Genomic DNA, 72,089 nt, shown 5'->3' on the forward strand with positions numbered 1-72,089 from the left:
TTTTAAATAAAGATGTAATGAATGTGGCTTTGAAAACAATTATGTTGGGATTTCATGATTTATGGAAATGTGTTTTATTAATTAAAAGTGAAAATTTTCTTTTAAAAATTCGGGTCATCACGGGAGGCCTACATCTGTTGAAGCCTTACTTCCGGTTAGAAGTCATTGCATTATATTTTCATTTAAAAGGTACAAAGTTTGTCCCCGTTGTATCATGCTCCAACCCCTGTGTACAAAATTATGTGTTCTTCACCTGCTCACCGAAGTACGCCTATATAGCTTTGATTTACTTCAAAATTAGGGTTTAAATTGGGTGAATTTGGTTTTGAAACCAATTCTGTTGATCCTATCTCTCCCATGCAGTCAAGGTAACACATACATATTGTTATAGAACTTTGATATACTTGAAGTTGGGGTATGTTTCTGATATAGTGCATAAATGGATTTTTTACACAAACCGGGAGAATGCAAGAAACAGTGCGAACAAACTGTGGGGGAAATAGAAGCACTCAGAGATAGCGACTCCAAAACCCCGACCTTAACTTCCTCAGACACAACCCGCTTTACTCTGCGCTAATAGATCCCATATCTATCTTCACCATCGTCGTTCCTTGCTCTATGTCTTCACCTCCATCTTTCCTTGCTCTCTATTGCGAATAATCAGTCTTCTAAGGAGTCGAAAATTGGCAACGATGAAGTTATTTTTGGTTTCTTTTGTACTCTATTTCTTCTGAATATGATTATTTTTCGTCATGTATATATAAATAAGTGTTCTGCAAGATGTGAGGATTCCACGTACATGGACCAAGAATGCTAACTATTGATCATATTGAAAGAAAGGTATATATCAATGTTTTTTGGATTTTGTAGTACGTGAGATCTAATATTTTATCTATATATGATTTGTAATAGTTATGGGGAGATCCGACCATTTGACCCGACAGATACTTACACTTAAAGGTGAAGTTAAACCAGAAAAAGTTGGTACTTTTTTTTTTACCTTAAATGAAATACTCTAAATAGAAAATTATATTTTAATCTCATTTTTTAGGACAAAAGAAGTTGGATATCTTAAACATGAAAAAGAAGTTGGTTCACATATTGCTTTTGAAAGGAATTGGAATTCATGAAAGAAATATGAATTTAATGCATTTGGAAATTTCAAGGAATTAAAATACTATTCTTGAGCATAAAAGAGCATATAAGAAAACATTTTCACATGATTAAAAAGAGCATAAAAGAAAGAAAACAAATATAAGAAGTTGGTTCACATATTGCTTAAACTATTAGTGTTCATGCTTTCAAGTCGGATACTTTCCTAAAACTGTACCCTAAATCTCTGATGGATACAAAAACTTGAGGTTATGGACTTATAGCCCACTAGATTTATACAAGGTACCCATATACAAAATGTCATATATTCTTTGGTAGATATTCAATGATCTGTTTTTAAAACTCAACAAAGCCATATTTTTTTTAGTTATAAATATATTAATAATCTTTTTTTAAAATATATAAGGGCCCATTAGTGCAACAAAAATGAAACTGAAGCACACTACAAACTTGCAATTATATGTGTTATTTATGTTAATATGATAATTGATATCTACCATAAAAGCAAACCTGTTAGAACTGTATTGGATTCACATGGTGTGACTTTTCATTTCGTAAATTGGTTTATTGTAGCCTATTCACCACCTGAATAGTCTACTCTTATGGTATAATTGTTTGCATTGACTTCTACCCATTCATTAATTAGCTACAAATAATTGCATGGACATCTGGAAGCTCTTTAGTGATTTGGTACTTTCTGTTGCTTCATATGACACAACTTGGATAGCCATCCCACATCATCCTCGATCTATGTTCTATCTTATCATTATTTTCTTTAATGTATTTCTTTTTTATCGTAACATATTATTTAAAGAATCTACCCGCTCGTTGTAGAATAATTTAATGTTTCCTTATAAGAGCATTGCACGTTGAAAAATATGTCCGATTATTATTATGTTCTATCTAATTATTATTTACAACCCCTTTTACTTTTCTGACTTTTATTCGACTTGAAACAAACAATGTTCTTTTATTTTACTATAGTAATCAATTGGAATTTATTTGCGCTGAACAAGATGAAGGTTTAGAGAAATCGGTGGAGATTTCTAAGAGAGCTTCCAATCAAATAGTCAGAGTTATCAGCCCACCACCTAAGAGGTTTTCTATGATTTTAGATTCAGGTTGATGCCTAATTCAACTCCAATCCGTGGAGATTTCTAAGAGAGCATCCAATCAAATTTGAACTTATTTATTTATTTTTTTTTTTACAATTTTTATGTAATAGTGGTGGTGATTGGAATTGCATTTCATATGTACTGAAAAAGTTATGAATTAAACGAATGAACAAAGTTTATAGTTTTCTTTCAAATTTATAACTTTAAATTTCGATGTCAAATTGTTCCCAAATGATAGATAACTTTGCTGTTGACATACAATTCAACAGGTGCTTCTCTAAGTATGCGGTTTGAGGGGAGCTGGAACAAATGGTGATGATGATAGTGTTGCAATGGTGTCAGGTTAATTGATTTAACCAGGTCCTTTAACAACCCACTTGATTGCAATAATTTTTGTTTTCAACTTTGTAATAGGTTAAGTTACCTACACTCTCAAAAGATTGTACATAGAGATGTGAAGAATTAAAACATGCTTTTGGACAAATCAAGAACTGTTAAAAGTGTTAATTTTATACTTCTACTATCATCATTTATTGTTGCATTATACTCATCTGATTGATGACGAATTACACATAATAGCAATGTACTTTACTATGAAAACTAATTCAGCCAATGTACTTCATTATTTATCTCACAAAACGCAACATGCGTGAAACCCCTCTAGTGTGTGTGTGTGTGTGTGCACAATTCAAAAAAAGTTCTTTAAATCTTTTTCCTAGCTTAGATATGCCTTAGATGCAACATTTGGAGACTAGTGGTCGTCTTCATTTTGAAAATGACGAACGGATTAGGAGTTTTTTAGTTTTTGCAAATCTTTATGTTCTTATAGTAAATTACTCTCTCACACACATATTCTCTCTCTCTCTCTCTCTCTCTCTGTCCCCTCCTCCTCATCCTCTCTCTCTCTCTCTCTCTATATATATATATATATGTATATATATATAATTATTTATGATTACTACAAAGTTTGAAATAGTGATTACATCAATATATTTGAACAGAACAGTGCCACAAAACATTAGAACCATAATTTATATGGTATTCCTTAATAATTAAAACTAAGTGATGGGTTTTTCATAATACAAATTAAATTATGCACTTTTATTTGAATTAAGATCCTTAATCAAAACTAAGAGACTAGAAACAACAATTTACAACATAAACCCTTTACTTATAAGGGCAACCTAAAAGGATTACGCTACTATCAATTCAAGTATATACCAATTATAGTTTTGGGCTTAGACATGTAATCCAATACTTTCCCACTTGGATAAGTCTAATAACTATAGTTGTCAGTATAAATTCAAAAATTGATTAACAAATTGTAGCTCTCAAAGTCGCTATCGAACTCTTCCCTAGTCAGTTATGTGTCCTAAGATAAGTGATCATATAATCCTCTGTTTTGCAAGATATCATGTGGAAAAACGACATGGAATAGAATCAATCTCATTGTCCAATACTTTGTTTCTCAATTTCCGAATTGTAATGACAAAGAACTACTAATCGAATACATCAAATTTAGTCCTAGCAGGGCCCGCCACTATGAGTCAACACCAAATCTTCGAGGCGCCCAATATATCACTTTTCCTGTTAGGGTAAAAGGAACAAATAAACTTTCACTTAGATGCTTGCACTATTTACTCATCAAATCATGCACAACAATACTTTTTATAACATCAAGTTACTGATGCGTTTACGTATCATCAATGCACAACCAACTTGTAAACAACAACCCATATATCTCTGCTTAAAGATTATAATCTATTATTGTCTCAAAATTACTCGTGATGAATTACATGAAGTAATTTTCTGAGCATGGGTTAATCCAATACTTAAATTCTCTATTTCAAAAGTACTCATGATTATTGCAGCAAACCATTGCTATGTCTAAACCCTTAGATAATCTACAACCCAATTCATGACAGTCTTGATTCGATATTCACTTCCAAAAGTATGATTGAGTGTGGATGTTTGAATAATCCAATCATTCAGGAAGTAAAACATGCAAAATGAAACACGATAATAAACAATTGACAAATGATAGTAAATGATACTCATAAATAAATCTCCATTAATTAATCATCAGATGTCGATTACATTTATTTTGTTACAAGTTTCTAAATATATATCTAACAACTAAAAGTAATATCATCATTCAGAAAAATGCTCCTTTCATGCTGAATGTGCTTAATCCTACACAAGCCCTTTGTGAGGGGATCTGCAGGATTCTCCTCTGATGATACCTTCTTCACGACGAGATGTACTTCTTCTACTTCATGTTTGATAAAATGGTATTTTTCTATCGATATGTCTCGATCTTCCGTGATCTCTTGGTTCCTTTGTCAAGGCAACCACTCCTTCATTATCACAGAAAATCTCCATTGGCTCCTTTATGGTTGGCATAACTCAAAGGTCTCCGATGAAGTTCTTCAACCAAATAGCCTCTTTCGATGCTTTACTTGCTGCTATGTACTCTGATTCACAAGTAGAATCAACCACTGTCTATTGTTCGGAAATTTCCAGGTTACCGCTCCTCCAATGAGGGTAAACACCTAGCCAGATTGAGAAAGAAAATTGTCTCTTTCTTAAGTTATCACTGCTACCAATCACAAGGGGCCATTCCTTAGTTTTTTGTAGATACTTAAGAATATTCTTGGCTGCTATCCAATGAGCTCCACCTGGATTTCCATGATATCGACTAACCATGCTCAAAGAAAAAGCCACATCAGGGCGAGTACATGTCACAACATACATGATTGATTCAATGGTGGAAGCATATGGATCTCAACTTATTTCTGCTATCTCTACATCAGTACTCAGATTCTGAGTCTTACTCAATTTGGTATTACTCTTAATAGGCAACTCACTTTTCTTGGAATTCTCCATGCTAAAACGTTTTAACACTTTATCCAAATATATACTTTGACTAAGTCTAATTAGTCTTTTACTCCTGTTTCTCAAAATCCTTATCCCTAGAATATAGGCAGCCTCTCCCAAATCCTTCATAGCAAAACACTTCCGAAGCCAAGATTTAACCTCTTTCAAGGTTGTAATGTCATTTCCTATGTGTAGTATGTCATCAACATACAATACCAGGAAGGTCACTATACTCCTACTAGATTTGACCTATACACAAGATTCACCTTCACATCTAGTCAAACAAAAGTCTTTGACTTTCTCGTAAAAGCAGAGATTCCATCTGTGAGAATCTTGTTTCAATCCATAGATTGATTTATCAACCTTACACACTCTATTAGGATACTTTTCATCCACAAAACCCCATGGCTTACTTATGTAAACATCTTCATCCAACATCCCATTAAGGAAAGTGGTTTTAAGATCTATCTTCCAGATTTCATAGTCATGAGAAGCAGCTATGGTTAGCATCACCCTAATAGATTTAATCTTAGCTAATTGTGAGAAGGTCTCATCATATTCAACCCCTAGGGGTTAAGTAAAGTCGTCCATAACCAGTCAAGCTTTGAAATTGTGTACCCTTCCATCCATGTTGGTCTTCTCCTTGAAGAAACATTTGCACACAACTGTCTTACGACATGGTACGTTGTCAACCAAATTCCAAACTTGGTTGTCATACATGCACTTGATCTTGATGTCCATTGCCTCTTTCCATTTGCCAGATTCAGGGCTCGCCATAGCTTCCTTGTAGTTAGAAGGTTCATCTAAATTTACCAGTGTACTATCACTGATAATGTATCACCATCTGTAGTAATATGGAAACCATAAAACTCAGGTGACATTCTAACTCTGCTAGAACATCTAAGAGGTAACGACTCATCAATTGGTTCAACTAGAATTTCTTCCTCAGGTTGAACTATAGCATTTTCAGAGGTTCCTTCATCGTTTGAATCTTGAATTTCTTCAAGATCAATTGTACTCCCACTATCCTCTTTGTATATGAGCTCTCTCTTGCGAAAGACTCCCCTTCACACTACAAAGACCACATTACCACTAGGTCTGTAGAACAAATATCCAAAGGACGTTTGTGGGTAGCAAATGAAAATACATCTCTCACTTCGTGGTTCAAGCTTTCCGTGATATTCTCGTCTAACAAAAGTTTCACAACCCCAAACCTTGATTTGTGCTAACGAGGGAACCAACCCTGTCCACATCTCTTGAGGTGTTTTGGCAACATTCTTTGTTGGGATAAGATTAAGAATGTGGGCGGCAGTATCTAAGGCATACCCCCAAAATGAGATTGGAAGTGAAGCTCGACTTATCATGGAACGAACCATCTCCAACAAGGTTCGATTATGCCTCTCAGTCACACCATTAAGTTGTGGTATTCTAGGAGGTGTCAATTGTGAAAATATTCCACATTCCTTGAGGTAGTCGTGGAATTTGATACTAAGATACTCACCACCTCTATCGGATCTAAGCATTTTGATCTTCCTGCCCAATTAATTCTCGACTTCTTGTTTGGACTCTTTGAACTTTTCAAAGGTTTTTGACTTATGCTTGATTAAGTAGATATAGCCATATCTGCTATAATCATCAGTAAAAGTCAAATAAAATCGATTTGCATCCCTTATGGTGGATCTGAAGGGCCCACACACAGCTGTGTGTATGAGATCCAATAGTCATTCACCTCTTTCACAAGAACCAGTGAAAGGTGATTTAGTCATCTTTCCAAGTAAACAAGACTTGTATGTATCATTTGAATTTAAGTCAAATGATTCCAAAACTCCATCCTTTTGGAGTTGGACAATGCGTTTCTTGTTGACATGTCCAAGTTGTTAATGCCACAATCATGCTTTCTCTAAACCATTAGAAAAATGTAACTCACTGTTCCGAATTGCTTTCCTAATTAGGGACTGTGAACTGAAGATGGGTTATCATAAGGCTTAGGGCATTTGGAAAAAGAGAGATCTAGACCCATTTTGGTACGGACGATGTAATTGAGGTGATACAGGAGTTTGGGTTGTGCCTTGGAGCCAAGGGGTATATCGGTAAAGTGGCACTTCGAGATCTTTATAAATTTTGGGCTTCTGTTTGGAAGGTTTTGAGGTGAGGATAAGTTGATAAATGTGTAGAGCTTCTCGCCAACTTTCCGTAGATATAAAGAACGTCAAAAACAGAGTTGAAATGAAGAAGTTATGGCCATTTGAAGTTAGAGTAGTTTGGGTGAGTGATCGTTGACTTGTTGACCAAGCTCATTTAAGGCTCACGATGTGAGCAGGAAGTGCTCACGTTGTGGGGAGTGTCTGATGCACCAAAACCCTAATTTTCAGGTATTTAAAGGTATGGGATGATTAGGGTTGCTTCTCCTCAGCCTCTTTCACTCCCAAGTCACTGGAAAACACTAGATTCAACCCTCTTGAGACCTTGAGCCATTTTTGGTGGTATTGTTATGATATTAGTGTTTTGATTTCCTTGAAGAAGAAGAAGAAGTTTTTGTAGTGGTTCCTTTTGGCTAGATAATCTCCTCATTGTGGCACTTCTGAGTTCATTTTTTGTTAGATCCGGACTCACGACGTGAGGAATGAAGCCTCACGACGTGAGAGCGTGTTCGACAAAGTTACTGGGCCAAAGTCACAACCTCACAACGTGAGCGTGAGGTGCTCTTGACGAGAGCATCACATGTGTAAGTTTTAGGCTCTTTAATTGTTGATTAGCTTGGTATTGGACTTATTATTTTGTTTGGGCTCATAATGGGCTAAGGATTTTAGAGTAATGGACTTTTGGTTGGGGTTACCATAATGGGCCTTGGATGATGAAATGGGCCTTGGATGATGAAATGGGCCTTAGTGGGCCCAATTTAGTTAGGCCTTGATTGGGCCTAATGGGCCTGGACCTTTGGCCATCAGAAAATCATTGGTTCAGAAAAGTAAATGGGATTTAGGGAAAGGGCCATGTAAGGGTTTGGGACCAATTTAGAAAATTGGGCCGTTGGTGGGTCATTAGTAGGCTTGAGAAATCTACCTAGTATTGGGCCTTTCATGTTATGGATTTGGGCCTAGGTTATGGACTAAATTAGAAAGAAGGATTATTGGTTTTTGACTGAGTGTTATTCTAATGATTAGTAGCTCAAGGAGTCGAGAGGTCAGCAATTCGGGGATCTACTAACTAGTAGCTAGAGGTTTATCCGTGGGATTATGCATTCAGCTTTGTGAGGTGAGTTTTCTCCTGTAGGAACGTGTCAAAGGCACCGATTTTGGGCCGTTTATATATGTTAGTATGTTCCGGACTAAGGTCCGGGGAAATCCCGAGGAATGTCTATATGCTTTCCGGATTACGGTCCGATGCCAGACGGGGCCTGAGGAATGTTTATATGTATGCTTCCGAACTTCGGTTCAATGTCGGGTGGTACCCGATGAAGGAATGCATGTTTAATTATACTTGTGGTCTTTGTGATACTTGCATATGCCTAGTAGGGAGGTGAGTGTGGGTGGGGTCCCATATCATATCACTAGCTGAGTGTGGACGAAGTTCCATATCTCATCATTAGCAGAGTAGGGGCAGAGCCCATGATAGGCGAGGCCTTAGGACTAGAATATATAGTAGTGTGTATGATTCTTTATGTGCTAGCATGATTATATGTTATTGTTTGTATGTGTATAGCAGGGGGAGAGGCGGGGACTGGAAGAAACAGATATGTATACCGAGCGAAGCTCGATGCTAAGTGGGGCCTGATGTTGGACATTGTTCGATGACGGGCAGGGCCCGAGGAAGGGGCGGGGGCCCAATCTATGTGATTATGTGTATGGTATGTGGTACTTTGGGGGGACTCACTAAGCTTCGTGCTTATAGTTTTCAGTTTTGTTTTCAGGTACTTCCAGTAGCAAAGGGAAGAGCTCGAGATGACTGCAGCACACACATCATTTATTCAGTGTGGGATGTTTTTACTCTGATATATTTGACAGATGTTTATGATGTTTTGAGAATAATGACTTATGACTTTATGTAATGTTTTGATAACTATGGTTTTACTAATGTTTTAAATGAAAATTTTGGACCATATTTTGGGATGTTTCAACAAATCAATTTGCAAAACCGTATTACCAAAATTGTCTATAACCATCACAGTTTCATACACGCCATCACAAGGTAAAGCTTCAAAATAAAATACACCATTTTTAAAAGCAGAAACAGATCCATTCTCATTATCAAAAGAATATCTAGAACCTTATCAATATAAACCATGAAATGAAATTATGTTTTGTGTCATTTCCGACAAGTATCAACACTTATGCAAATCTAGACACAACTCACTACTAAGAACTAAGTTATAAAATCCAATCTTGGTAATAGGTGACGATCTTGTATTGCCCATGATCAGGCTCATTCTCCCATCACATCCTCAATTTTTATTAGCCCCTGCAAATTTGAAAAAATGTGAAAACCACATCCTGTGTCGAGGACCCAAGAATGAGAATATGATGAATTTTTAGATAAGATAGTGTGTAAATACCTGTTGATGTTGGATTCACTTTGAAATCCTTTTTTTCTTGCAAGTACTTAGGGTAACTTTGAATCCAATTCCCTTTCTCATGGAAGTAAACTCAAGTAGCCTCTTTAGTATAAGAGGCGGGAGTTGTGTCAGAACTGGCATTTCCTTTAGGTCCATTGCTTGAGGATCCAACTTGGGACTTTCCCATCCAATTCTATTTAGGAGGACCTTTCCTGTTCTTCCCTTTTACTTACCGTATGGCCAAGACAGGAGTAGCAACATGAGTGGACGTAATACCTTTTCCCTTCATACCTACTTCAACAGTTCGTAGGAGTTTTTGAAGTTGAGCTAATGTGGTCTCTTGTTTGTTCAAATGATAAGTTAGGATAAACTGATCATAACAACAGGGCAATAAGTGAAAGACCATATCGATAGTCAATTCCTCATCAAAGTTCACATTTAGCTATAGCAAGCACTCCATGTATCTTTTCATTCTTTGCACGTGGCTACTGATGGACTCTCCATCTTTCATCTTACTAGTGATGAGGGACTTTACTACCTCATACTTCTCTTGACGAGCTCATTGGTGATACTTTTCCACCAAGTCGTTGTTCATCTTGTATGCCCAATAATCCTTGTAGAACCTTTGTAGCTCAGGAATCATAGTAGTCACCATGATGCATGCCACCTTGGTTGCATCATTGTAGTGCATCCTATACTCAGCTAGTTCTTCAGTAGTAGGTTTGGTTTCATCAATCTCTAGAAGTTCTTTTTCGAGCACATACTCCTTATCCTCGAAACATAGAGTTATCTTCATGTTTCACATCCAATCATTATAATTGGTGCCATCAAATTTAGCCTTCGAGCAGATGTTCAAGAGTGAGAAGTTGTTGTTGGAGGAGGATCCAGAAGCATCGTTGGGAGTTGACATCTGAAAAAGAAGGATAAGTTTTGGTTAGATACGAATATTCCTCAATATAACACCTAAATGAAATATTAAGTCTAGGATCCAACTAGATATTACACAAACTAGAAAAGGATGTTGTAATCTAATTGTGAAATAAATAAAGGTAGGTAAATGCCGATTTACCAATTTCACCACGAAAAACAAAATTTAAACGAATTAGGGTTTTTAATGAAATTCTTTGATCTTTTGAGATTCATTGAATTATTCAATGGCATGTTTAAGCTCGATTATGCTCTTCCATTTGTGACTGGGATACCGATGATCACAAACAAGATGTGAATAACCATGCAATTTAGCTTGGTACTCTTGATGTCATTTATCATCTCATTTTAATGTATCAATAGCCTCACGTGCTCCATTAATCAATGATAATTTTCGAGTCACCCATTGCCAATCTTTGGTTGTCCATATTAGTTTACTGGTAAACCACACACGCTCTACTAAAGACTCATAAAGTGCAATGTGTAATTTCATGGATTAGCATGAAATTCACAATTTTCCTAAAGTAACTAAGATTGCGTATTTAAAAAAAACAATTTAGTTACTTTATAATTCATTATACTTATTAATGAGAATTATTTGTCCTATCAAACCCGTTCGGCTAACGACCCTCCACCAATCAAGGAAGCGGTAGGTGAGAGTGGACACCCAGTCAACTACCATTTTATAGGCAGATTCCTTATTCCCCCCTTATAGATCTGCTTCGTGAATTAGGCTTACTAGAGGTTAGAAGGACTAGTCTTATACATATAGTAAATATTAAACATTTAATCTTACATATAGTATAAGATGTATTTTATACTTTTCAAAATATTGTGGTTTATAATCTCTTAATTAAATTTCAAAATTAAAACAAATTAGTTTAAATATAAAAGAAAATGATTTAATAATTATCAATTAATTAAACCTTTAATTAATTTATTAAATCATATAAGGATCAACCAATTAAATTAATCAAAATAATTTAACCTAATCCATTCCCCTTATATTTCGAAAATCATGGGAGGGACAATTCAAATTATATAATTACCCAATAATCACATAAAGATATAATTACCAAAAATAAGAAAACACAAATTTTTGAAAAGGCAAATCTTGGGGAGGAAGGCAATGATTTCAATCCTTGCCATATTTCAAAAATTAAGAGGGTTAAGGAACTCTAATTTTCAAAACTTGGAGGACAAGGGAAAGGGTTAAAACCCTTTTCCAAAAAAACTCAAAATTTAGGGTTAAGAAACCCTAATTGAGAAAACCCTAAGTCCAAAGGGTTTATTTTCCATAAACCCTAATTGATCAAATTCAAACAATTGCAATCAAATTCAATAGAAAACAAGCCAAGATTCTCATACCACTGATGGGTTTTGAGCATAACAAACAATCCTTATGTGTGCATCCGACCCTAATTTCTTGGATCTATGTTTTCTCTAATTGAACATATAACTATTGATCATCAAAAGGAAAAACATAAGAGGTATATGCTATTTTCGAAATTCATAAAACTAGGGTTAGAATACATACCTTAATTATTATATTGTACAAACAATGAATTCCTTGAAGATCTTGAACTTTGAGAGCAAGTGTCACAAATATCACACCTTTAGTAGATCACACCCAAAATTTAGCAAGAGGATGAGATAAGAGAGAGGGAAAGAAAAGCTCTTATGAATTTAGTTATCCTTCTAGCGATTATGGTGGCCGAAATTATGAATGGGTAAAACCCTTTATATAGTGAGGTAGCTTAGAGCCAAAGCTAGGGTTTTAAGAGGAAACGCTAATTCCTTTAGCTTAAGGACTAAGCACCCAAGAACTCCCATCCAAGAGGCCTTGGATGAAAATTATAGGGACTTCCTAGAACTTTTCGTCCAACCCTTCTAGGGAGGTTCTAGAGCCCAATTCCTCATCTATCAATAAATTAGCAAATATACCCTACACTTATAATTAATCCCAAAATTAATTCCAATTAACTTCTGATTAGATATTAATTAAACAATAGGATTTCTAATTAATATATTATTTTCATAATACATTAACAAATCATTTATTTCAATTCATTATTCAAATAATAAATTTAACCTCTCTCCAAAAGTCATCATGTCCAGTTGCTAGTTGCTAGTTATGAGGGCAACCCAAAAGGAATGTGCTACTATCAATTCAAGTGTATATATATATATATATATATATATATATATATATATATATATATATATATATATATATATATATATATATATATATATATATATAACATTTATGTTTAAAGTTTGAAACTATTCTTATACTAATGTTTGTTACATTAAGTTTAGGAGCATCTGAAGGCCGCTTCATCGAAAAAAGTCTCATTACCTTTTCTAGATATTTGCCAGGTCTTTTTGATGGAAATAGTGCCGCTGGTAATTTTAAGCGGATCTGGACCCAAACAACAACATGGGTTTGATCATCTTCTTGTCATGTTCAACCACTTTAGATAATTGGTCATAATCAACGTTACATGGTTATGAAGCGTATATTTCAACACTCAAAGAAAACAATTCATGATTTTTTATGAAGTGTTGGATAGAATGACGATTTTTACAAAAGATATTATAGTACCAACTTCTTTTAATCCGAATCCAAACATTTTGGGATATAATAAAAAGGCTACAACGGATTTTTAAAGCATCAGATGGAACTCTTGATAGCATTCTGATACATGATATTTTCTCTAATAAGAAACAAGATTTATATAGAGGCGTGGAAAGGAGATTTTTACCAAAACGTATTGGAAATTTGTGACATTAACATGATTTTTACGTTTATTGTGGCCGGATGGGAAGAGATAACACATGATTCTTGAATATTATCAAAATCATTAGCAGGCCCACATGCACCAATTATGTTTCCTTAATTAGGTATTTTTTTGGTTTTTTAAAAATATTTCTATCTTAGTTTGAAAATTAATTAATTATTTGCATTTTCACAGACAAATATTATCTTTGTGATATCGCATATGCACACATTCGAGAATTTATGGCCCCATATCATAATGTGAGGTATTGACTTGGAGATTTTCGTTAGAGACGTGCATTGACTAATAAAAAAAGTTAATGATGTACATGCAAAACTTCGGAACATTATTGAGCGTGATTTTGGTATCTTGAAATCATGATTCCGTATATTAAAGATGACGACCCCATTTACGTTAGTTACAAAAAGAAACATTATCATTGCATGTTTTGTTGTTGATTTTAGTGTTATTAACATATTTTGGTGTAATTATTATTAATAATGAGATAGATTGAGCTCCATGTACTAATCAAAATAGGAGGTGCGAGGTGCATAATCGGAGTGATAAATGTGAACTCGGGAATACGATGGTCCGGGAGCAGTGCCCCTGGGTATAGGGTTCCAAGGTGTTGCGCCCCTGGCTTGGTTTAAGGGGCAGCAAAACGAAACCTAAAATGATTTCTATATCGAGTATGACTTTAGCCATGCATTCTCCCATGAAAACTATTAGTAATACCATGATGATGTCATGAGTTGATTATGTCTTAATAACCACCAATTTTGGCACCAAAAGGGATGCAACTTTTGTTTAACTACTTTCCCTCTAGTATGAGGACATTTTCTGGTTCCAGAAAATGGGTTGGAACTTATATACATGAAAATCATAGCTTCATTTGTTTTATCTCTCAAGAACAAAAAACGTCAAGGTACTTTGGTGTGTTTCTAATTTAGAACTTCTAAATTGAAATTCTTTGGATTATCCCAAATCTAATTCCATGATACCCCAGGCTATCGGGAGGAAATCACATATTTTGGATAGTGATTGCAATCATGATCAAAGAAATAACCAATTACATTGATATTCCTAAGACCCCCAAATCTAACATTCAAAAAATGTGATTTGCAAGAATATTAATGACATAATCGATTAAAGACATGACTTCCAAATTCGGTAAGTTGGATAAGTTTGAAGGCGCCAATTTTCATCATTGGAAAAATAAGATGCATTTCCTTCGTATTTCACTGAAAGTTGTTCATGTTTTATGTACGCCTACACCAGAACCGTTGAAGGATGAAACCCTTGAACATACCAGGAGAAGATGCAAATGGGAAAATGATGATTACATTCACTTTCCGAATGTTATGTCTCGCTCTCTCTTTGATATCTATCAAAATCAAAAATCTGCAAAAGGATATGTGGGATGCCCTTGAATTCAAATACATGGCAGATGATGCCTCAAGTAAGAAATTCCTTGTCAATAATTCTAATAATTACAAGATGGTGGATTCAAGGCATATCATGGAACAATACAATGAACTCGTGAGGATTTTGAAACAATTTAAACAACACAAAATGGATTTATCCCAAGTGTTATTAACAAATTTCCCCCATCCTGGAAATACTTTAAACACACTTTAAAACGCCAAAAAAGGGTTGTATCTTGTACAACTTGGCGGTCACTTGAGAACTGAAGAGGGTCTTCGGGCTCAAGAAAATGGCAAGGGAAAAGAAAAGGAAATTCTTGGATCTTTAGTGAATATGGTAAAAGATGAGAAACATAAAAAAAAACAAATGAAAAAGGAAGAAGAAAGATGACCATCACAAAGGTTCAAGCAAATAAAACAAACCTTGTGTGTTGGAATTGCAACAAACTTGGTCGCATGAATATATATATATATATATATATATATATATATATATATATATATATATATATATATATTATGTAACACTTATTCCTGAATCATTCTATGTTCAGGATGATGACCATGCATGGTGGATAGACTCTGGGGCGATGATTCATGTGTGTAAAGATCACTCTTGGTTCAAAGATTATGATGTAGTTAATGATGGATCGGTGTTGTACATGGGAGACCATAATAAAGCATTTGTTGTGGTTTGTTGTTGTGTGTATCTATGTTTTAGTTCTAGAAAACATCTTTTTCTTAAGAATGCTATTCATGCTCATAAGATTAGAAAGAACTTAGTTACTGGTGGTGTAATTAATCAATATGGATATAAACAAGTCTATGAATATGATAAATATGTATTATCTAAGTTTGGTACATTTGTTAGATTTGGATATTATTGTAATGAAATATTTAGATTGAATGTAAACAATAAAGTTGCAGATTCTATATACATGATTTGTTCTAGAATTGTTGATTCTTCTTTATGGCATGCTTGTTTAGGACATGTATATTATAAAACAATGCTTGAAATGTCTGAAAATGGATTAATACCATTTTCTAATCTTAACATAGAAAAATGTAAAATTTTCATGTTAACTAAAATAACTAGACAACATTTCCATAATGTTAAAAGTAATTTTGTTATGCTTTAATTAATTCATAGTGATCTATGTGATTTGCGTTCAACTACATCCTTAAGAAATAAGAAATACATAGTTACTTTTATAGATGATTATTCTCGTTTTTTCTATATATACTTGTTACAATCCAAGGATGAAGACCTTGATAAATTCAAAATTCATAAAAATAAAGTTGAATCCCATCAAACTGATTTAATCAAAAGGCTTCACACTGATTGTGGTGGAGGGTATTATGGTCCTAATTATTTCTAATCTATTGGTATTATACATGAAATAACTGCTCCATATACTCTTCAACATAATGGTTTCTCTAAAAGGAAAAATAGAGTTTGAAAGGAAATGGTGAACTCTATGATTTTTTACATACGTTTATGTGATGGTTTCTGGGAGAATCTATGCTATATGCATTTATCTTCTAAATAGAGTTCCAAACAAAAGGAACAACATAAATCCCTACGGACTTTGGTACAAAAAGAAATCAAACTTAGGATTTCTTAAAGTTTGGGGTTGTCGGGTTGTTGTGAGGTTGACTGAACAAAAGTTGAAGACTTTAGGTGAAAAAGGTATTAATTGTATCTTTATTTGATATGTTGAGCATTCCAAGGCCTATAAGTTTTATGTTATAGAAGCCAATGCTTCTCTTTCAGTTAACAATGTTATAGAATCTAGAGATGCAATATTTGGTGAAAATCGATTTTCATCAATACCTAGACCGAAAGACTTGGTCTCTAGTTCCGGTGGAACTACCAAGGAAGTTGTACATGTTTCAAACGAATAACTTGAGCTTAGAAGAAGAAAAAGATAGTGGAAAGCTTAATTATTTGGTAATGTTTTTTTATCTTTACTAAGTTGAGGGTTCTAGAGATGAATTGCAAATGAATTTTCATATTTTTTTAGTGCTGAAGAAAATCCCAAAACATTTGATGAAGCAATGAAGTCTTAAGATGTTGCTTTCTTGAAAGAAGCAATAAATGATGAGATGGATTCCATATTAGGGAATAGTACTTGGTTGTTGTTTGATCTTCCTCTTGGATGCAAACCTTTGGGTTACAAATGGATATTAAAAAAGAAGATGAAAGTTTGTAACATCCTGATACGAGGAACTTCTAAATTTAACCCTTTAATTCATTTATATTGCATTTGGTCCCAAAATTCAATAAATGTGTGCAAAAGGGCCTTAATGGCATTGTTTTAGTTTAGGCCTTCGGAGTGCGCCATGCGTACGTGGTGTACATGGAGCGTACTGGGAACGACCTAGTACGGTCAGTGTACATTACCGCGCGTACTTGCCAGATGAGGAAACCCTAATTTTTAGGGTGTGGCTAGTATTTAAGCACCCTTATGGCCTCATTTCCCTTCACTTTATTAGCCTCCACCCTCTCATTTATGTTTGCAACCCTATTTCACCTTGAGAATCCATTTCTAGCTTAAAAGTGTGTGTTTGTGTACTTAGAAGAAGAAGGAAGGAAGCCAAGATCATCTTGGAAGAGTGAAGCACTTTGGATCTTCGACTTATTCTAAATTTGCAATCCTTCAAAAGTATAAAGCTTGTAAATTTATCTTTCAATCATGTAGATCTAGAAATGGGTGTTTTAGTGATTCTTTTTGGTCCAAAATGTCTTATCTTGAGCATGGCATGTTCTTAATGATTTGTGTTGTCCTTTAAAACCTATGAGGGGTCCTAAGTCATGAAAATGAAATCGTAAGGGTTACTTTTGCTCCATTCATCTTGTAGAAGGTGCTAAAGGATTAAGACCATAAGTTAAGCACGTAATGGGCATGAAAGTTCATAAAGTTGGAAACTTTACGACTCTAGCTTGTGTTTTAGCCTTGGATTTGAAGCATGGGTGTAAGAGCTTAAGCCATTAAGCTCTTAATGAGTTTTGAAGTTTGCGAGAGTATGCCCCACGAACTCAAAGTACACCTTACTTACGAGGTTAACCACCCTGATGGTGGTCAACATGCAAAGAGGCAGTATGCCTAGTGAGCCTTCGGGGTACGCCCCGCGTACTCGCACTCTGTCAATCCATATGAGTTGACTCAGTTGAGTTAGTTGGTTTGACCAATTGATGTTGACTTTGACCAAGTTTAACCTTAAGGATAATTTGGGAATTCTAACTGAGATTGGTATTTTGGTGGGAATAGATGTTGGTTAGAGAGATGAGATTCATACTCAGGACTTTATCAAGTTTTGTCCAGTTAACAAGGTGAGTTTTATCCGTTAGTTTGATATTCACTTATATGCTAAGTATGGGATAGATATGCATGTTTATGCTTATTATTGACATGCTAGTTTGGTAAATCTGTAGAACTACTTGTGATTCTGTTGCATTATTAACTATATATGTTTATTATCAGGTATATGTCGACATATTGTCATATTGTGTTGGGTTGAGGTTGTACTGCTCCGTGCGGTAGCCAACAACCCCTGGAGCATTCCAAATATGAGCTGAGGGTCCGGTAGGGAATACCAAGCTCATACTAAGGGCTCATGAGAATTCCAAATATGAGTTCAGGACCGAGTGTTATGTCAGACTAGTACTGAGGGCTTGATGGTATCCAGTCTGAGGACTGATCTAGTAAGGGGCAAGTTAGACATAAGATGTGGGCCCTTATGGAAAGCTAGACTTATGTTGTGTGCTCGTGGGTAATCCAGTATTTTAGCTATGGACCCATTACATCTTGTTATTGTATATATGTTATTTAGTTATATGTTGGTATTTTGGGGGAACTTACAAAGCATTAGCTTACAGTTTTGGGTTATGTTTCAGGTACTTCGGATGACCGTGGGAAGGCAAAGGCGTGACCTTACCCATCCTCTTGTTATGATCTATGATTTTGGGAAAACTATGATGTTGGAAATGTTTTCAAAATTGTTTTGTAAACACTTTATGGTTTGGGGTTGTATTTAAAAAGTTTAAATTTATCATGATTATTATGAGTGTTACAACTTGGTATTAGAGCCTTGGTTTAAATGAATTGGAGGAACACTCGTGTGAATCTAGTCTCAAACTAAGGAAAAGATTTTTAAAATGATTTTTAAGTTGTTTTCAAAATAATCAAATAGGATGCGATGTGTACGATCAGCCGGAGCTAGTAAGTAGACTCCAAGTTACTACAATTTATTTGATCTTGTGATATGTTAGAACAACATTCTAATGATAGGCTATGGATCTTCAGAAATTGCATGATAGAATTACCTGATTATATGATGCGTGATAGCCTAAGGTTCTTTATTATATGAAATTAACATCATTACTGTAGTTGCTTAGTGTATGCATCATAGTCATACATAACTAAGATTCTATAGCCTGAGAATGTTTGGTTTCGCCTTATTTCCTATTCTTGTTAAATGAAGGGCTTAGGGTAGGATAAGATATTTGACTGTTTGTAGGGTCCGGTGTTATGTATGATTAGCATGCACGAGTACTTTAGGGTTGGTGGAAGTTTCATGGATGAGTTGTGTGGGGTCATCCGGCCAGTTTCATGATGTTTAGCCTTTCTCTAGGGAGTGAAGATTGAGTGTATGCATTCTAGTGTGTAAGCTTAGGGTTGTTGTGATGATCCTTGAGACAAATACGGGTAGGTGTGAAAGGTAGTATGGGACCGTATTACTGAAAGCATATGACCCTTATGCTTAACACGGAAGTCACAACCCCTATGGATTTGTTGGGAGTTGGTTCCCCTAATTTGATATGCATGTTATCTGATATCTCCCTAGTTTATTTTTAGTATGGTGATGACGCTTCATTTTGTGGAAAGATCCGGATCAGGATCAGGGACAGTATAAGGGAGATCCTTCAGGAGGAGGTTGTTGCTCGCTTTCGAGCATAGTTTTCAGGGATGTTTTGGGTCTATTAAGACCACCATGGTGGACTATATTTATGAGCGTTATATTGCTTTGTCTGAAGTTGCTGCTGTTGCAGCCATCACAACCATTGATGCTATCGGGGTTGGTGCTGGGAGAGTCTTCCAGTATCGAGACTTCGACAATACGAAGCCCCAAATTTTGATGGAGTTTAGGATCCGATCATATCCATAAGGTGGTTGCCTTCTACTGAGGGGTGTTTCTTCACTTCCTCTTGCCCAGCTGACCAAAAGGTCAGATACGCTCTGAACCTTCTAAGGTCTGGAGCGAAGAATTGGTGGAGACTTTTTACCATATTGTATTCTCCTGAGAATAGGACTGCAGGGACTTGTGAGTAGTTCTCAGATATGTTCCATTCTAGATATGTCCTGCTAGTGGATCATGAGAGGTTGGCCCATGAGTAATTTGATTTGAGATAGGGGACTAAGCCGGAGACGGAGATCACCAATATGTTCACGGAGAGGGCCATGTTTTTTCCTGAGTTTGCAGCTTCTGAGCAGGCTCAGATGACTCATTACTTGAGCATGATCAAGACAGATATCATGCAATTTGTATCCAATCATCATTAAAGTTCATCGTTGGATTTGCAGGAGACCGCCAGACGGTATGAGATTGAGATGAAGCTCCAGACGAGTGAATAGAGATCGGACCCAACACAGTCGTAGCTTGCGCCACAGTGGTTCAAGGCCACTGATGTTAGATCTGGGGTTGGAAGCATCGTACTTATGGGAAGTGTGGCAAGGTTCATGAGCCTGCTTGCCGATCACCATCTATGTGCCACAACTGTGGCCGGCTGGGCCACATGGCGAGGGATTGCCGCCTACAGGCCCCAAAACTCACCTCCATGTTTTGTTACCACTGCGACCAGGATGTCCATGTGAAGGCCAACTATGCCTTGCTTGCTGCTAGGAAAGCGCAAGCTCCAACGTTGGTTACTCTGAGGATCACAGATGGGAGTCAGGGCAGGGGAGAGCCCTCGAGGGCTCGAGGTCATGCTTTCCAGCTCACCTTTGAGGAGGCCAGAGCAGCTCCAGATGTTTTCACTAGTATGTTTCTATTCATTGTTCTATTGATATTGTTTTATGTTATGCTTATTTATATGCCCCTGATAGTTACGTTTCCAGTGAACTCTTTGCCTGCTCTTGTGTTGTTTTACTTAGATTCAAGTTGGCCATTTGTATCTTATACTTTCGTTAGGGAGTTTGATATTCCTGTTGGGGAGTTAGAGTGTTCGTTGCGGGTTTCCATCACCAACAAACATGGGGTTTCCGCATCTACAGTATATCAGGATTGTATATTAGAGATCTTCGGGGTGCCTTATCTGATTGATTTGATCCCTATTCCCATGGGGGATGTATGCGTGATAGTGGGTTTGGATTGGCTGAGCAATTTCGGTTCCATGATTGATTGTGAGGGCTAAAGAGTGGTAGTTCTAACCCCAAGCAGGGGAGAACTGGTTATTTATGGAGAGGTCACCAGGGTCAGTTCAGGGTTTTGTTCGGCAGCCAGATCTCGTCAGTTTTTCAGCAAAAGCATGAAGGTTACTTGGCTTATATGATTGATACTCGGGTTGGGGATCAGATTGCAGTTTTTGAGGTTATAATTTTTAGGGAGTTTGCGGATGTATTCCTGGAGGATTTAACCAGTGTGCCTCCTGAGAGGTAGGTTGAATCCAGGATTGATCTTGTGTCAGGCACCGTCCAAATTGCCAAGGCGCCATATCAATTCGCACCTCCTGGGATGTAGGGGTTGTCATGCCAGCTACATGAATTGTTGGACAAGTAGTTCATCAGATCGAGCAGTACTTCGTAGGGAGCACCGATACTGTTCTTCAAAAAGAATGATGGTTCACACTGGATGTACATTTATTAACGGGAATTTAACAAGTTAACGATGTAGAACCGTTATCCCCTTCTGCGGATTGATGACCTCTTTGATCAGTTACTGGTTGCATCTTGGTTCTCTAAGATAGATCTGAGGTATGGATATCATCAGGTGAAAGTGAGAGAGGAGGACACGGAGAAGACTGTGTTCCGGACTCTTTATGGGCATTACGAGTTCGTGATAACGCCATTTGGGATCACTAATGTGCCTACTATGTTTATGGATTTTAAGAATCAGGTATGCAGGATGATGCTCGACCAATCTGTTATTATGTTTATTGATGATATTTAGTTATATTCCAAGACCAGAGAGCAGCATGAGCAACATCTTATAGAGATTTTAGGGGGTTTTGTGGTGAGAACGAATTTGTGTCAAGTTCTCAAAGTGCGAGTTTTGGTTACGACAGGTATAGTTCCTGGGCCACCTCGTTAACCAACATAGGATTTTGGTTGATCCTGCCAAGATCAAGGTTGTGATGCAGTGGGAAGTTCCAAAATCCCCCTTAGAGATCAAGAGTTTATTGGGTCTGATAGGGTACTATTGGAGATTCATTCAGGAATTCTCCAAGATTATGGTACCCCTCACTTATTTGACGAGGAGGGGGCAGATTTCTGATGGGGCCCTAAGCAGCAATCGACATTTGAGACTCTTTAGTAGAGGTTATGTGAGGCACCGATATTGACTCTCCTTGAGGAAGTCGAGAATTTTGTGGTATTCTAGGATGCATCCATCATCGGTTTAGGGGCAGTCCTCATGCAACGAGGATGAGTGATTGCTTATGCTTCTCAGTAGCTGAAGCCGCATGAGACGCGATATCTTATGCATAACCTGGAGTTGGGGGTAGTGGTTTTTCCCTCAACATGTGGAGGCATTATCTTTATTGCATAGGTTGTACTCTCTACTCTAATCATAAGAGATTGAGGCATATTATGGATTAGTTGAACCTGAATATGAGGTAGCGTAGGTGGTTGCATGTAGTCAAGGATTATGACTGCGAGATCCTTTACCATTCGGGTAAAGCGAATGTGGTAGCGGATTCTTTGAGCCGCAAGTCAGCTAGATCTTTGATCAGGGAGATGTGTATGAGGATATCTATTGATTCTCCACTTTTGGATTTGATTAGGGAGGCTCAGGCCGAGGGAGTTCGGAAGGAGAACTAGAAATAAGAAAGGATCAGGGGTGAGATCGACTAGTTTGTCACTGATAGTCAAGGGTTGTTGACCCGATGTGGTCGGGTTTGGGTTCTAGTTTTGAGTGGGGTCAGACAGATTGTGTTCGAGGAGGCTGATAAGTTTCTTTTTTCTATTCACCAGAGGTCCACCAAGATGTATCAGGACTTGAGATTGACTTATTGGTGGCCATGTATGAAAAAGGAGATTGCTTGTTATGTCGAGAGGTGCTTGACCTACAGATTGGTCAAGGCTGAGCATCAGAGGCCACATGGAAAGTTGCAGACTCTGGAGGTTCCCATGTGGAAATGGGAGAAGATCTCTGTGGATTTTATCACCAACTTAACAAAGAAGGAAAGGGTTTTGATGCTATATGGGCCATCGTGGCTCGATTAACCAAGAGTGCCCACTTTATGGCCATCCGAGAGAGCTCTTCGGCCAAAAAGTTAGTCAATGTCTATGTCCGGCAGACCGATGGCCAAAGTGAGAAGATGATACAAACCCTTGAGGATATGTTGCGGGCCTGTGCTATTGATTTTGGTGGGAGTTGGGATTCCTACCTACCTCTTACGGAGTTCTCATACAACAATTGTTATCACTCCAACATTGGTGTTCCACCATTTGAGGTCTCGTATGGGCGGAAATGTCGTACCCCAATTTGTTGGGGTGAGGTTGGTCATAGGGTTATGAGAAGGATTGAAGTAGTCCTTCAGACCACAAAGATTATCCAGCAGATCAAGAAGAGACTACAGACAACTCAGAGTCGGCAGAAAAGTTATGCCGAGCGATTTCGATATGAGTTGGAGTTTCAGGTCAGTGATATGGTATTACTAAAGGTCTCATCTTGGAAAAGTGTGACACGCTTTAGGAAGAGGAGGAAGTTGGGTCCCCAGTTTATTAGACCATTTTGGGTGATTGCTAAGGATGGCAAGGTAGCTTACAGGTTGGATCTACCCTAGGAGCTCAGTCAGATTCACAACACCTTCCATGTTTCGCAAATGTGAAATGCGTGTTGGATGAGGATGTAGTGGTTTCTTTGGACCATATCAAGGTCGATGAGCGCTTGAACTATGTTGAGAGGCCGGTAGCAATTCTAGAAAGAAAGATGAAGGTCCTTCGCAGCAAGGAGATACCTTTGGTAAAGGTATAGTGGTGGCATCGGAGGGGCTCCGAGTGGAACTAAGAGCCGGAGGCCGAGGTGCGGGAGCATTATCCTGAGTTATTCACCACGGCAGACTTTGAAGACAAAGTCTAGACTAAGTGGGGGAGAATTGTAACATCCCAATATAAGGTACTTCTAAATTTAACCCTTTAATTCATTTATATTTCCTTTGGTCCCAAAGTTCAAGAAATATGTCCAAAAGGGCTTTAATGACATTATTGTAATTTAGGCCTTCGGAGTACACCATGAGTACGTGGTGTACGCTGAGCATACTAGGGCATGCCCTAGTACGCTAGGCACATTTGCCAAATGAGGAAACCCTAATTTTTATGGTTTAGATAGTATATAAGCATCGTTATGGCCTCATTTCCCTTCACCATATCATCCTCCACCCTCTCATTCATATTTACAACCCTAGTTCACATTCAGAAGACATTTATAACTTAAAAGTGTGTGTTTGTGTGCTTATAAGAAGAAGGAAGGAAGCCAAGCTCATCTTGGAAGAGTGAAGCACTTTGGCTCTAGGACTTATTCTGCATTTGCAACCCTTCAAAGATATAACACTATCAACATTATCTTTCAATCATGTAGATCTAGAAATGGGTGTTTTAGTGATGCTTTTTGGTCCCAAATGTGTTATCTAGAGCATGGCATGCTCTTGGCGATTTGTGTTGTCCTTTCAGACCCTATGAGGGCTCTTAAGTCATAATAATGAAGTCCTAAGGGTTTGTTTTGATCCATGCATCTTGTAGAAGTTCTTAATGGATTAAGACCTTAAGTTAAGGACTTAATGGGCATGTGAAGTCATAAAGTTGGAAACTTTATGACTCTAGTGTGTATTTTAGCCTTGGATCTGAAACATGGATGTAAGAGCTTAAGCCCTGAAGCTCTTAATGATTTTTGTAGTTTACGAGAGTACGCTCCGTGTACTCAGGGCACGCCCTGCGTACGATATCAACCACCCCGATGGTGGTCAGCATACGAGGAGGCAGCACGCCCAGTGTAGGGTATGCCTCGCATACTCGCAATGTGTCAATCCGATTAAGTTGACTCGATTGGGTTGACTTAGTTGGTTTGACCTGTTTATTTTGACTTCGACCAAGTTTGACCACATTAAGGGTACTTTGGGTATTTTGGGAATTCTAATTGAGATTGGTCTTTTGGTAGGAATATATGTTGGTTAGAGAGCTGAGATTCGGAGTCAGGACATTATCAACTTTTGTCCATTTTGCGAGGTGAGTTTTCCTCACTGTACTTACGGATCGAAGGAACCAAAGCCGACCTATTGGTTTGATATTCATTGATATGTTGAGTATGGTATAGATATGCATGTTTATGCTAGTTATTGATATGCTAGTCTAGTAGATATGTAGGACTACCTATGATTTTGTTGCATGATTATATGTATATGTTTATTATCTGGTGTATGTCGACATATTGTGTTGGGTTGAGGTTGTACTGCTCCGTGCGGTAGCCAACAAACCATGGAGCATTCCAGATATGAGCTGGGAGACGGGTAGGGAATACTAGACTCATACTGAGGGACCATGAGCATTCCAGATACGATCTGAGGATCGGGTGGTATGCCAGACTCGTACTGAGGGCTTGATAGTATTTAGTTTGAGGACTGATCTGGTCGGTGGGCACGCCATACATATGTAGTGGGCTCCGATGGTAAGCCATACTTATGTTGTGGGCTCAGGGGTAATCCAGTCTTTTAGATGTGGACCCATTGCATTCTGTTATTGTATATATGTTATTTGGTAATGTGTTAGTATTTTGGGGGAAATCACTAAGCATTGGCTTACAGTTTTGGGTTATGTTTCAGTTACTTCAGATGACTGCAGGAAGGTGAAGGCGTGGCCGTACATATCCTCTTGTTATGATCCATGATTTGGAAAACTATGATGTTGGAAATGTTTTGAATTTTTTTTGTAAACGCTTTATGGTTTCGGGTTGTATTTAAAATGTTTAGATTTTTCATGATTTTTATGAGTGTAAGAAAGTTGATGGATCAATTGCCAAGTTTAAGTATCGATTGGTTATTCAAGGTTTTAGACAAAATACTAGATTGACTATTTTGACACTTATGCTCCATTTGCTCGTATATCTACCATTAGACTGCTGATTGTCGTAACTGCAATTCTTAATTTGGTGATTCACCAAATGGACGTTAAAAAACATTCTTAAATTGTGATTTAGAGGAAGACGTATATATGAAACAATCTGAGGGTCTTATGATGGGTTTTATCATAAACATACAACCATATGTGTGCATGCAACCCTAATTTGATCTATGTCTCTTAGGAGGGTTCTAGGGCTTCTTCCTCAACTATCAATAAATTACCAAATAGCCCCTTCACTTTTAATTAATACAATTAATCCTAAAATTAATTCCAAATTAATTTCAGATTAACTATTAATAATATGATTTCTAATTAATATATTATATCCACAATACATTAATAAATCATTGTTTCAATTTATTAATCAAATTAAGAAATTCTTCCTCTTTCTCAATTAATCATACGGTCTAGTTGCTAGTGTGAAGGAAACCCAAAAGGACAATGCTACTATCAATTCAAGTATATACCAAATATAGTTATGGTCTTACACACCTAATCCAACAGTCTCCCAGTTGGATAAGTCTAATAACTGTAGTTGCAAATATGACTTCAAAAATTGACTAGAAAATTGTAGCCCTCAAAGCTTTTGTCGAACTCTGACCTAATCAATTACGTGTCCTAAGATAAGTGATCATATAATCCTCCATTCTACAAGATATCATGTGGACAAATGACATTGAACAAAATAATTTTAATTATCCAACAGTTTTTTCCTGATATTTGATTTGGAATGACAAAGAACTTAATCAAACACATCAACTTAGTCCTGACCGGTCCTGGCAAATAAGTCAACACCAAATCATTGAGGGGCACAAGATATCTATTTTCCGTTAGGGAAAAAGGAATAGATAAACTTTGACTTATATGCTTGTACGATTTACTCATCAAGTCATGCAGAACAATACATTTTATAACATCAACGTACTGGTGCATTTACGCATTATCAATGCACAGTGAACTCGTAAAAAACAACTCATATATCTCTGTTTAAAGATCATACGATATTATCATCTCAGAATTACTCGTGATAAATTCCATGAAGTAATTCTCTGAGTGTGAGTTAATTCAATACTTAAAATCCCTATTTTCAAGTACTCATGAATGTTACAACAAACTATTGCTATGTCTAATCCCTTAAACAATCTACAACCCAATTCATGACAGCCTTAATTCACTACTTACATCCGAAGTATGATCGATTGTGGATATTTGAATAATCGAATTATTCGGGAAGCAAAACATGCAAAAGTGAAACACAATGATAAATACTTGACAAAAGATAGTAAACGATTCTCATAAATAAATCTCCATTATTTAATCATAAAACGTCAGTTACATTTATTTTTTATAAGTTTCTAAACATCTATCTAATCACGAAAACTAATTCATCCTTCAAACCAATGCTCCTCTTATGTTGAATGTGTTTAACCCTACTCAGACCCTTTGTGAGGGGATCGGCAAGATTCTTTCTGATGATACCCTCTTTACGATGAGGTGTCCATCTTCTAGTATATGTCTAATAAAGTGGTATTTTTTTTGTCGATATGTCTAGATCGTCCATGATCTCTTGGTTCCTTGGTCAAGGAAACCACTCCATCATTATCGTAGAAAATTTCCGTCAGCTCCTTTATGGATGGTACTACTCCAAGATCTCCAATAAATTTTTTCGACTATATAGCCTCCTTCGATACTTCGCTTGCTGCAAAGTACTCTGATTCGTTGGTAGAATTAGCCACCGTATCCTCCTTGGAACATTTCCAAGTTACAACTCCTCCATTAAGGGTAAACCCCCAGCCAGATTGAGAACGAAAGTTGTCTCTGTCTCTCTAAAATTTGGCATCACTATACCTAGTAACTCTTAAGTCATCATTGCCACCAAGAATAATGAACCAGTCCTTAGTCCTTCACAGATACTTAAGAGTGTTCTTGACTGCTATCCAATGAGCTCTACCCGGATTTCCATGATATCGACTAACCATGCTCATAGCAAAATCCACGTCATGCCGAGTACATGTCCTAGCATACATGATCGATCCAACGGCGAAAGCATATGGAACTCGACTCATTTCTACTATCTCAGCATCAGTACTCGAACTCTAAGTCTTACTCTGTTTAGTATTACTCTGGATAGGCAACTCTCCTTTCTTGGAATATTCCATGTTAAAACGCTTAACACCTTATCCAAATACATATTTTGACTAAGTCTAATTAGTATTCTACTCTTATTTCTCAAAATCCTTATTCCTAGAATATAAGCAGCCTTTCCCAGATCCTTCATAGTGAAACACTTTCCAAGCCAAGAGTTAACCTCTTGCAAGGTTGGAATGTCGTTTCCTATGAGTAGTATGTCATCAACATATAATATCATAAAGGTGAATATACTCCCACTAGCTTTGACATGTACACAATATTCATCCTCATTTATAGAGAATCTAAACTCTTTAACTTTATTGTCAAAGAAAAGATTCCATTTTCGAGAAGCTTGTTTTAGTCCATAGATTGATTTCTCAAGCTTACACACTCTATTGGGGTACTTAGCATCCAAAAAACACTCTGGCTGACACATGTAAACATCCTTAACCAACTTTCCATTAAGGAAAGAGGTTTCGACATCCATCGGCCAAATTTAATAATCATGAAATGTAGCTATGTCTAGCATAACCCTAATAGATTTAATCATAGCCACTGGTGAGAATGTCTCATCATAGTCACCCCCTGGGGTTTGAGTAAGCCCTTCGTAACCAGTCGTGCCATCAAAGTGTGTACCTTTCCATCCATGTAGGTCTTCTTCTTGAAGATCCATTTACACCCAAATATCTATCTACTTGGTACATAATTAACCAAATTCTAAACTTGGTTGTCATACATGGACTTGATCTCGTTGTAATTGCCTCTTTCCACTTGACAGACTCAGGGATAATCATTGCTTCCTTGTAGTTAGTAGGTTCATCCAAATTTACAAGTAAGTTATCACTGATAAACGTATCACCTTCTACAGTTATATGGAAACCATACAACACAGGCGAAACGCTAACTCTACTAGAACGCCTAAGAGGCAGTGACTCGTCATCTGGCTCAACATGAATTTCTTCCTCAGGTTGAGAGCTAGTGTTTAAGGTTCCTTCGTCTTTTGACTCTTGAATTTCTTCAAGATCATTTATACTCCCACTATCATCTTTGTATATGACCTTTCGCTTGTGAAAGACTCCCCTTCGTGCAACGAAGACCACATTTTCACTAGGTCTGTAGAACAAGTATCCAAAGGACTTTTTGTTGGATTTTGAGCACTATAACACTCCTATGGTGCACATACAACCCTAGATTCTTTGGATCTATGTTTTCTCTAATTATACATGTATTTTCAATTTTTTCAAAGCATACATCCTAACTAGCATACAATAGAGGATATATAACATAAAAACTAGTTTGATGATTACCTCTTATATGTAAGGTGTAGTTCTTGACCTTTAAAAGCTTGAGCACCTCAAGTGTGATGCCTCTAATGTGTCACAAACACCAAATTCTAGAGGAGGTTTAAGATAATAAGTCACATCGCACAAAATCAATATCAAACTCTTAGAATGATGAGTGTAACCGATTTTGGTCATGAGGGGTTCCTTTTATAGTGTTAGGGTCATATCTTTGCAAACGCTAATGACCTTTCATATTAATTAGGCTCCATAAGTTAAAACCTCCATGGACTATCACATTGGTTTAGCCCATCCAATATAACCATGGATCATTGGCCGACACTATAAGAATAATTGATTCACATAATCAATCCCCATATATTTAATTAGTCTCTTTTTATCACAAAATTAATTCCAAATTAATTCTTGATCAATAATAATTAAATAATATGATTTCTCAATTGATATATTATACTTATAATATGTTAATAAATCACAAATAACCTTATTCTCAAAAGTCCATCCTATCAAATTGAACTGATGAAGGCAACCCAAAAGGACCATGCTACAATCGGGTCAAGTACATCCCAGTTATAGTTATAGGCTTAGACACTAAATCCAACAGTCTCGTACTTGGATAAGTCTAATAACTATAAATGTCGGTGCAACTTTAGGATCCAACTTAGCAATCATAGCTTTCAATTGCCGCTGCCTACTCTGAACCAGTCAGTGATGTGTCTTTTAGATAAGGGATCATATATTCCTCTGTTCACAAGACATCTATGCGGAGAAATGAATAGGACATTGTAACAGCCCGAAATCCAGGTATCCTTCTATTTGGCCCCTGCATCTTTGATATGTTGTCATTTTAGGGCTTTCATGTTAGGCGAGTACCCTGGGCGTACAAGGTGTACGTTGTGCGTACTCGCGCGCTTCAGTTGGACGCGTTTACCCTCAGGTATGTTGGGCGTACCCAAGGTTACGCTGGGTGTAACCGGTCCAGGCCTAAAAACCCTAATACCTTTGGAGGGCTATAAAAGGAATGTGTGGCTGGACTTCTCAGCCACCATCCCTCAGAGAGAAACCCTAAAGAGAGTGTGCATTCGTTCTTAGGACATTTTGTGAGTATTCTAAGCTTGGTGGTGCCATTCCAAGGTAGCAAAGGAGAATAAGAGCTCATTGGGAAGGCTAGAAGTGGTGTTCAAGTGTAGATCTGAGCTTTGCAAGGGTTGAAGCTTCATTATCAGGTAAAAAGTTCGGATCTTGTCACTTGGTTCATGTTATATGCTTCAAGTACCATTTTCTAGGGTTTTAGTCCCAAAGGTGGAGGCTTTTTGTGCAAATGGCCTCCATAAGCTTAGATCCATCATATTTATGGTCTATAGGAGTTGTAGGCTCATAAAAATGATATCTTCGACGTGAATGTTGCACCATGCATGAGATCTAGGTGCTTGGGTTGGAATAGAATGATGTTAAGAAGTGTTGGAGCCTTTACAACCATGCCAAGGCTTAAAGGTCTCGACTTTGTGGGTTTAAACGCATAATCAGAGTTGGATCTAGAAGTTGGAGTAATGGCTTAACCGATTAAGACCAGAAATGAAGTATGTTAGAATCTGATGGTTACGTTGGGCGTAACTCCCAGTACATGTAGTGTACTGGGTGGAGACCCCGATCCATGGGTTGGCGATGTACGCCCCGCGTACTCACAGGGTTGACTTTTGTTGACTTTTAGAGTTTTGGTCAACATGAAGACTTTGGGTCAAGGAAGGGTAAAATGGTCTTTTACCCTCTGAGGAATGATGATAAGGGGTAAAGTTTTAGTTGTGGAAGTCTTTGATTATTAAATGATATTTTTATGATTAGCCGAGGTAGAGTCATCGTTGGGATTTGGAGATAGCGAGTACGCGTGATCTTAGACTTTCCACGAGGTGAGTTTTCTCACTATACTGTACTGGGAAGGGTTTTATTGTGTGACCGGAAGGTTGGATATGTTATGAGTTATATGCATTGTATGTGATAAGTTAATCATTTATATGTGCCATGTATGATATGTTGCGTATATGTTATAGGCCGGAAGGCGTTGTGATGTGGACCGTAAGGTTGACGTAGGTAGGACCGGAAGGTTTACCTAGTCGGGACGAAAGTCCCCTGAGACACATGGACCGGAAGGTCAGGTCCTGGAAAGGCGTATGTGCGTAAGTTGTATTTTGGGGAACTCACTAAGCATTTATACTTACAATTGTTGTGTTATGTGTTTCAGGTACTAGCGAGGACCGTGGGAAGGCGCCGACGTGATTGTACACATTGTCGGAGAAACTGTTTTTATGACCATGGGATGTATTTGTTTATGATAACATTGTTCACGTTTGAATTTGGAATATTAGACTATGGTTTTTGATGTTGCAAAAATAAAAAATTTGTTTTAAAATTTACGTTGTTACAAGTTGGTATTAGAGCCTTGGTTTGAGGGATTCGGATACACCTTTGGGCGTAACTGAACTCAAACCAGGGATTTGAGAAAATTTTTAATTAATAAAAGCAATAAAAGTTTGATAAGATATTTCGAAACAACCAAAGGAGAAGCAGTGTGTACGGTCAGCCAGCGCCCGAACGGCAAAATCCCCAAATTACTCTTACAATATGTGTTATGAGATATATTATGATATGATACGCATGCTAGTAGACTAGGTATTCATATTAGGACTAGAGTGGCCTGATTTGTGATGCGTTAGTCTAGGGAAACTACTGCTATGAGATGCTTTGAGAGCGAGTGGGTAGCCAGTGCATAGCAAGAATAGAGTACTCATGATCCGGGGTTCGGGGAGGAGGACTTAGGGTGAATGCTGATGCGGTGTAGTTGGTAGTATTGGGCCCGTACTATTGAAGACACCGGGTCAGTGAGCAACCCAAGTAAGAATCCTTGGGTATCGGAGACCGAGTAGGGTTGCGTTATCGAGTGTTATTATACTCGATGGAGTCTATGATATTTTTATGTTGTATTTCAGAGGCATCATGGTTGGACCACGCCACAGACCTGGTACGAGCGGTGTGAGTGACGAGGAGCTTCGTCAGATGATTCACGAGGAGGTGGCTGCGGTGATCCGGGCCGAGATTCCGAAGATGTTTGGGTCTATTAAGACCACACTGATGGAGACTTTTGATGAGCGGTACGCTGCGGTGACCGAGGCCGCTGCAGCTACCGCAGTTGTGGCCGCTGCCATACCACAGGAAGGTGACTCGTTGCTGTTCCAGGAGTTCAGTAACACAAAGCCACCCGAGTTTGACAAGATGCAGGATCCGATCGATGCGATGAGATGGATTGCTGATATTGAGGGATGCTTCTACACTTGTTCATGTCCTGAGCATCTGAGGGTACGATTCGCTTTGAACCAGCTCCGCCTGGGAGCAAAGGATTGGTGTTAGTTCGTGACGGCGAACTTCACTCTTGCGGAGGTTTCAGCCGTGACTTGGGAGAGATTTACTGCTATGTTCAGAGACGAGTATGTTCCCCCGGTGGAGAGGGAACGGTTGGTTCAGGAGTTCTTGACCCTCAAGCAGGGTAACGATTCTGTTACGGTGATCACTCGGAAGTTTCATGAGAGGGCGATGTTTTGCCCTGAGCAGGTGTCCACTGAGCAGGCTAGGATGAGCCGATATTTGGGTGTACTGAGGAGGGATATTCGGGAGTTCGTATCGAACTTGTCATACCAGACCTTTGCTGAGCTCCAGGCAAATGCCAGGAAGAGAGAGATCGAGTTGGAGACCCAGGCTAGGGAGGAGGCAGAGTCTTAGCGGGTGGATCGGCATCCGGCTCAGTCCCAGCCGGCAGCCAAGTGGACCAAGTCTGCCGATTCGTGGACGGGAGGTCAGAAGGGCCACACTTGCGGAAAGTGAGGAAAGGTTCATGAGGGGGGATGTCGATCGGGTGCTTGCTACAAGTGTGGCAAGGAGGGGCACATTGCTAGGGATTGTCCCAAGGGATTTATGGTTTACCTTCATTGCAACCAAACCGGCCATCGGAAGGCCGAGTGCCCTCAGCTTCACCAGGGATCTGCAACTACTGCTAGGGTTACCGAGACTCGGCCGGTGAAAGCCGAGGCTCCGAAGGCTCGTGGGAGAGCTTTTCAGTTGACTGCGGAGGAGGTCCGCGCGACGCCCGATGTCGTAGTTGTTATGTATTCTTTCGTGTATTTACTTTTATGCTAAGATATTGTGCTTATATTATGATATGTGTAGGTACTTTTCTTGTGAATTCTGTACTTGCCTTGGTATTATTTGACTCGGGTGCGAGTCGGTCTTTTGTAATCTTTGGCTTTTAGCCATCACATCAGTATTGATCGGGAGGTGATGAGTCGACCCCTGCGGGTTTCTATAGCGGATGAGAAAGCGGTATACGCCACTGACGTGATTCGAGGATGTGTACTCGAGATTTTTGGGGTCGAGTTCCCTATAGACTTGGTTCCTATAGCGATGGGGGATGTCTGCATCATCGTGGGTATGAATTGGTTGAGTAAGTTTGGGGCAGTCATTAACTGCGAGAGATAGCTGGTGACTATACGAGACCCTAGTGGGGGAGTGCTTACTGTGTATGGAGAGGGGACCCGGTGTGGGTCAACGTTTTTTTCGGCTTCCAGGGCGAGGCAGAGTTTGCAGCAGGGCTGCAGTGGATTCATAGCCTATGTGATGGACACTCGAGTGGCTGCGGGGAGGCCCAATTCGGTTGACGAGGTTCCAGTAGTATGCGAATTTTCGGATGTGTTCCCCAAAGAATTACTAGGTGTGCCTCTGGAAAGGCAAGTGGAGTTCCGTATCGATCTGGTTCGGGAGCGGTGCCCATCGCCAACGCGCCTTATCGCCTCGCTCCACTAGAAATGCAGGAGTTATCCTCGCAGCTTCAGGAGCTGTTGGGAAAGGGGTTTATTCGACCGAGTAGCTCACCTTGGGGAGCGCCGATTCTATTTATCAAGAAAAAGGATGGTTCACACCGGATGTGTATCGATTACTGGGAGTTGAACAAGTTGACAGTTAAGAACCGGTATCCGTTACCTAGGATCGATGATCTATTCGATCAATTGCAGGGGGCATCTTGGTTCTCTATGATAGACTTGAGGTCGGGTTATCATCAGATGAGGGTTCGGGACGAAGATATTCAGAAGACTGCATTCAGAACTCGTTATGGACATTATGAGTTTGTGGTGATGCCTTTGGGGCTCATCAATGCCCCGGCTGCATTCATGGATCTTATGCACAGGGTGTGCAGGCCGATGCTGGATCGGTCGGTGATCGTATTCATTGATGATATTTTGGTATATTCGAGGTCTAGGGAGCAGAATGAGGAGCATTTGAGGGAAATTCTTGGAGTATTGAGATCGGAGAGGCTGTATGCCAAATTCTCCAAGTGTGATTTCTGGTTACGAGAGGTCCAGTTCCTAGGGCACCTTGTTAACCAGAAAGGGATATTGGTCGATCCGGCCAAGATCGAGGCGGTGTTGAGATGGGAAGTGCCGAGATCGTCCACTGAGATCAGGAGTTTTCTGGGATTGGCCGGCTATTACGAAGGCTTATCAAGGATTTCTCCAAGATCGCCGTGCCACTTACTAAGATGACTCGGAAGGGTGTTGTATTTTCATGGGGATCGGAGCAGCAGTCCTCATTCGAGACCCTTCGTCAGAAATTGTGCGAGGCCGTGGTGCTTGCACTCCCGGAAGGGATGGAGGATTTTGTGGTATACTGTGATGCATCTATATCCGGTTTAGGGGTGGTGCTTATGCAGAGGGGACACGTTATACCGTATGCTTCGAGGCAGTTGAAGCCTCATGATTCGAGATATCCCACCGACGACCTGGAACTGGGGGCTGTGGTGTTTGCCCTCAAGATCTGGCGGCACTATCTTTATGGGGTTCGGTGTACCATCTACACGGACCACAAGAGTCTGAAGTATTTGATGGATCAGCCCAATCTGAATATGCAACAGAGGAGATGGTTGGATGTGGTGAAGGATTATGATTGTGAGATCCTGTACCACCCGGGCAAGGCTAATGTGGTGGCCGATGCATTGAGCCGTAGGGTGGAAAGCTCCCCGATTCGAGACATTTGTATGAGGTTGACGGTGATGACCCCGATTTTGGACACCATCCGAGGAGCTCAGGCTGAGGCTGCGAGACCAGAAAACCAAAAGAGGGAGCGGGTTGTCGGTCAGGTATCAGAATTCGTTACGGATGGTCGGGGACTTATGACTTTTCAGGGTCAGATTTGGGTACCGTTTGTGGGCGGTACGCGTACTATTTTGATGGAGGAAGCGCATCGATCGAAATTCTCGATTCATCCCGGGTCTACTAAGATGTATTTGGACCTAAGGAAGGAGTATTGGTGGCCCTGTATAAAGAGGGATGTTGCATGGTTCGTCGAGAGGTGCCTGACTTGTCGTCAGGTTAAGGCCGAGCACCAGCATCCGCACGGTAAATTGCATCCGCTGGAGATTCCCGAATGGAAGTGGGAACAGATTACCATGGATTTTATCACCAAATTGCCGATGACTGCGAGGGAAGTCGATGCGATTTGGGTGATCGTGGATAGATTGACAAAGAGCGCTCATTTTCTAGCCATCAGTGAGAGCTCTTCTGCGGAGAAGTTGGTAGAATTATATGTGAGGGAGGTGGTATCGCGGCATGGGGTTCCAATGTCGATTGTTTCAGATCGGGATTTACGATTTACTTATAGGTTTTGGAAGAAGTTTCATGAGGAGCTGGGTACGAGGCTGCATTTCAGTACCGCATACCACCCGTAGACGGACGGACAGAGCGAGCGGACGATTCAGATGCTTGAGGGTATGCTCCGAGCATGTGTTTTGGATTTTGGAGGGAGTTGGGACACCTATTTACCCTTAGCGGAGTTTTCGTACAACAACAGCCATCATTCGAGCATTGGTATGCCACCCTTTGAGCTGTTGTATGGGAAGAGGTGTTGCACCCCCATCTGCTGGGGAGAGGTGGGGCAGCGGGTGATGGGTAGCACGGAGATTGTACTCCAGACGACCGAGCAGATTCAGCAAGTCAGACAGAGGTTGTTGACCGCGCAGAGTTTCCAGAAGAGTTATGCGGACAGGCGGCGGTCCGGGCTCGAGTTTCAGGTTGGAGACCTTGTGCTCCTAAAGGTCTCTCCTTGGAAAGGAGTGATACGATTCAGGAAGAGGGGCAAGTTGGGACCCTGGTATATTGGACCTTTCAGGGTAATTGCTAGGGTAGGCAGGGTAGCCTACCGGTTAGATCTACCTGCTGTGTTGGGACAGATCCATAATACCTTTCATGTCTCGCAGTTGAGGAAATGTATTGCCGATGCGTCGGCAGTGGTGCCATTAGATGATATTCAGGTGGATGCAGGCCTGAACTATGTGGAGAGACCAGTGGCGATCAAGGATCAGAAGGTTAAGGTTCTGAGGAACAAGGAAGTACCCTTGGTACAAGTGCAGTGGCAACATCGGAAGGGATCCGAGCTGACATGGGAGTCCGAGTCTGAGATGCGGGATTAGTATCCGGAGTTGTTTTCAGTATGAGACTTCGGGGACAAAGTCTGGTTCTAGTGGGGGAGAATTGTAACAGACCGAAATCCAGGTATCCTTCTATTTGGCCCTGCATCTTTGATACGTTGTCATTTTAGGGCTTTCATATTAGGCGAGTACCCTGGGCGTACAAGGTTTACGCTGCGTGTACTCGCGCGCTTCATTTGGACGCGTTCACCCTCAGGTACGCTGGGCGTAACCGGTCCAGACCTAAAAACCCTAATTCCTTTGGAGAGCTATAAAAGGAATGTGTGGCTGGACTTCTCAGCTACCATCCCTCAGAGAGAAACCCTAAAGAGAGTGTGCATTCGTTCTTAGGCCATTTTGTGAGTATTTTAAGCTTGGTGGTGCCATTCCAAGGTAGCAAAAGAGAAGAAGAGCTCATTGGGAAGGCTAGAAGTGGTGTTCAAGTGTAGATCTGAGCTTTCCAAGGGTTGAAGCTTGATTATCAGGTAAAAAGTTCGGATCTTGTCACTTGGTTCATGTTATATGCTTCAAGTACTATTTTCTAGGGTTTTAGTCCCAAAGGTGGAGGCTTTTTGTGCAAATGGCCTCCATAAGCTTAGATCCATCATATTTCTGGTCTATAGGAGTTGTAGACTCATAAAAATGATATCTTAGATGTGAATGTTGCACCATGCATGAGATCTAGGTCCTTTGGTTGGAATAGAATGATGTTAAGAAGTGTTGGAGCTTTTACAGCCATGCCAAAACTTAAAGGTCTCGACTTTATGGGTTTAGACGCATAATCAGAGTCGGATCTAGAAGTTGGAGTAATGGCTTAACCGATTAAGACCAGAAATGAAGTATATTAGAATCTGATGGTTACGCTGGGCGTAACTCCCAGTACGCGCAGCGTACTGGGTGGAGACCCCGATCCATGGGTTGGCGATGTACGCCCCGTGTACATCAAGCAGTACGCCCCGCGTACTCACAGGGTTGACTTTTGTTGACTTTTAGGGTTTTGGTCAACATGAAGACTTTGGGTCAAGGAAGGGTAAAATGGTCTTTTACCCTCTAAGGAATGATGATAAGGGGTAAAGTTTTAGTTGTGGAAGTCTTTGATTATTAAATGATATTCTTATGATTACGCGAGGTAGAGTCGTCGTTGGGATTTAGAGATAGCGAGTACGCGAGATCTTAGACTTTCCACGAGGTGAGTTTTCTCACTATACTGTACCCGGAAGGGTTTTATTGTGTGACCGGAAGGTTAGATATGTTATGAGTTATATGCATTGTATGTGATAAGTTAATCGTTTATATGTGCCATGTATGATATGCTTGATATGGGCCGGAAGGCATTATGTTATGGTCCGGAAGGCGTATATGTTATGGGACGGAAGGCGTTGTGATGTGGACCGTAAGGTTGATGTAGGTAGGACCGAAAGGTTTACCTAGTCGGGATGGAAGTCCCCTGAGACACATGGACCGGAAGGTCAGGGCCTGGAAAGGCGTATGTGCGTAAGTTGTATTTTGGGGAACTCACTAAGCATTTATGCATACAGTTGTTGTGTTATGTGTTTCAGGTACTAGCGAGGACTGTGGGAAGGCACCGACGTGATTGTACACATTGTCGGAGAAACTGTTTTTATGATCATGGGATGTATTTGTTTATGATAACATTGTTCACGTTTTAATTTGGAATATTAGACGATGGTTTTTGATGTTGCAACAATGAAAATTTTGTTTTAAAATTTACGTTGTTACAAACATAGTCATACTTATTGTCCTGTAATTTGTTTCCCGATTTCTGATTCGTCTGACATAGAACATAACTGAACACATCAATTTAGTTCTGACCGGGCCTGACACATAGTCAAGACAAAATCATCGAGGGGCCCAAGATATTGCTTTTATTCCTCCAAGAATTAAAAATAATAGATAAACTTCGAGATTATCTGCTTGTACTAACTACTCATCAAATCATGCACAATGACATGTTTTATAACACCAAGTTACTAATCCATTTTCATGCCATCAATGCACAACCAACTCGTAGTCAACAAATCATATATATTAGTTTGAAGATTATATCATATTATCTTCTCACAATTACTCGTGATAAATTCCATGAAGTAATTTAAGTGAGTGCGGGTTGATTCCAATACTCAAATATTATTTGAGGAGCACTCATGAATGGTGGTAGCAAAATTTTTGCTATGTCTAACACCTTATACAATCTACAAGCCTACTCATGACTGTCTAGCTTCATACCTACTTCGAAAGTATGATCGACTGTGGATAGTTTGAATAATCTTATTATTCTGGAAGTCAAAGCATGCATAGTGAAACAATAGTAAATAATTGACACAACACAGTAACTTTACTTATAAATAAAACTCCTTTTATTTAATCATCAAATTTCAATTACAATTTAGCTATTAAAACTTTCTATTTATCTAATCACTAAAACTAATATGATCTGTTAGCCCAATGCCCCTTGCATGCTACAACTGCTTAACTCTAATTAGTCCCTTTTGTAAGGGGATCTGCTGGGTTGTCCTCTGATGATATCCTCTTCACCACGAGGTATCCTTCTTCTACTTGATGTCTTATGAAGTGGTACCTACTTTCGATATGCCTGGATCTACCATGATCTCTCGGTTCCTTGGTCAAGGAAACCACCCTTCATTATCGCAGAAGATCTCCACAGGCTCCTTTATGGATGGTATAACTCCAAGGTCTCCGATGAAGTTTTTCAACCATATCGCCTCCTTCGATGCTTCACGTCCTGCTATGTATTTCTATTCGCACATTGAATCAACTACAGTATCCTTCTTGGAACGTTTCCATGTTATTACCCCTCCATTAAGGGTAAATACCTAGCCCGATTGAGAGCAAAAGTTATCTCTGTCAGTTTGAAAGCTGGCGTCACTATACCCTGCCACTCTCAAGTCATCACTCCCACCGAGGTTAAGGACCCGGTCCTTAGTCCTCCACGGGTACTTAAGAATGTTCTTAACTTCAGTCTAGTGAGCTTTACCAGGATACCCTTTATATATGCTGACCATGCTCAAAGAAAAGGCCACATCAGGGCGAGTAACGTCTTAGCATACATGATCGAGCCAACTGCGGAAGCATATGGTACTCAACTCATCTCTGCTATCTCAGCCTTTGTACTCAGATTCTGAGTCTTACTCAGTTTTGTATTTCTTTGGATAGGTAAGTCATATTTCTTGGAGTTCTCCATGCTGAAACGCTTTAACACCTTGTGCAAGTAGGTACTCTGACTTAGTCCTTTTAGTCTTTTACTTCTGTTTCTCAATATCCTTATCCCTAGGATGTAAACAACTTCCCCAAGGTCCTTCATATTGAAACATTTCCCAAGCCAGGACTTAACCTCCTGCAAGGTTGGGATGTCATTTCCTATGAGTAGTATGTAATATACATAAAACACCATAAAGCTAACTATACTCCCACTAGCTTTGACATATACACAGGACTCATCCTCGCTTCACGAAAATCCAACGTCTTTGACTTTCTCATCAAAACAAAGATTCCATACGTGAGATGCTTGTTTCTATCCATATATGGATTTCTCAAGCTTACACACTTTATTAGGGTACTTTGCATTGATAAAACCCTCTGGCTGACTCATGTAAAAATTTTCAACCAACTTTCCATTAAGGAAAGCGGTTTTGACATCTATTTGCCATATTTCATAGTCATGAAATGTAACTATGACTAGCATAACCCTTATAGATTTAATTTTTGCTACTGGTGAGAAGGTCTCATCATAGTCAACTCCCTGAGTTTGAGTAAATCCCTTCGCAACCAGTCACGCCTTATATATGTGTACTTTCCCATCCATGTCTGTCTTCTTGTTGAAGATCCATTTGCACCCGACTGTCTTACGACCTGGTACATTGTCAACCAAGTTCCAAACTTGATTGTCATACATGGACTGAATCTCACTGTCCATAGCCTTTTTCCATTTTGCAGACTCGGGGCTTGCCATGGCTTCCTTGTAGTTTTTAGGTTCATCCAGATTTATCAGTGTGCTATCAAGGATAAATGTATCACCTTCAGCTGTTATATGAAAACCATATAACACAGACGAAACACTAACTTTACTAGAACGCCTCAGAGGTACGGACTCTTCAATTGGTTCAATCATAGCTTCCTCCTCGGGTTGAGCGCTAGTGTTTGTGGTTCATGCATCACTTAAATCTTGAAGCTCTTCAAGGTCAATTTTCCTCCCACTGTCCTCTTAGCATATGAGTTCTCTCTCTCTCTCCCTCGAAAGACTCATCTCCTCGCAACGAAGAAACATTATCACTCAGTCTATAAAAGAGATATCTAAAGGATTTTTGTGGGTAGCCGATGAAAATACCTCGCTCACTCCAAGGTTCAAGCTTGTCATGAGTTTCTTTTCTCATAAAATCCTTGCAACCCCAAACTTTGATGTGATCCAATGTGGGAACTTTACCTGTCCACATCTCGTGAGGTGTTTTGACAACCTTCTTAGTAGGACTAGATTAAAGATATGGACGATAGTCTTTAAGGCATACCGCCAAAATGAGATAGGCAATGAAGCTCGATTCATCATGGAACTTAGTTGCGCCTCTCAGCCACACCATTAAGCGGTGATGTCATAGGTGGCATTAATTGTGAAACAATTCCACACTCCTTAAGATAGTCAAGGAACTCGATACTAAGATACTCTCCTCATCAATCGCATCGCAATATCTTTATCTTCCTGCCCAATTGATTCTACACTTCCTGCTTAAACTCTTTGAACTTTTCAAAGGTTTCTGACTTATTGTTGATTAAGTAGATATAGCCATATCTGCTGTAATCATCAGTAAAAGTCACATAGAAGCGGTTTGCATCCCTTGTGGCAGTTCTGAGTGGTCCACACACATCAATGTGTATGAGATCCAACAAAACTTCACCCCTTTCACAAGTACCATTGAAGGGTGACTTGGTCATCTTTCTAAGTAAACAAGAGTTGCAAATGTCATCCGAATTCAAGTCGAATGACTCCAAGACTCCATCCTTTTGGAGTTGGGCTATACACTTCTTGTTAATATGTCTAAGACGACAATGCCACAAGCCTACCTTATCCAAAACATTGGATGAATCAATATTCAACACATTATTTCCTATGTTATCTACAACCATCACAGTTTCATATATACCATTGCAATGTAATGCTTCAAAGTAAAATACACCATCATAATAAGCATTTATACCACCAATTTCATTATTAAAGGAAAAAGTAAAACCTTATTTATACAAACTGTGAAAGGAAATAATATTTCTCGCCATATTGGCCAAGTAACAACAATTGTTCAAATCTAAATTTAAACTATTACTAAGCAATAAAGAATAAACTCCAATCTTGGTCACATGCGACACTTTCCTATTTCCCATGATTAAGTTTATCTTTCAGTGCTCCACATCCCTACTTTTTTTTAGTCCCTGCAAATTAGAACAAATCTGAAAACCACAACCTGTATCAAGGACCTAAGAATTAGCATGTGATGAGTTATTAGATTGAATAGAGTAAATACCTGCAAATGAAGGCTTGATCATGCCATCCTTTATTTCTAGCAAGTACTTGGGGGAAACTTCATTTCAAGTGCCCTTTTTCATGACAATGGAAGCACTCTGCATCCTTCGGATTGGTAGATGGATTAGCAGAACCAACTTTGGTCCCACTTGAAGAGGATCCATCAAGAGACTTTCCCTTGTGGCTATTATAGGGAGCCTTCCTCTTTTTTCCCTTCCCATGTCCAATTGCCAGAACAGGGGCAGAAGTAGTAGTAGTACGAGTAGACACAATCGACTTGCCTTTCAAGTTGCTTTTGGCGGTTCTTAGATGGCCTTGAAGCTTGCTAAGAGTGACCTCCTCCTTATTCACATGATAGGTCATACAAAACTGATCATAACAAGAAGGTAAAGAGTGTAGACTTATGTCTATGGCCAACCCTCCATCCTTCATTTTAGTTGTGATCATGGAGGCAATGATCTCATACCTTTCCTGCTGAGCACTTTGATGGTATCTTTCCATCAGATCTTGATACATTTCAAAAGGATAGTATTCCTCATAGGACTTTTGTAGCTCAACGGTCATGGTAGCAATCATTAGACACGATACCTTTGTTGCATCCCTCTCATGGTATCAATCTCCTTAAGCTCTTTATCTAGGAAATATAATTTTTCCTCATAGCGAATACCCATTCGAATGCTTCGAATCCAATCATTGAAGTTCCAAACAAAAAAATGACACTCCCACATATGTTCATGAGGGAGAAAGAGCCTGGAGGGAATGGGTTTGAAGCACTGTTTGTGATAGACATCTGAAAAAGAAGAACAAAGTTTAGATTAGATGAACATCCTTAATATAACACCCAAATGAAATATTAAGGCTAGGACCCACCACAATATTCTACAACTACGAAGAGGGATGTCATAATCCAATTGTAAAATATTTGAAGGTAGGTGAATGACGATTTACCAATTTCCACTATTAAAAACAAAATAGATTATTAAGTTTTTAATTGGATTTAAAATTCCTAGACCCTTTAAGATTCATTGAACTTTCAATGGCATGTTTAAATCTCGATTGTGCCCTTCAAGTTTGTGACTGGGATGCCGAGGATCACAAACAAGGTGTGAATAACCATGCAAATTAGCTTGGTACACCCAATGTTACAAATCACCTAATCAGTGTGCCGGTTAACCACACACGTTCCATTGATCTATGGTTAACATCAAGCTACCCTTTGCCACACATTGTTAGTCCCATATTAGAGTTCCGATTAATCGCACACGCTCCACTAACGACTTAACAAGGTGCAAAGTGTAATTTCATGGACTAGAATCATTTTCACATTTTTCCTAAAGTAACTAAGATTGAGAATTAATAAAAGTTTAGTTACTTTATATTTATCATTATACTTTTAGTGATAATTAATGTCCAATCCTACCCGTTCGGCTAACGATCCTCCACCAGTCAAGGAAGTGGTGGGTGAGAGTGGACACCTATTAAACCACCATTTTATAAGTAGTAACCTTATACCCCCCTTATAGACCGCCTTAGTGAATGAGGCCTACTAACGATAAGACTGACTTGTCTTATACATACATACATACATACATATATATATATATATATATATATATATATATATATATATTTAAACTTATAATATTATAAAGTATAAGGGTTGAATTTTAACTTTTAAAACTCTAGGGTTTGGAATTAAAGTTTCATAAGTGAGACTTTACAAATTCCAAAACTTGAGAGCAAGTTTTGAAACTTGTCAAAACCCTTGGTTTCCATAACTTATGAGTTGAATGCATTTTTAAAGATGAGACTTTTCATTTTCCATAACTTGAGGACAACTTATCATATAATTTAAGATTGATCTAGCTAAACTCATAAACAAGATAATATCAAGTTAATAATTTGCAAGAAACTTTATTTATCATATAAATCAAGAATTATCTTAAAACTTTGACAATTATCTTGTGATTGGATGAGCATAATCACTACCATTTCATAAAAAATATATTTAATGATGTAGAACAATTTGTAGTAGTGATTCCAATCCAATCTAGGCCAAGAAAACTTGAAATACTGCAACCAGAGCCATGGACTCAATGAGTGCATGAACTGACTTGTCGAGTTTCCCTTGTCACTGAATGGACTCGTCGAGTCAGCAAGTGGACTCGGCGAGTTCACCAGTCAAATGCCAGAAAATTGATTTTTTCAACTTGGAAAATTAATAAGCATCAAGTGTAACAGAAAACAATCCTAGGCTCTAATACCAATGTTGGGTTTTGAGCACTATAACACTCCTATAATACACATACAACCCTAGATGCTTTGGATCTATGTTTTCTCTAATTATACATGTATTTTCAATTTTTTCAAAGCATACATCCTAACTAGCATACAATAGAGGATATATCACATAAAAACTAGTTTGATGATTACCTCTTATATGTAAGGTGTAGTTCTTGACCTTTGAAAGCTTGAGCACCTCAAGTGTGATGCCTCTAATGTGTCACAAACACCAAATGTAAGAGGAGGCTTGAGAAAATAAGTCACTTAGCACAAAATCAATATCAAACTCTCAGAATGATGGGTGTAACCAATTTTAGTCATGAGGGGTTCCTTTTATAGTGCTAGGGTCACATCTTTGCAAACCCTAATGACCTTTTATATTACTTAGGCTCCATAGGTTAAAACCTCTGTGGACTATCCATGGACTATCACACTGGTTTATCCCATCCAAAATAACCATGGATCATTGGCCCACACTATAAGAACCATTGGTTTACATAATCAATCCCCATATATTTAATTAGTCTCTTTTGATCACAAAATTAATTCCAAATTAACTCTTGATCAATACTAATTAAATAATATGATTTCTCAATTGATATATTATACTTATAATAAATTAATAAATCACAAATAACCTTATTCTCAAAAGTCCATTCACTCAAATTGCACTGATGAAGGCAAACCAAAATGACCATGCTACAATTGGGTCAAGTACATCCCAATTATAGTTATGGGCTTAGACACCAAATCCAACAGTCTCCCACATTGGAAAAGATTAAGAATATGGGTGGAAGTCTCTAAGGCATACCCCCATAGTGGGATTAGAAGTGAAGCTCGACTCATCATGGAACGAAGCATGTCTAACAAGGTTCGATTACACCTCTCAGCCACACACTGGTTTAATTTTGAAACTATTCCGCATTCCTTGAGATAGTCGTGGAACTCGATACTAAGATACCCAACATCTCTATCGATCTGAGCATCTTGATCTTCCTGCCCAATTGATTCTCGTCTTCATTTTTGACTTCTATGAACTTTTCAAAGGTTTCTGTATTATGATTGATTAAGTAGATATATCCATAGCTGCTATAATCATCAGTAAAAGTCACATAGAATCGACTTACGTCCCGTGTGGTGGGTTTGAAGGGCCCATACACATATGTGTGTGTGAGATCCAACAATCCTTCACCTCTTTCACAAGAACCAGTGAAAGGTGATTTAGTCATCTTTCCAATTAAACAAGACTCACATGTATCATCTGAAATTAATTCAAATGATTCCAACATTCCATCATTTTGGAGTTGCACAATGCACTTTTTGTTGACATATCCAATGCACTTTTTGTTGAGATATCCAAGACGACAATGCCACAAACATGCTTTCTCTAAACCATATGATGAATCAATTTGCAACACACTATTACCTAAGTTGTTTACAACCATCATAGTTTCATACACGCCATCACAAGGTAATGCTTCAAAATAAAATATACCATTTTTATAATCATAAATAGAACCATTCTTATTATTAAAATAATATCTAAATCTTGTCTATATAAACCATAAAATGAAATAATATTTCTTGTCATTTCTATCAAGTAGCAATAATTATTTAAATCTAAACATAACCCACTACCAAGCACTAAAGAATAAACACCCATCTTGGTAATAAGTGACGATCTCCTATTGCCCATAATCAGGTTCATCTTCCCATGCTCCATATCCTCACTTCCTTTTAGTCCTTGCAAGTCAGAACAAATGTGAAAAACACATCTTGTATCAAGGACCCAAGAATTTGAATGTGATGAGGTTTTAGATAAGATAGTGTAAATACCTGTCGAGTTTGGCTTAACCTTTCCATCCTTTATGTCTTGCAAGTACTTGGGGTAGCTTCGTTTCTAAAGCCCCTTGTCGTTGCAATAAAAGCAAGTAGCCTCCTTAGTATCAGAGGCACGAGGAGCGTTAGAAACGACTTTTCCTTTGGGTCCATTGCTTGAGGACCCCGCTTGGGACTTTCCCTTCCAATTCTGTTTCAGAGGAGCCTTCCTTTTCTTCCCCTTCCCTTACCCAATGGCCAAGATAGGAGCAGTAGTAGTAGGAATGGAGGCAATACTCTTTCCTTCATTTCACTCTCGGCGATTCTCAATAAGCTTTGGAGCTGACTCGATGTGGTTTCCTCCTTGTTCAAATGATAATTCATAATAAACTGGTCATAACAACTAGATAATGAGTGCAATACTATGTCAATAGTCAATTCCTCATCAAAGTTCACATTGAGTTTCAATAAACGATCCACATAATGTTGCATGCGTTGCAAGTGGGTCGTGACGGACTCTCGTCCCTTCATCTTGCTGGTTATGAGCGACTTGACTATCTTGTATCTCTCTTGATGAGCTCGTTTATGGTACTTTTCCATCAAGTCCTTGCACATCTCATACGCCTAGTAGTCCTCATAAAACCTTTGCAACTCAGTAGTCATAATAGTCACCATGATGCATGCCACTTTGGTAGCATCATTGCAATGTCTCATATACTTAGCTATTTCTTTAGGAGTAGCAGTTGTTTCATAAATCTCATTTAGCTCTTTTTCGAGTACATATTCCTTGTCCTCAAAGAACAAAGCCATCTTGATCTTATACATCCAATCATTATAATTAGAGCCATCAAAAGTGACTTTTGAGCAGATGCTCAAGAGCGAGAAGTGGTTGGAGGAGTTGTTGTTGTTGGAGGAACCAAAATCATTGTTTGAAGTTGACGTCTGAAAAAGAAGAAGGAAAAGTTTTGATTAGATAAGAAAATCCTTAATATAACACCCAAATGAAATATCAAGGCTAGGATCCAACTAAATAATTCAGAATTCGGAAGAGGGATTGTGTAATTTAATTGTAAATTATTCAAATGTAGGTAAATGATGATTTACCAATTTCACCACGAAAAACAAAATTTAAATGAATTAGGTTTTAAATGAAATTCCTAGATCTTTTGAGATTCATTGAACTATTCAATGGAATGTTTAATCTGGATTATGCCATTTCCATTAGTGACTGGGATACCAAGGATCACAAATAAGGTGTGAATAACCATGCAAATTAGCTTGATACTCTCGATGTCATTTATTACCTAACTAACATGTCGGTTAGCCACACACACTCCATTAATCAATGATAATTTACGAAAAACTCATTGTTACCCTTTATAAGTCCATATTAGTGTGCCGGTTAACCACATACACTCCACTAACCACTTATATAAAGTGCAATGTGCAATTTCGTGGGTTAGCATCAAATTTACATTTCCTTAAAGTAACTAAGATTGAGAATTTAAAGAAAACGTTTAGTTACATTATTAATTTGATTATACTTATTAATGAGAATTAAGTGTCCTATCAAACCTATTCGGTTAACGACTCTCCATCAATCAAGGGAGCGGTGGGTTAGAGTGGATACCTAATGACGGTCATTTTATAGACTGCTTCCTTAAACTCCCCTTATAAATTGGCTTCGTGAATGAGGCGTACTAGTGGTTCGACTGACTTGTCTTATATATAAAGTAATATTAGACTTTTAATATTACATATAATATATGAGTGTATTTTTAAACTTTTCAAAAAATACTAAGGTTTTATAATCTTTTAATTTCAAATTAAATCATTTAATTAAAAAAACTAAATTCCAATTATTTGACATTTAATTATTAAGTACAATTAATATTCAAATTAATTATTTTACACATAAAATTAAGTATATTAATCACAAAATAATCAATTTAGTCGAATATTTAACTCCTAATTCCTTGGCAATCAATTTATGATCAAAACAAATTTTGAAGATAAACATGGCAAGTAATTATTGATGAGGACATCAAATTACAATTTTAAAATATTCAAGTTTAAACAATTAAACAATATCTTAGAAAGTAACTATCCTAATCAATATTGAAATCTTTCAAAATCTGAAATTTTTTGCATCTGACAGCTTACCACGACGTGGTAAAACTTACCACGTCGTGGCAAAGCGAAAAACAAATCCACCATGTCGTGGTAAAGAACACCATGCCGTGGTGTTAGAAAAGAATGCAAATTCAGAAAACTTTTCTTGTTCAAATTCATGTTAGTATCAATACAATAAAAGACTAAACCTACTCTCTGATACCACTGATAGGTTTTTGCATAAACATATAATCTTATGTATGCATGCAACCCTAATTTGATCTATGTCTTCTCTAATTAAACATACCATATGAACAACAACATGCAAAACCTTGGTCTATGTATTATAATTGAAAATCACATAATTAGGATTAAGATACATACCTTTGATTTTTATGTAGTTACAACAATCCAAAACCTTGTAGATCTTGAAGCTTGAGAACAAGTATTACAAGTGTAATACCTCTAATTGCTCACAAACACACTTAGCAAGAAGATAATTTATGAGAATGAGGAAAAAGCTCTAAATTTAGGTTGGAACTCTCTAGGTTTTCAAGGTGGTCGAAAATCATAAGTGAAAGGGTATTTATATAGTGAGGTATCTCAGAGTCAAAGCTTGGGTTACGATAAGGAAACCCTAATTGCTTTGCTTAAGGACCAAGGAAACCTTAAACTTTCCATAAGATAGCATATGGCCGAAAATTCTAGAGCCTCTATAGAAGATTTTCATCCAAGCCTCTTAGGAGGGTTGTAGGGCTTCTTCCTCAACTATCAATAAATTACCAAACAGCCCCTGCACTTTTAATTAATACAAGTAATCCTAAAATTAGTTCCAAATTTATTTCAGATTAACTATTAATAATATGATTTCTAATTAATATACCATTTCCATAATACATTAATAAATTTTTGTTTCAATTTATTAATCAAATTAATAAATTATTCCTCTTTCTCAATTAATCATTCTGTCTAACTGCTAGTATGAAGGCAACCCAAAAGGACTATGTTACTATTAATTCAAGTACATACCAAATATAGTTGTGGGATTAGACACCTAATCCAACATTTTATTATGCCTAAAAATAAGCATAAGGTGTGCAAGTTGGTTAAATATTTGTATGGGATAAAGTAAGCACCAAAATACTGGCATCAAAAATCAGATGATGTCGTCTTATTGCATGGTTTCAAGTTGAATCAAACAGACAAGTGTTTATATAACAAGTTTGATGAGTTTGGAAAAGGAGTGATCATATGATTTTATTTAAATGATACGTTAATATTTGGTGCTGATGAAAGGCAAGTTGATAGGACCAAATAGTTTTTATCATCTTAGTTCTCCATGAAGGATATAAGGGAGGCAGAAGTGATTCTTGGAATAAGAATCAAGCATGAACATCAAGAAATATCAATTTCACATTCTAATTACTTTGAGAAAGTGCTTAAGAAGTTGTATTGTTTAGATTGTACTCCTATGAGTACACATTTTTATCCAAGTATAAAACTTATGCCAAATAGTGGTGAAGCAGTTTCACAAATTGAGTATTCAAAGGTCATCGGGTGTTTGATATATGTTATGACTAGCACAAGGCCTAATATTGAATTTTTTGTAGGAAAGCTAAGTAGGTTTACTAGAAATCCTAGTACTTATCACTAGCAAGCAGTAAGGAGGGTGATGAAGTATCTTCAGAAAATCATGGACTTTGGTTTGACTTATATAGGGTTTCATTCGGTTATTAAAGGATATTCAACTACTAGTTGGATCACTAATGTTGAGAACCACTCTTTTACAAGTGGTAGGGTGTTTATTCTTGGTTGAGGTGCCATTTCACGGGTTTCTAAGAAACAAACATGCATCACAAATTAAACTATGGAATATGAATTTTTAGCCCTTGTAGCTGCTGGAAAAGAAGCAAAATGGTTAAGGAATTTGATTTATGAAACTCCTTTGTGGCTAAGGCCTATATCACCTATTTCTATACAATGTGATAGTGTTTCCATAGTGGCAAAATCATATAGTCAAGTGTAGAATGGAAATTTGCAACATTTGGGTGTTAGACACAACATGGTACGTGTGCTCATTACTCATGGTATCATTTCTATTGAGTTTGTTTAACCACAACATAACTTAGTTGATCACTTGACAAAGGGGTTAACTAGAGATTTGGTAAAGAAGTCAGTTATAGGGATGGGTTTAAGTCCCACTTGATATCTCTATGGGTGAGATTCCCAATTCCCTTCTAATACAATGTTAGAATTTTATTTAATGTGGAAAGCTTGCCTATGGATATTGAAGCACATTTATTTTACTACATGCCAAGGTATGTGCTTATAACTTGTAAAGTTAAAGTAGGTTGATTAAGTTCTTAATAGTTCTTTCAAAAAAGTGCATTAGCAGATTCACTATATAGAAGGATTACATATGTGAGTATGAAGTGATGTCGCTTCAAAAAGCTTGGGATATGCTTTTATGCACTCATGAATGGATATGACACATGGCTGTAATAGTGTCAAGTATAAAGCATTAGATATTATGTTTAACTGATGTGTATAGTATCTTCAGTTACTCAAATGAGTTGATGGGTTCAATCCTTAGAACACCCTGATTCTCGAGTATTTGTCATGTATATTATAATAATGTGAAAATTCAGTCTTCAAGATATTTTCAGTTATACATAAGTTTGATTTTGTGTTTGCTTTTAGTTAATTAAGGACTACACTAAAATAGGCGAGGAATGTTGGTGATTTTAGTATTATCAGCATATTTTGGTGTAATGATTATTAATAATTAGATAGACTGAGCTTCATTTACTAACTGAGATAGAGGAGCGGGTGTACACTCAGAGTGATAAATGTGAACTCGGTAATACGAGGATCCGGGGGTAATGCCCCTGGGTGTAGGGTTCTAAAGGGTTGCACCCCGGGTGGGGTCCAAGGGGCAGCACCCTTAGGGGTCTAGGGGCAGCGCCTTGAAATCTAAACATATTTTTGTGTTAAGTATGACTCTATCATGCATTTTCTCGCAAAAACTATTAATGATATCATGATGATGTCATGTGTGGTTATGTCTTAATAGCTAACGATTTTGGAAGCAAAAGGGATGCAACTTCCGTTTAACTACTTTCCCTCTAGTATAAGAAAATTTTCTGGTTCTAGAAAATGGGTGGAACTTATATACACAAAATCATACATTGATTTGTTCTATATCTTAAGAACACAAATTAGCCAGACACTTTTCTGTATTTTTTGTTTAGAAGTGGCCTGACTTCTAAATTGAAATTCTTTAGAGTACCCAAATCTAATTTCATGATACCCTAGGCTATAGGGTCAAAATCACAGATTTTGGAAAGTGATTGAAATCACGATCCAAGAAATATCCAAGTAAATTGATATTCTTAAGACCCCAAAATCTAACATGTTTCACGCTTCATAACATTAGATGGAAAGAGGGATTGGGCGATGGGTAATTCAGTTAATACGATGAATCTAATGTCACGTTTCGAAATTGCACATGGATGATAATGAAGACTAGGTTGCAACACATGGTAATACAACAAATCGTGAATATATGTCTTGGTTATTGGATAAAATCGTTGAGCAGGTAATGAGAAATACATAATGAATTGTTATTGTAAGACTAGAATTATCAAGTGGTTCATGGTTGTATGAATTTTTATTTTAGTATTTTAAGAGGAGAATTACTCAAATTGTGGTGTTCAAAAATTATTTTGAAGTTTGTAAGAATCAGTTAAGTTTCAGTTTATTTTAGTAGCCTACAGACATTAAAAATGAACAATCTTCTTGTAGACTGCTAATGTTTGGTCTACCTTTTCTTCTGTATAGGTTTGTAGAAGTGGTTCACAGACTACAGACGTTTTGTCTCTGTAAAATCAAATAACACCTTAGTATTTAGAACACATTTATTCAATGACTACAAACTTAAACGAAATACAAAGTTCAGATGAATGTATGGATCTATGTGACCAAAATCAATGAGTAAAAGTTGCTAAATATCTTAGCGAGCTAGTAAAGTATAAATAGATGTGATACCATTTAAGACATGCTATAAATGTCTCAGGTGTCAAAATTTTGAAAAGTTATAGCGATATCTTATGCCTAACACATGCATACCCTTATGTACCAACCAAAAAGAGTTTCAATAATTTGATTTTAAGATTTTTGACATTTAAGACTAACACATGCATACCCCTTATATACACCAACCAAAAAGAGTTTCAATAATATGCTTCTAAGTTTATTTGACATTTACTATGACTATGCATGGCTAGGGACGTAATCTAGCTGATAAAGTAATCAATACTTTCGAGTTCAACTTAACTCGGCTAGATTAATTGTTAAAAAGATATTACATTAAATTGAAATACAAATATAACTAAGCTTATGAGCTCGACTTGACTCGGGTGATTTTTATAAAATATGAATAAACTAAAGGGTAAATGTATAAATATAACTAAGCTCGATTAAACATGTGAGCTTCACGAGCCAACTATTTCAATACTTAACTCAAGCTCGAACTCGACTTGAACTGTGTTGATTTTTATTTCGGTCTCGAATATCTCAGGAAGTAACTCACCTCAGTTACACCCTATGCATGGCCTATAGAAAAGGGTAAAGAAGCATCAACTAGTGTAGGTCGTAGGGTATACGTGACCTATGGGAAAGGGTAAGAAAGCATCAACTAGTGTAGGGAAGAGCCATCATTTGCACCAATTAAATATAATTTTTAATAATATTCTTGTAAATCTATTTGACATTTATCTTAGGCTAGAGGGAGTGGTAACACTCCTAGCTCCTTGTAACATCAAATTTTTTAGTTTCCGTTACTATTTTGTCTTAGCACCTATTTATTAGCATTTCATAGGGACTGATAACACTCATAATACTCAATTTTATTTTTCTTTTTCAAATTTAAATTAATTATATGATTTTGTTTCAAATTTAAATAAATTATATATTTTTTAATTATGATTTTCTTTTTCAAATTTACATTAATTATATGATTTTTTGTCAAATTTAAAGAAATTATGTTTTTTAATTTACGATTTCCTTTTTCAATTTAAAATAAATTCTATTTTTTAATAGACAAACATTTAAGATTGCATAAATTATATTTTTAATAAAGACAAACATTTAATACTAATAAAAAAGATTATAATAATTTAAAACATAAAATATGATTAAAAAAATTAAAACTAGACTTACTATCTAAAACTTGACTTAAAACCTACAACACGGTTTACTGCTAGACATATAACAAAAATTAAAACTACATCTAAGACATAAAAATATTACGGCTTATCCTAGTTGTATGTAACGCCCGTAGATCCGAGCTAGACAATTTACAGATAATAGGGGTCGAAAACGACTTTTCGACAAAAGATTATTTATAATAAATAATCTTAACCAAGTTGTAGAATATGTCTCAAGGGTTCCGTACATATAAAGAACGCCGAAATCCGAGTTATAACGAAGAAGTTATGGCTCGTCGAAGTTTTTCAGCAAAACCGGCACAGCACCGGGGAGACGTAAATAGTTAATTTAAGATAGATGACTTTTTGGCCTTAGAGATCTAAATGAAAGTTGTATACTACATCTCCACCTACGTGTGGATATAAAGAACGTCAAAAACGGAGTTCGTATGCAAAAGTTATGACATTCCGAAGATTTAGCTTTTAAAAAAAACTAAACTAGCTAATTCACGATGTGAGAATTATGACGCTCACGACATTCTGTCATAATTCGGAATCTAGAAGCTGCGAGAGGATAAGATCCAACTCACAACGTGAGAATTATGACGCTCACGACATTCTGTCATAATTCGGAATCTAGAAGCTGCGAGAGGATAAGATCCAATTCACGACGTGAGGTGTCATGGCCGTGAAAGTGGGGATGTCACGGTTGGTATCATAGCATTAGTTTAAGCGAACTAGGAATTTATAGGATTTCTAGACTTAAATTTAGATTGCTAATCAATGATTGTGAGGAGTATGTCTAATAGACACCTGAATAGACACAAGCACTAGCTTATTTTAGGAACGATGCCTAAAATGTTTTATGTGCTAAATGTTTTATGTTATAGCTATAAAGATGCCTTATATGCTATTATTTGTTCAGATCTATGGTCTGTTGCCGACCGGATCTGGAAATTTTATGTGTTCAGATTTCTAAACGTTTGATTACAGTATTAGAACGGACATGTAACTTTTCGGTGTGACAAGGAGATCTATACGTCAATCATAGATAAAATCTTTCTTATCTTAAAATTCTCGCCTTGGTACACCGAACGTCTGCTTGGGTGTAAAAAACGTCATGGTGAAGACAAACTAGGAAATATCCGAGGAAGATGACAACATGAGCCTAAGAATGTGATGGGTCATGCATCGGTCGTTGCACCTGCACCCGAACCTATCACAATGGCAGAAGATCAGGAAGTGATGAAAACCATGATAGACTGAGAAAATAGAGGAAATTAGATGGCTTATGGTAGTGAATGATACCTATCGAAAGATATCATAAGAGATGTATCTTGCCTTTAGAATACGTCTGATAAAATAGCAGTACATCTAGAGAAGTACGGTACATCTGAATGTACACATTTGATTGGCGGGATGATAGAACGATTGGTGTAATTCCTAAAGTTTTCCTATCATCTAGAATTTCCATCACCAACCGAGTGGAAGCAGAATTGATGATTTAAGATACGCTTGGAAGAAGTCCTAGTAGAGTCTAGGGAAAATTTTAAGATTATTTGGACACACTCGTATGCGTTAAATTGTTTTGTGATTTTAGGACTTGGGGACTGCGAGACAATACTTGGGATGAGTATGAGTAGGTGTGAAAGGTAGTAGATACATATACTATCGGAAGCACATGACTCACGCTTGGATCAGGGAAAGTCACAAGGTTACCAAGAAGCAAATAATTGATTCCGTTTTATTCAAGCATGTCGTTACCATCGTTTCGGTAATGACTAAGAATATGATTGTTATTCAGTCCCTAGTGGTCATATCAAATTGAGTCCGACTACGATGAGTATGTTACGTGGTTCAGAGAATCAAGTTCGATGTAACATCTGACTTAAGCCATAGGATTGAAGTAAAAGAAAATCAAAGTGATCGGTAGAGGTATTGCGACGGTTGCTTGTAGCTAGAAATTCTACCTTTTAAGATGTGATTAGAACATGAAGGAAGGTATAGTATGTTTTGGAATTTGACTCTAAAAGACCTGAGTCCAAGCAATACATCATACGATGAGAGGTCATTAAAACATGACCTATCGGTCTATTATGATAATCGAAGGAAGAAACTTATCTCAAGTTTGTTATAGAAGGAGTTTCCAATAAAGATCGAGAGCAGGTCCAAGATCGGGCACCGCCTGTAGTCAGGAAGTCTTAGAGTTAGATACTCGTTCGAAGGAACATCAATTACAGTTATTACATAGGATGAAGAGACAACGTATGGATTCATCATGTGAGCGTTGTTTTTTTGATGATTCTAGGGCGTAATCATCCTAAGGGGAGATAATTGTAACGGTCGTAGATCCAGGCTAGTCAATTTAAAGATAATAGGGGTCGAAAATGACTTTTCAACAAAAGAATATTCATAATAAATAATCTTAACCAAGTTGTAGAATATGTCTCAAGGGTTTCGTACATATAAAGAACGCCGAAATCTGAGTTATAACGAAGAAGTTATGGCCCGTCGAAGTTTTTCGGCAAAACCGACACGACACCGGGAGACGTAAATAGTGAATTTAAGATAGAGGACTTTTTAGCCTTAGGTATCTATATGAAAGTTTTAGAATATGTCTCCACCTACGTGTGGATATAAAGAACGTCAAAAACGGAGTTCGTATGCAAAAGTTATGGCATTCCGAAGATTTAGCTTTTTAAAAAAAAAACCCTAAACTAGCTAATTCACGACCTGAGAATTATGACGCTCACAACATTCTGTCATAATTCGGAATCTAGAAGCTACGAGAGGATAAGATCCAATTCACGATGTGAGAATTATGACGCTCACAACATTCTGTCATAATTCGGAATCTATACGCTGCGAGAAGATATGATCCAATTCACGACGTGAGCTTTATGACACTCACGACGTGAGGTGTCATGGTCGTGAAAGTGGGGATGTCACATTGTATTGTTTAGCAATATTCTTCCTTGCATTTTTTAAAATCCGACGATCCTCCTCGGACAACTCCTTTCCCGGGTTTTAAAAAAGTTTTAGCGGATGGTTCCTTTCTTTTTTCATTCCAAAGTCCAAAAATCCCTCAGCTTAGCGTCAACCCTTTGACGTTGCTCCTTATCTCATCCACTTCACTCGATGAACATTGTGCTCCTTTCATATTTCTTTTTGTTGTGTCTCATCCCATAGGACGAGTTAGAGCTTCATATGGATCGTTATTGTTGAAGTCAATCCTCCCAATACACGCATCAGAAGATTGACTATAGGTTGACTCAAAAGTTTTGCTTTTTTGGACATACCCGTGTAATCATCAGAACTTTTTAGATTATGTCATTTTGGTTTGTCCTTCACAATTTCCCAAACATCTCATTGCCAAAAGGTTTTCTGACTTTCTCTTTATAAATCTTACAAAATTTTGTTAGGAGATCCACCTAATTTGCACCACTTTTGAGGGGTTGCAGATCACGTTCATGTATATGAAATTGAACTTTATTGAGGCTTTGTTGGTGATCCTCCATTTCGAGTAAAGTTGATTAGCATTATGGTACTGCATTTTAATTCGGTGACAAAAACTATGCCAAACTCAAGCTTTAAAGGTTATTGAATCTTGGTCGTCGCCCGTCGTCGGATCCTCCGACACACCTAGCCATGCTTGTGCTAGTGGCCTCTCTTCATCATCTATCCACCCTTTGCATGGAGCCTTCCCTTTTCTTTATTTTTTCCTTTTTGTTCGACTTCGGGCTCTTGAAATGACTCTTAAACGAGCTCTTCAATGAGTTATTCATCGGAAGAATCGATTAGCTCGTCGAGTAGGCAGCGTGGTTGGGATTGAAAATTACTTTGGGATTGAGGTTGTAAAAAGAATTGAGTTTCTTGCACCGTCTTAAACGGATCAAGATCAAAATTTGGACGAGGTAATGGTTGAGATTGGTTTTGGTAGAATGGCATGGGTTGAGAATTGAGAAGAGTACAGATTGAATGAAAACATTTATGAAACCATAGTAGAAAAGTAGTAGGCAGCAAAGTAGTAGGCAGTAGGTGAATGAATGAGTTGATCAAATGAAGGTGAATAACATGGTGGTGATTGAAGGTTTGGTGATTGAGGGTCTAGGGGTGAAAGGTTTTGTGATGGGAGGTTTGAAGATCTTTTTTTTTTCCTTTTTTTTCTTGGGGTTTTGTTGTGGATAGATGAAAACATTTTTGTTTGTTGAATTGAGAGTATTTGTGAGAGATGTAATGATATTTTGTGTACGTGAAATGTTGAAAGAGGGTAGTTTAATTTATAATGGTTGAATTATTTTGAAATTTTAAATTTTTATTAGGTATAAATGTTTTTTTATTTAATGACGTTAGGTTTGGTGGAAAATAAATGAATTTGGCAGAGGTGAGCGGCGAAACCAATTACCCACCTTTGGAAACGAAACCGACTAAGAACCGCCGATTCCAAAATCGGAACCACCTAAGTGGTTCCGGTTCCCAAAATGTGGAACCGATTAGAACCGATTTCGGTTCTCATATTTACGAAACCGTTACCCGCTGGATACTCGTTGAAACCGCCTTTATATATTTTTATATATAACTTCAAATATCATTTGGTTTTAACTTAAAACTAAGCAATTTAGATAATTGTATATTTTCAATATAACTATTTTCCTACTTTAATTCTCGGTCACATTGATTTACGTCGTTTCCTCCGTTTACATCTTTAATAAAATCATTTTTCTATTTTACTCATTTTATATTTGCAATTATAACGTAATTGTTAGTCGATTTCTATCATAATAGACAATTTGACATAGGTACTTTCAGTCCTCATAATTCAAGTATATCAACACCTGATCGATATCGCAACGAAAAAAAAAACACATATAAATTAATCTATGTTTCGATAAATGCTTTAGTGTTATTTTCACTTAATTTTTGAATGATTAGCAACTAAGTTTTTGTCATTTAAGACACTTACTTTTTTTGTCTTTTGTAATGAATAAATTTCATAGGTCGTATTTAAAAAATAAAAAATAAAAAACATAACCGGAATCGGAACAGTCGAATCCAAAAACTTAAAAACCAATTAGACCGGTTTCAGTTCCAGTTCCAACTTTAGAAGAACCGTCGGTTCCGGTTCCAGTTCCGGTTCCAGTCAAATTAAATGGGTACCCACCCGCTTACGCTCACCCCTAAATTTTAGGTTTGGAAATTATGTTGGGTATTGCAATCCGGGCAAACCCCTCTCTAGTGGCGGCCCTGAGGTGGTGCCAGTGGTGCGGTTGCATCAGGCCTCTGATCTTAGGGTCCCTCCAATTTTTGGGATAATTTATAGTTATAATATTTGTATTTTTGTAAAATATATTTTTATGTTTTATCAATAAATAAAATTAGCCTAGTAACATTCGGTTCCAATTTTAGATGTATTTTAATTATGAAAAAAAATCAACAAAAATAAAAATCTAATCATAAATTTAAAATTTATCAACAATTTAAGAAAAATATCTATATCAAAAAAATGCAAATTTGTTTTCTTTATAAAAATTTGACAACGTTTTTATACTTTTATAAACTCACCAAAAAGTATGAAAAAATCAGACCTTACAAAACCTAGTAATTGTGTTGGTCATCTCTCATCTTTTGGCTTTTGTTGTTGTGAATATCTCTTTCATTACTTATTGCAAATTAATGTTAATATTTCATCACTTTTAATTTTTCAACCATCATTGTTGCTTGATTGCAGTGCTTTGCTTTTTGTTATCTCTCAGTATTTAATGCTCCAAAAAGTTAATGAATAATGAAACTGTTGTTGGTTTATTTTATATGTATTGGTTTGAAAAGACTTTGGATTGTACGAGAGCTATAGCTTTTGATTTGGAAATTGATCCAGTGTTTGTTGAGAAAAATAATAAAAGAAGAGTTATTAAAAAAAACATTTTGATGAGAATGACGTTGGATCATTAGAGCTGGTACAGGAACTTTCACCTCAAAAGTCATTTAGGATTCAATATTTTGTGTACATAGTTGATCAACCTATGGTTCATTGGAGCGAAGATTTGGACAATACAAACAATATGAAGACATTTTTTGTTTGAAGTCAATGAATACTATCGAGTTAAAGTCATGTTGCAAAAATTTGGAAAAGAGGCAGCAAAATGGTCATATCTCAGACATTGATGTTGATGATTTATTCAACAAACTACAGTTGTTACAAAAACATTTATCGGTTGAACACAATACATCTAACATAATACTAAATTTCTTAAAAATGATGAACACTTATCCAGTTTCTTATCTAACATACAAAATATTATTGATTGTTCCTATTACAGTTGCATCAGCGGAAAGAAGCTTTTCAAAACTAAAGCTTTAAAAATCTTATTTGCGCTCGATCATGTCTCAAGAGAGATTAAACACTTTGGCATTGATTTCGATGAAAAAGTTTCTTGAGAATATTGATTATGAAAGTATCATAGATAAATTTTCTTCTAAAAATGCTAGAAGGTCGATGTTTAGAAAATAGTAATGCGTTGTTGTTCTTTTTTTTTTCTTTTTTTTGAAAAGTTGGTTATAACAGTTTTACAGTTTTATTTGATTACCAACGAGTGAAAACATTATTTTGTGGTTGTGAATTTATGACATAGTTTTAGCAATTTTATGTTTTGAATTAGTGGTAACAAATGTAGTTAATAATATTTACAAGAAATTTTTTATATGGCTTCACTTTAGTTTCTGCACAAGGTCTGTAAAATGTGACGGTCGAGTATGCCTTTCTCCATTAATCAACTTCTATCAACTCTTTCTTCGTCATCTTGGCAAGCACCTAACAGTACCCTCTTAGTGAGCGTTAGGGGGCGGTGTTCTGATTCCCTTAGGTGCTGTTTGATTTTCTGAAGCAAAAATTTATGAAGTCTGCGGATCACCTCTGCAACCCTCTACAGTAGAAAAGATGGACCAAACAGCTGCAGATTGTAATAAAAATTGTGTTTGTTTTTTCAACATCTGCATATATTAAAAAATTAAATTAAACTAATTTTATAAATCCAAAATAGTTTTTTAATATGAAAAATTTAATAATATATAACATTTCGGAAAGAATTAATGATATTTTAGTAAAAAATAATGATATTTTAACAAAAAAAAATAAAGATATTTAGTAAAAATAATGATATTTCATCAATAAATTATCATTATTCAATATTAAAAAAACGAAAAAAAAAATTCAATTAGAATAAACAAAGAAAAAGTGAAATAAAATTTCAACAATATATAATAAAAATTTCAGCAAGAAAAAAAGAAAAGAAAAAAAAGAGGAGGTTTGAAGAGACAGTATAAGTGTTGCGCCAAACAGAGCATGCACAAATGTTTTTGATTCTGAAGACTTCTAAAAAACAAACAACTACGGGATGAAAAGTGTTGCGCATGTGTTTCGTTGCGCAACAATAAGAGGTATGAATAAGTTTTTTCTAAAAAGCAAACAACACCTTAATGACCGCAACGACTTTATTTGGCAAACCCACTCCGAATAGCCTAAACAAAGACCCGTGAATAATTATAACGGTTTGAATAATATGTTTATCTACTTGTTAATACTTGATTTCATGCTTATAACTTTTTTTTAGGTTTAAAATTAAAAAATATTTAGTAGATATTGGTTTAATCGTAATTAATTTTTTTAAATATATTTTTTAGAAATCATAAAATAAAAAGAGCATTAACGTTAAAATCTAAATCCGCCGCCATTGAAGTATAAATTGGTGAGGGGTTTTATGAGGTGTAAAGAAAATCCACAAAGATTTCTATGGGGTCTGAACAATTACTCTATTATTATTATTTTTGTTTTCTAGTGGTGTCAAAATAAAATAGTTTAAAATAATGAGTGAAAACTAAAGATTGTTTGGACTATTGGTTTTTATTTATATCAAGAAAATCAAAGTGAAATCTAAAATAAATATTTACATCTAGTCCAAACAAATAAAAAAAATCATTTATATATCTGAATCCTATAGACATAGATAGACATACACATACAGTTTAACCCAAATAGTATTGTTCTATACTTTAGTTTAATCCAAATAGCGAACAACGATATATACATTGTGGCTACCAAGACATGAATCCTTCATCGTAATTTGTATATACAAGCATACGATTATGGGCCAACTTTATTACGTCGAGGATTTTGTTCCATTCGTTTGAATACACATTAGATAACTTGATTCGGCTTTACAAGGGGTGTTACGGTCACTCTAGCAAATGGCAACCCATGTCGGTTTTGGTGGTCAGTGGATTCGATTGGTGACTTCTTGGTTAATGTTAGCGATGACAAAAAACCTAATATCCGATGGAAAACCCGAAACATACATCTGTTTTTACTGAAGAATTCTTAAGTTGATCGGGGATGGATACGGGGATAGGAAATTCCCGAATAAAAAAGTGAGGATTGGGATGCTCCTAATTCTCGATCCTAGACCGCCTATGATATATTAATATATAAAATAAAAATAATACAAAACCTATATTTATATTATAATTTACAATATATCAAATTTGATCCAAGTAATCTAACTAAATTATATATATTTTTATTTTATCTAATTTAAACTCGTATATAATTTTTTTTCTATTGGATTTATCTACTTTACATTAAATATCTCATAAATTATTTATACTTGATTTTTCATGTGTTTATTTAAATTTGGTAGAAAACTTATATATATATATATATATATATATATATATATATATATATATATATATATATATATATATATATATATATATATGTTCAGGTTCATTTGAGATCATTCTAATTTTATGAGACCGTGAGATCAAATCTAAAAATAATTTTAAAATGCAAAATAATTGGAAAAATCCAAAAAAAAAAAAAATTAAATATTATTTTCGGAACTTGAATTAACTAAAAATATAAAAAAAAAATCTCGTTTTTTTTTTTTTGAAAAATACGTGAAATATTCTAATAGAATATTACACTAACATATTCTAAAAAATAATTTTTAAATGCAAAATAAATGGAAAAAATCTAAAAATTCTTTTTTTAAATATTATTTTCGGAACTTGAATTAACTAAAAAAATTAAAAAAATAAAAAAAAATCTCGTTTTTTTTAAATACGTGAAATATTCTAATAGAATATTGCACTGTACATATTCTAAAAAATAATTTTAAAATGCAAAATAAATGGAAAAATCCAAAAATTCTTTTTTTAAATATTATTTTCGGAACTTGAATTAACTAAAATAAATAAAAAATGCGTCTCACGGTCTCACAAAATTAGGTCGTCTCATATGAACCTAATCCTATACATACATATATATATATATATATATATATATATATATATATATATATATATATATATATATATATATATATTGTAATCTATGGATATTTTTATATTTTGTAAAATCTTTAAATCTATTTTGGTAAGATTTAAATTTAGATTTTTTCTGTATGTAAAAATGTTCATATTAAATGAGGAAAAGAACTCCCTGATTACCGATTGGGGATCCCCAATCTCTATTTAGGGTGAGGATGGGGTTTATTTATATTCTCTTATAGGGATGGGGATTAGAATGAGAATTCGGAGATGGGGATGGGGATTGGGGTCCCTGTATCGATAATGTCTCTTTCACAGGTGGGGGCTCATTTACAAGGTGGTACCAAGGATTAGACATTAGGTTTAATCTTTTTAAGGTGGTTTAAGGTGGTCCCTCGATTGATTAGCCACTAGGGTTAATCTTTCTAAGAAAGGTTTGGAGTTACAATCAATCTTGTGCCCGATTTGTGGAAATATGGTAGAATCAGATCAATATTTTTTTTTTCTATGTCAGGTGGCGGTTACACTGTTAAGGTAGGTCTGGTGTGGGGCGACCTTCCCATTGTCTTTTTCAATTACATAATTACTCTCATAGATGATGATAGTCATTTATCGGGTACAAAGAATCGACACTTTGGAAGTGACTGTCATGGCCTCATGGTGTGTGGTTTGGAGATTTCGAAATTCATGGGTATTTGATGATGGTCAGACAAAGAATATTTCAACTGCGGTTAGTATAGTGATATTTATTTATTTTTATTTTTTTGTTGAATAATCAAGCTTTGAACTCGGATGTAGCTTGGAATGTTTGGCTCTTGAACCCATTGTAATCGGTGATTTTCTATATTCTAGCTACTTGTTAGAATATATATATATATATATATATATATATATATATATATATATATATATATATATATATATATATATATATAGAGAGAGAGAGAGGAGGGATCATTTGAGAACTCAAAGTTTTCCGAGAACCCGAAAACCAAACAAAGACCGTTAGATTAAAATAATTGAAGGTTAGGATGATTTATGGAACTTTTGTAAATAACTAGGAAAAAAAGAGGCGGTGGCATCTTATTTCACATGAATCGGGGGCATTTTAGAGATAATGTAATAATATACCTTCTCTGATCGAATAATATCAAGCCTTTCCCCCCCTCTCTCTCCATCTCTTTATCTCGCCTCTCACCTACCTTCATCCCACCCCCGGTCATCCACACTCCCTAATGTCCAGCTCATCGATGATGAATCGAAGAAACAACAGAATGACGGTGTTTAGATCGACAAATCGAGTATATTCCCCTCATGCCATCTCAATCATCTCCAGTATCCCTTCGACGAATGATCTGCAATCGCGGACGACCTCTACTGTGGTCGATCTATGTTCAACGATTGAAAAATCAGTGGACATTGATCTTCAACTTATTAGGAAGTCTTCCTTATTTGGATCTTATCGATGTGATTTGACTCTTTGCAAGGTGTTTTTGATTTCTTCAGCTCAATAAGAATTCTTTATCTTTAATGGCTTCCACCTATTTAATAACATCTTTTGTTAGGGTTTATCCCAAGAATTTCAGAGCCTCCTCCCAAAAATTTCTAATGTATGGTGATTATGAGAAAGCAATTTCATATTTTTGACATTAAATAGTTTTCTGGATGATTACGGTAATAAATTGGTTTCCATCAGAGCCGCCTCTGCCACTGCTTCGCAGTCACCCCACCCTATCTCAGCCTTTCATCACTTTCATCTCTACAAACACTTATCAGAATTGCAAGGTATGCTGTGAGTTCTTAGTTTCATATCTCTAATTCACCAATCTTGTATTGTAACTATTGATGTTATTGAAGTTGAGATACTGTTACCTTAGTTGATATTTCCATAATACAATTAACACCTTACAATTCCCCAAGTAATTAGTTCATGAATCTAGCCACAAAGAGTGTCATGATGGTTTCTAAATACACATGTTTGTTGTTGGTAGTATGATAAGAAGAATGAAAGTAGAATATTAAAAGTGTTAATTGGAGATTGTAATCCAGTATCCTTTTTTCTTTTTCAACTTGTTTTGGTGTCTGAATGACATGTTATTTCTTATGTGTAATAATCATATTAGCAGAGCAAATTTTAGCATAAAAAAGGTTAGTATAGATGTCAACAAAAAGGGTTTGACCTTAAAAGAGTTGCTCCAAGAGACATCTTGTAACGCCCGGGTTTTCAGGGCTAAGCATTTTTATCAATGTAATAGTCTAGGTCAACTATTGTAACTCTTTTTGAAGTAATAAATATGAAATATTTGAGTATTATGTGAATTATGTGTGTTTATGTGTTTATTATTTAATTATAAATGTATAATTAATAAAGAATAAAAATGAGCGTCAAAATTAAAGTGTGAGATAATCCCGATATCTCTACATAAAGTTGTAGAATATGTCTCAAGGTTTCCGTACATATAAAGAATGCCGAAATCCGAGCTATAACGAAGAAGTTATGGTCCACCGAAGTTTTACGGCAAAACCGGCACGACACTGGGAGACGTAAATAGTGCATTTACGATAGAAGACTTTTTAGCCTTAGAAATCTAAACAAAAGTCGTAGAATATGTTAAACTAAGAACATCGATAAAAAGAACGCCCAAATCTGACTTCGTATGAAGAAGTTATGATTTTTCTAAGATTCGGCTTAGCAGTGCACGGCCTGAAACTCGAATTTTAGTTCGAGCGGTTTTTGGCTTACGCAACGTAAATGAGAGTTGAAGATCTCATTAATAGGAAATCAACGGTAAAAAGACAGACAAAAACAGAGTCCGTATGTAGAAGTTATTAATTTTACGCAGACGTTTAACAGTATAATCTCCTTGTACTGTTAAATTTAAGATTGGTCGAGAATTAGCTAACAGTGTCAAAATGAAAGTTGTAGATCTTATTATTACCTACGCGTGGATATAAAGAACGTCAAAAACGGAGGTCGTATGTGAAAGTTACGGATTTTAGAAGTCGGAAGTGTGCTGTGCGAAAATGGGTGATGTGGCACAATCTTGGCCATTGCTTTCTCCCCAAGGCTTGCCACCAGATGGTGACATGTGGCACCAAGTTCAGCCACATTTCACCCTATAAATACCACCTCTCCCACCCTCATTTTCTTCACACCTTTCCCATTCTTTCTTCTCTTTACTCTCTCTCTCTCTCTCTCTAGAACCTCTCTCTAGCCCCGAAATCCCCCGAAAAGCCTAGGGAACCTCCCTAGCACGAGGCGGAAGCCCCGGAGTGCTCGAAGGCTCTAAGAAGAAGAGCTTTTCGGCTCGGGAATGCTGCTCCAAGCAAAGCCCGGTTTTCTATAAAACCCGCTGTAAGTGAGCTACGCCTACGCTATTTTTAATATAACTTTTATTTAATTATAGTAACGTTATTAGGAACTTATAATAAATACTTGGGCTATTATTATGGGTTATATAAGTATTTTTTTGACGCTTATATAATAATAATAATAATAGCTAGACTATTAATTAGTCTCGACGAATAATAAACTAAACTCTAGTGGTAATAATACTAGGTTTCGTCGAAGAAAAATTCTTTTTAAGAAGCGAAGCGCTGTGTGAGTTCGGAATCACCACCTTTTCCAGTGAGTGCATAGTTACCTTCAACTTACACATAGATATGAAGTATTTTATATAAATTACGTGCTATGTGTGCATATTATCTGAATACTTGCTATCTATGCTAGATGAACGTTGTTATACACGTTTTCAATGATTTAAACTGTATATGTATTTTATATCTACGAAAATGTTGGGGTAAAACATGGGTAGATGTAATAGGTGATGTGTGATAAAATGATGAGAGGCCTCGATGTTGTTGTTGTTGATCCAGTCATCTAGCGGAGTATAGATGACGACCACGGACTCTTCTAGACAGTCCAGTGGAACACTAGCAGGCTCGCAACCTGTAGGTGTTGTGAACAATGTGTTCACCGGTGTACTCCATCCCCCACATGGTTGCCTATTAGGACATTTATTGCTGAGGAATCCCCTTAGCAGTAGTGTCCGTCCCGATGATAATCCTTAGGCTAGGTCCCTTATGATAGGTGTTTAGGGATGTAAAGTGAGGATAACGGGAACGGGTAATCGGGTTATTGTTGATTGATGAAATTAATAAACTTATTTATTGTGGGTTGAAAACCCTATGTGCTCACCAGGCTCCCAAGCCTGACCCACTCAGTTTTATGTATTACAGGTAGTGGCACATGAGCATAGGTGTGATGTTTTGGATGAGGGATTACGGATATAGGCCTGTAGATATGAAATAATGTAGTAAGGCTTATATTGTACTGTTTATACTTTTGATCTGTACGAACATGACATCCCGAGTCTTTTAATGAATACATTTCTATGGAAATGCTTTTGATAAATCTTTATCATATTATTGTTTTGGGACAAATTCCGCAAACCATTTATTAAAAGATAACTCTGATTTTGAAATAAAGTATAAACAAAACCGGTCTTTTCTAGCCGTGATTTTGGGGATGTCACAGTTGGTATCAGAGCATTAGTTTAAGCGAACTAGGAATTTGTAGGATTTCTAGACTTAAACTTAGAATGCTAAGTGATGATTGTGAGGTGTCAGTACTAGCTTATTTTAGGAATTGTGCCTAAAATGCTTTTATGTGCTAAATGCTTTATGCATGATATGCCGTTATTTTGTTCGGATCTATGGTCTGTTGCCGACTGGATCTGGAAACCTTATGTGTTTAGGATTCTAAATGTACGACTACGATATTAGAACTAGCATGTAAACGTTTCGGAGTGATAAGGACGATTTAAAACGTCTCTCCTAAATAAAGATCTGAATTCACCTTATTCGGTGTATAGATCATGATGGCAAGGACCCGTAGCGGAAACGTGAACGCAAATGGAGGTAGGAACCAACCCCCAATAGTCAGCAAATACCTATTGTTGAAGAAGTTGCACCTGAGCCAGTTACCATGGCTGGAGTTCAAGCCATGATTCAGGCTATGCTAGCTGAACAAAGGGAAGAAATGAGACGGATGCTCCGCGAGAATAGAGACGAACCTACCATACATGTTGAACCGACGGAGCCAGTTCCCGAGCCATCTGAGGAAGGGAACTATAGCCGTCAAGTGAGTCAAATAGGGACTCAAGGTGAACAAAGGGATGGCCCAGAAGGAAGAAACAAGGATGGGCGGATGTACAAAAATTTCTTGGGTGCAAAACCACCAAGTCTCTCAGGAAGCCCAAAGCCTGTTGAGATTATGGACTGGATCTCCGAGATGGAGATGGTGTTTGAGAGCTGCGACTGCAACGAAAATCAGAAGACTGTCTTCGCTGTGAGACAATTGAAAACTGGAGTCTTGAGTTGGTGGAAGCTATTGGCAGATACGATGCCACGAGGAAAATCCCTGAAAATGTCATGGGATGAGTTCTTGGAACAACTAAAGGTGCAGTACTGTTCAGAGATAGACCTGATTGATCTGAACAATGAGTTCCAAAATTTGAAGAAGGGGAGAATGAGCATCGATGACTATGCTGCTGCATTTACGGAAAAGATGAAGTTGTTTCCATACCTAGTGCCAACCGAACTTTCTAAAATTGAGAAATTCGCGAACGGACTGTCGGCTGACTTTGGCCCAACAGTCAAGATGGCAACCACTCTGAAATCAGCTGTTCGAGCAGCTAAGAATGTGGAGACCCAACAAAAGGAAAGAGGTCTGGAAAGGGCTGAGGTCGGAGAGAAACGGAAGTTCGATGGATCCTCGAAGTCCAACAAGAAGAGTAGATTCTCGAAACCTGGTTCGAGAGGAGGAGGATCAGAAGCAAAGTGGTGTGACAAGTGCAAGAAGAAGCACTTTGGGAAGTGTGATGGAGGGGTCACTTGTTACAAATGCGGAAAGCCTGGGCACTATGCCAATGAATGCACCCTTAACCAGAAGGCATGTTATGGGTGTAATGAAGAAGGGCACATTTTGAAGGACTGCCCGAAGAAGAAGGAGGCAGGAAGACCCAACATACCACCAAAGCCGAAGGCGAGAGCCTTCCAGATGACGCTCGAGGCTGCAAAGGAGGCAGCAGACGTCGCTTCAGGTACCTTTCTTGTAAATGGTTTGCCTGCAAATATACTGTTTGATTCCGGAGCCAACTACTCCTTTGTGTCACATAAATTTAGTGCGAAATTAGCATTACCTGTAGAAAAAATTGATAACGCCCTAATTGTAGAAGTTGCCAGTGGCAAATTCGTACCTGTTAGTAATCGTATTAGGAACATCGTCATTGACCTAAACGGAAACGAATTCCAGGAGGAACTATTACCCATAGAGTTAAACGGTTTCGACATCGTTTTGGGTATGGATTGGCTTAGCGCCAACGATGCCGAGATATTATGCCGAAAGAAGATAGTTAGGATAAACCCACCCGGAAAGGAATCATTTATGGTGTACGGGGACAAACGCAGAGTGAGTTCTGGAATCATATCCTCGATGAAAGCTAGGAAATGTTTGTCCAAGGGATGTGCATCGTACTTGGCATTCGTAATCGATGCTAAGAAAGAAAAGAAAGAGGTGCAGAATATACCGGTTGTGTGCGATTATCCGGAAGTCTTTCCCGAAGATCTTCCTGGATTACCACCTGATAGGCAAGTAGAATTTCGTATAGACTTATTACCAGGAACAACACCGATAGCAAAGGCACCTTACCGATTAGCACCGACGGAGATGAAGGAGCTCATGACGCAACTTCAGGAGCTGTTGGATAGCGGTTTCATTCGACCTAGTTCATCACCCTGGGGAGCTCCGGTGTTATTCGTGAAGAAGAAGGACGGAAGCATGAGGATGTGCATAGACTACCGAGAGTTGAATAAGGCAACGGTGAAGAACAAGTATCCATTGCCGAGGATTGATGATCTATTCGATCAGCTGCAAGGTTCGAGCTACTTCTCAAAGATCGATCTTAGGTCAGGATATCATCAGCTGAAGGTGAGAGAGCAGGATATTGAGAAGACTGCATTCAGAACAAGATATGGACACTACGAGTTCTTGGTTATGTCGTTCGGACTAACCAATGCTCCCGCAGCATTCATGGATTTGATGAATAGGGTTTGTAAACCATTCCTCGATAAATCTGTGATAGTGTTCATCGACGACATTCTCATTTACTCGAAAAGCCAGGAGGAGCATGGCAAACATCTACGAGAAGTGTTGGAGGTGTTAAAGAAGGAGAAGCTTTTTGCAAAGTTCTCCAAATGCGACTTTTGGATACGAGAAGTCCAATTCTTGGGTCATGTTGTTAACCAAGAAGGAATAATGGTTGACCCCGCCAAGATCGAAGCTGTAATGAAGTGGGAACGTCCGAAGAATCCCACGGAGATTCGAAGCTTTCTAGGATTAGCTGGATATTACCGACGATTTATCCAAGGCTTTTCTTTGATAGCTGCTCCATTAACAGCTTTGACCCATAAAGGAGCTACGTATACATGGAGTGAGAAACACGATGAGGCGTTCGAGAAGCTAAAGAAGAAGTTATGTGAAGCGCCGATACTTTCTCTACCCGATGGAGTCGAAGATTTCGCAGTTTATAGTGATGCATCTGGAGTCGGGTTAGGTTGTGTTCTGACCCAAAGAGAAAAGGTGATAGCATACGCATCTCGACAATTGAAAGAGCACGAAAAGAACTACCCCACTCATGATCTGGAGTTGGCAGCGGTAGTATTCGCCTTAAAGATATGGAGGCATTACCTCTACGGCACGAAGTGCAAGCTCTTCACTGATCATAAGAGTCTCCAGTATCTCTTTAATCAGAAGGAGTTGAACATGAGGCAACGACGCTGGCTAGAACTTCTCAAGGACTACGACTGTGAGATACTTTACCACCCAGGTAAAGCAAATATTGTTGCTGATGCTCTCAGTCGGAAAGTCAATCTTGAAAGAAGAAGGCCAAGAGCGTTAAGAATTGAAGTCGTCTCGACGATTGTGGAAAGTATCAGGAAAGCTCAAGAAGAAGCCTTAGAAAAGAATGACCGAAAGGAAGAACGTTTGGGAAAAACGTTAGTGTTCGGTACGAACAGTCGAGGACTGAAGGTATTCCAAGATCGAATTTGGGTACCTAAGACGGGAGGAATAAGAGATCTTCTAATGGAAGAAGCACACAAGACCATGTACTCGATTCATCCCGGTAGCACTAAAATGTATAGGGACCTAAAACCCTACTACTGGTGGCCGACGATGAAGCTCGATGTTGCGAAGTATGTGGCTGAGTGCGTAACATGTGCGAGGGTTAAGGCACAACATCAAAAACCGTATGGGAGTTTAGAACCCTTACCTGTACCCATGGGAAAATGGGAAGACATCACCATGGATTTTGTGACTAAACTGCCCAGAACGAATAATGGTCACGACATGATTTGGGTAGTCGTGGATCGTTTCACCAAGAGTGCACACTTCATAGCAGCCAACGAGAAGTGGTCTATGGATAAGCTCGCAAATGCTTACGTGAAGGAAATTGTAAGACTTCACGGTGTCCCTCTTACTATTGTGTCAGATCGTGATAGTCGTTTCACATCGAGGTTTTGGAGGAGTCTACAAGAGGAGTTGGGTACAAAGTTGTGTTTGAGTACTGCTTACCATCCGCAAACTGATGGTCAGAGTGAAAGAACGATTCAGACGTTGGAAGATATGCTGAGAGCATGTACCCTCGAATTCCAAGGGAATTGGGACGAGCACT

The sequence above is a fragment of the Lactuca saligna genome, chromosome 9 (assembly GCF_052625555.1).
Source record: "Lactuca saligna cultivar CGN05327 chromosome 9, ASM5262555v1, whole genome shotgun sequence".
NCBI lineage: Eukaryota > Viridiplantae > Streptophyta > Magnoliopsida > Asterales > Asteraceae > Lactuca > Lactuca saligna.